The sequence below is a fragment of the Cyprinus carpio genome, chromosome A22 (assembly GCF_018340385.1).
Source record: "Cyprinus carpio isolate SPL01 chromosome A22, ASM1834038v1, whole genome shotgun sequence".
NCBI lineage: Eukaryota > Metazoa > Chordata > Actinopteri > Cypriniformes > Cyprinidae > Cyprinus > Cyprinus carpio.
Genome location: NC_056593.1, coordinates 1,535,598 through 1,606,382, shown reverse-complemented (window position 1 = coordinate 1,606,382; position 70,785 = coordinate 1,535,598). Strand labels below are relative to the sequence as shown.

At 35.5% G+C, this 70,785-nt stretch overlaps 6 protein-coding genes and 1 pseudogene across 12 annotated transcripts in view; 5 read left to right on the top strand and 2 right to left on the bottom strand.

Moving 5' to 3' along the window:
- The window catches only part of LOC109066369 (GRAM domain-containing protein 2B-like), a 15,503-nt gene extending 5,046 nt beyond the window's left edge, over positions 1 to 10,457 (top strand). For 2 of the 5 annotated variants that reach the window (XM_019083392.2, XM_019083394.2), the window contains exons 2-13: positions 4,029 to 4,166; positions 6,158 to 6,212; positions 6,291 to 6,363; positions 6,439 to 6,542; positions 6,622 to 6,720; positions 7,848 to 7,919; positions 8,000 to 8,068; positions 8,144 to 8,225; positions 8,305 to 8,367; positions 8,458 to 8,557; positions 9,973 to 10,080; positions 10,157 to 10,457. In XM_019083392.2, the coding sequence (XP_018938937.2) occupies positions 4,029 to 4,166; positions 6,158 to 6,212; positions 6,291 to 6,363; positions 6,439 to 6,542; positions 6,622 to 6,720; positions 7,848 to 7,919; positions 8,000 to 8,068; positions 8,144 to 8,225; positions 8,305 to 8,367; positions 8,458 to 8,557; positions 9,973 to 10,080; positions 10,157 to 10,172 (979 nt within the window). In that variant the 3' untranslated portion in view covers positions 10,173 to 10,457. Of the gene's footprint in view, positions 1 to 3,373; positions 3,564 to 4,028; positions 4,167 to 6,157; positions 6,213 to 6,290; positions 6,364 to 6,438; positions 6,543 to 6,621; positions 6,721 to 7,847; positions 7,920 to 7,999; positions 8,069 to 8,143; positions 8,226 to 8,304; positions 8,368 to 8,457; positions 8,558 to 9,972; positions 10,081 to 10,156 lie in introns of those variants that run through there. The other 3 variants (XM_019083396.2, XM_019083395.2, XM_019083393.2) reach the window with 3 other exon arrangements.
- Positions 10,458 to 13,703: 3,246 nt separating this feature from the next.
- Positions 13,704 to 29,790, top strand: LOC109066353 (G-protein coupled receptor 55-like). 2 transcript variants are annotated; one of them, XM_019083378.2, is made up of 2 exons: positions 13,704 to 13,939; positions 28,350 to 29,790. In XM_019083378.2, exon 2 carries the CDS (start codon positions 28,357 to 28,359, stop codon positions 29,296 to 29,298), a length of 942 nt encoding a protein of 313 aa, XP_018938923.2. In that variant the 5' UTR covers positions 13,704 to 13,939; positions 28,350 to 28,356; the 3' UTR covers positions 29,299 to 29,790. The 2 variants fall into 2 exon arrangements, with proteins under 2 accessions (XP_018938923.2, XP_042567565.1); XM_042711631.1 differs by lacking the exon at positions 13,704 to 13,939 and adding an exon at positions 22,209 to 22,552.
- Positions 18,760 to 19,718, top strand: LOC122134948 (annotated as a pseudogene).
- Positions 29,791 to 31,581: 1,791 nt separating the features above from the next.
- On the bottom strand, positions 31,582 to 35,614 carry LOC109066370 (lens fiber membrane intrinsic protein-like). Of its 2 annotated transcripts, none has more exons than XM_019083398.2 (5): positions 35,456 to 35,614; positions 33,970 to 34,171; positions 33,520 to 33,657; positions 32,616 to 32,750; positions 31,582 to 31,713 (listed from the first exon to the last, which is right to left on the bottom strand). In XM_019083398.2, exons 2-5 carry the CDS (start codon positions 34,145 to 34,147, stop codon positions 31,643 to 31,645), a joined length of 522 nt encoding a protein of 173 aa, XP_018938943.1. In that variant the 5' UTR covers positions 34,148 to 34,171; positions 35,456 to 35,614; the 3' UTR covers positions 31,582 to 31,642. The 2 variants fall into 2 exon arrangements, with proteins under 2 accessions (XP_018938943.1, XP_018938942.1); XM_019083397.2 differs by lacking the exon at positions 35,456 to 35,614 and adding an exon at positions 34,996 to 35,128.
- A 4,974-nt stretch (positions 35,615 to 40,588) lies between these two features.
- Positions 40,589 to 51,169, top strand: LOC109066354 (lon protease homolog, mitochondrial-like). Its single transcript, XM_042711630.1, is given in 20 exon segments — positions 40,589 to 41,102; positions 41,883 to 41,971; positions 42,061 to 42,180; positions 44,161 to 44,413; positions 45,324 to 45,385; positions 45,472 to 45,601; positions 45,673 to 45,756; positions 45,857 to 45,865; positions 45,868 to 45,881; positions 47,176 to 47,314; positions 47,420 to 47,598; positions 47,683 to 47,770; positions 47,867 to 47,989; positions 48,063 to 48,179; positions 48,405 to 48,545; positions 48,614 to 48,748; positions 48,750 to 48,789; positions 48,927 to 49,147; positions 50,333 to 50,497; positions 50,682 to 51,169. Coding segments are annotated over 20 exon segments (2,736 nt in total). The 5' UTR covers positions 40,589 to 40,622; the 3' UTR covers positions 50,829 to 51,169.
- An 893-nt stretch (positions 51,170 to 52,062) lies between these two features.
- Positions 52,063 to 54,589, bottom strand: LOC109066371 (60S ribosomal protein L36-like). The gene is made up of 4 exons (XM_019083399.2): positions 54,443 to 54,589; positions 53,994 to 54,088; positions 53,736 to 53,870; positions 52,063 to 52,191 (listed from the first exon to the last, which is right to left on the bottom strand). The coding sequence occupies exons 2-4, from the start codon at positions 54,084 to 54,086 to the stop codon at positions 52,102 to 52,104; spliced, it is 318 nt and encodes a 105-aa protein (XP_018938944.2). The 5' UTR covers positions 54,087 to 54,088; positions 54,443 to 54,589; the 3' UTR covers positions 52,063 to 52,101.
- Positions 54,590 to 56,440: 1,851 nt separating this feature from the next.
- On the top strand, positions 56,441 to 68,431 carry LOC109066356 (lamin-B2-like). The gene is made up of 12 exons (XM_042711629.1): positions 56,441 to 56,832; positions 58,623 to 58,759; positions 60,187 to 60,343; positions 60,421 to 60,546; positions 60,873 to 61,043; positions 61,126 to 61,251; positions 62,274 to 62,494; positions 65,391 to 65,628; positions 66,731 to 66,838; positions 66,917 to 67,036; positions 67,113 to 67,211; positions 67,292 to 68,431. The coding sequence occupies exons 1-12, from the start codon at positions 56,629 to 56,631 to the stop codon at positions 67,331 to 67,333; spliced, it is 1,749 nt and encodes a 582-aa protein (XP_042567563.1). The 5' UTR covers positions 56,441 to 56,628; the 3' UTR covers positions 67,334 to 68,431.
- Positions 68,432 to 70,785: the final 2,354 nt, after the last annotated feature.

Below are 70,785 nucleotides of genomic sequence, written 5' to 3'. Positions count from 1 at the left end.
TGGGGATTTGTTTTCATAGCTAGCGGATTGAATTCAAACCGCTTTAAAGACCACAACGTTGACTAGTTCTGTCTTTGTTCATGCCAAGTAAATCACCAAAACCAGTCGTTCACAAACATTTTGACTTTTTATTTTTGTTTTAAAGACTGAACCTTCGCTGTCAGCACAAAGGCGAGCGCGATAAACGTTTATCGCTGAGAACGGGCCTTGAACTCCAACACATTTCCTTGTTTGGTGTGTTTATGTCACCGCTTGCTGCTTATCTCATCTGGTTTGAGCTCGCATTGCATTTCTTCAGCATCAGACGAATCAGCACAGGATGTTTGATGCTCGTTATCTTCTGTTTAAATCACTGTGCATCATATGGACAAACAGAAGTCACGAGGTTCATTGTGCATGAGATATAAGACTGCTAAACAGGATCTCTGGGTGCTTTATTATTGTTCTAATGCCATTAAACCCAAATGACACACAGTTGAAAACATAATGGCTCTGAATCAAACTGTTTGAACAGAGTGTTTGGCTTATTTAACGCAAACACTTTCATTTCTCAGATGACTTTGCAGGCTTTCATTCTCACAGACGCCCACAGCGGGGCAGCAGATTCCCAGAATGCCTCTGTTTAGCCTGAATACACAACCTCAGACATGAGAAAACTCTGTGGTTGGGGGTTTATTGACGCCGGTTAAAGGTGAAGCCGTTGCGGATGTGATCTGAGGGGTTTAAAAATAGATCTGCAATATGAGGTGTGCTTTAATGTCTTTAATACATTGCAGTCTGTAGAGAGCTCGTGTGGCTTGTTTTACGCTGATTGCAAAAGCGAAAGAAGCAATTATGTTTTGCTTGAAGAAAATGATCCAGTAAATGAAATGCTTTCGTTTATGCTTAAACCATTTTGTGTAAATATTTTAAGTAATAGAGTAAAAAGTTACTCTGTTACCAGAATCACATAATTTTTTTTTTTTGTTATCATATTATCAGAATAACCATTGAGACTGGGAATATAAATAGTTAATTTTTCATTATTACATTCTTTAATTTTTCTGTATGCAAAATAATTGATAAAATAATATATTACAGAATACTTATACCACTATAATAGTTATTAGTATAGTTTTTTTTAATATATTTTTATTAGTAGTAGTAGTAGTAATTGTAATTTAATTACATTTTTATTATTATTTTCTGTTACCTTAAACACTAACAACAATCAAAACTAAAAACTAAAAATTCAAAAATACCCATTTCAAATCTTACAAATAAAATAATATATAATTGTGTTTTGTCCCAGTGGTTTCACGTGAAGTTTAAGTTCTTTTAAATTACGTTTACTTCCTCGTATAGATTTTGCATTTATGGCATATTTATTTAGCAACTTCTCCATGTTATTATATGCAAATGAGATGAAGAATTATTTCTTGGTATTCCTGGTTTTTTTTTTTTTTTTTTTGGCAGCGCCTTAGTCAGCGTTTATTTCATCGCTGACGCCAAATTATCCTCTTGCAGGTGTGGCTCTGCTTTTGAATGTGTTTGCGTGCCATTGATTTGCTTTCATATCTAAAGGTTTCAAGATAAAACACTCAAACAAAAGCTGGCTGAGCTCTGTAAAATTCTAGACGTTATTTCAGTGGCTGCCAGCTTCCTTGTGTCGTAATGCTTTTCTTTTGTTCTCTTTTGGCTGTAAAAGCCTCCCTTCCCCCGCAGATGAGCTCAGGAATGTTTCCGTGGCATTTGAGAGTAATTCGTAATCGTTGCACCCTTCGTAGTTATAGATTAAGACATTCTCTGCATGCCTGCTCAGTGTGTTTATTACATTAAACATTAAATATGGGTATTTGGGTAATAGGTTATAATGTTATTTGGTTCTTTTATATTATATATATATGTATGTTATGTTTATGTATGAAGAAAAAAAAATTAACAAAATGTATAAAACGTAGTCTTCTTAAAAAGTTAATTTGTTTAAAGAAATGTAATTTTTTTTTTAGCCTTTAGTAATATTTTTTCATAAAGAAAAGCTTTTTTAAATTAAATGAATAAAAAAAAGAAATATAATTAAAAAAAAACATTAATTTTGTGTGTGTATGTGTGTGTGTGTATATATATATATATATATATATTATATATATATATATATATATATATATATACATACAATTTAATGTTTTTTTTTAAATTATTTAATTTTTTTATATATTTATATATATATTTTTTTTTAATTTTTACTTTTTTTATATATATATATTGTGTGTGTGTGTATGTGTGTGTGTGTGTGTATATATATATATTATTTATTATATATATATATATTGGCCACTTCTAAAATATATAATTTTTTTTTATATATATATATATATTATTGGGCCGAGATATACATATAAAATATTTATTTAAATAAAAAAACAAAAAAAAATAAAGATAATTTAAAATATGTTTTTCAACAAGTATTTAAGATTATAACATCTTGCTATTTATATGTAAGAAAAATATTTATCTATTTTTTTTTTTGTAAAGATCAATAAGAAACGTGAAAATGTTTTGGTTTATGTGTTTTTTATATATATATATTTGCCATTTTCAAATGTAAGGGGAAAATAAATGTATATAAAGAGAAGTGATTATATTATATATATATATTTGCCATTTTCAAATGTAAGGGGAAAATAAATGTATATAAAGAGAAGTGATTATATATTTTTCTTATATATACATTTATCTGCCATTTTCATGTAGAAAAAAAGATACTTTTTCTTTAAAGCAAATTAAATATATATTTACAGTAATTTAAATTTAATTCAGACTTGTTAGAGTGTGACGCCTAGTCATATGACTACAAGTGTTTTTATTACATGTCATATGCTGTCTTTTAACCTATATATAATTCAGCAAGTCACACGTTTGTCCTCGAGTCATAAATCTAATGACTCTGAATGCTGGGGAAGGTGACGTGGTTTCCAGCAGCTGTGCTTCTCATTTATAGCGGCCAAAATGGGCATTTAAAAAAACCTCTGAATGAGGAAGCGGTTAGCGGTTACTTTGAGTTCCTTTCAGGTGAAGAATTACAGCGATTCGACTTTCGCTTCTTGTTGAGCGCCGCTGCTGTGTCTCTCATGTTTTCACCTGCAGCTCCCGCCTCTGCGTGCAGGTGTTCAATACAAGCCACAGTCACACCATCTGAGGTCAGAGGCTCCGCCCACTCATTTGCATACAGGAAAAAGCAGCACACGACCGCAGACCAGTCTTGAGCTCCGCCTACTCATTTGCATACAGTGGGAAGAGAGCAGCTCCCAATAGAACCACCAAATACAAAAACCAAATACCAGACCCGACCTCACAACTCCGCACACTCATTTGCATACAAAGAAAGGCTGCAGCTTCCACTGAACGCAACCCGCAGACCAAACCTGTTTTTTAGACTCAGTGAGCCTCTAGACTCAGATTTGCTTTTATTTATTGCTAGACTCCAGCGGTATGGCTTGACGCCAGTTTTGAACACTCTTTTTGAGGATGAACAGATCGTTGAGTTTGCGATTATCTCGAAGGCATGGAAATAATCTCTACAGGTATAGAATCATTTATAAGCGAGAGTATTGGACTGTTAGAGTAGGTTTACATTCGGTGGGCTGCATTCAGTGTATTACCTGTTGAGTTTAACTAGCAATTTCCAAGTGAAAATTGGTGCGGGGTTTGCTTTAAAGGTTGTTTTTCAGTCTGTAATGTTTATTCTTGAGTTTTTACTGATGTGGTTGTGTTATAGAGGTCGGAGTGATGTGCTCTCAATCTGTTTTATAATATATTTGCTTTCCCAGCGCGTTTGACTCTGTTTAAACATTACACTCATATCAGCGGCTGAGAGAAGCTCGTAAAGCTGAGCTGTGTGCGTGATCTGATGTCATTACTCCTGGTGTTGACCTTATTAAATAAGCAAAATGTCCAGTATTTCCCGTCTGTCCACATGGCCTCGTGAAGTCGAGAGGTGTGAGCGGCGTAGTCATGAGGCTGACGGTGATCCTGTGCTGTGTTCACAGCTATGCGGTGGACGCCGGGACGATCCCCGCGAAGGTGAAGAAGGGGAGGACGAAAAGCAAGCTGGGGAGCAGGAAGGGGCTTAGTTTGGAGGAGAATCAGCTGGAGACCAAGAGCCTGAGCCGGCAGGTCCTGTCCAGGTACGAGAGCGGCGTCTGCATCAATATCTAAAATAGTTGCTGCGTGTGCATTTCAAGCAAAAGTAATATTCGATAATCGCTGGGTATTATAAAAAAAAAAAAACTCTAAAATAAGTGGTGTATTCCAGGGGTGTGCATTTCAAGCAAAAGTAATATTCGATAATCGCTGGGTATTATTCGATTAGTAGTCGAAAATCGCACCCCTCCCGCGCATGCTCCCATGCACGCATAAACACACACCCATAAAAAGCGAGAGAGGGAGAGAGACTATTCAGGCTTTCAATCTGTATGATTACAAACTGTTTAATTAATCAGAGAATAGTGTATCCTAACCCAAGCCAACTGATGGTTGTATGATTGCTGAAACATATTAATACTACATAACGTCCGTCTATTATCAACTGCTCACAAGGCTGTAGGATCCTAGGGCATTTCTTTTTTAAAAATGAGCATGAACATTAATAGCATTTTTAAAAAAAGTTTACAGATTAATTAAGATTAGAACAGATTAATTCAGCCATGAATATTAGGATTAACACATTACATCTGCCCATTATAATAGTGTAGTTTTGGTTTTTAATGGCAAAGTGGTCTTATTTCGTTTCGATTCTTTATTATTTTAATTTAAAATATAAGATTGGAACATTTTATGTTTGTTAAATTCAAGTTTTTTTGTTTTTTTTAAATAGCCTACAAAGCTGCCAGCGCAAGACAGTGATTGAGCATTTTTGATCAGTTTATCCTTCTCAAAAAAATAAATAAGATTAGCGTCATAATATTTTAGGAATAAAGTCAAAATTACGATAATAAAATCATGTTACATTGCGTGAATTCTTCACATTTAAAACGAAAAACAGCACGAGGCTTACTGACGATTTTTTTAAACTTCAAACTTTTAAATTTCACGAGAAACTCGTTTGTATTAAATTGTTCTGTTTTTTTTTCAACATGCACTCAAATATTTATTCGTTTTTATTTCGTGCTGCAAATATTAAATAGTAAAATATAATTGATTCACATGCCGCTTGAAAGGAGGCGAATATCTCACTACAGATTAAAGAGCGAAAAAAAACATTTATTGTTTGTATTTTATCTCAAAATTGACAGAAGGCTGAGGCTTTGTGTTATAATAAAAGTAACAAAGCCCAAAGCTTATTGGGATTAAAACGTTACATATTATTTCCAAGCATTTATACCATAATTGAAAGCTTGTGAATCAACGTTTACCCGTTATTTACTTCAAAAAAAATCAATATAAGAGTCAAATTTTTTTATACATGGGCGGTAAATGTTTATGGTTATCAACCAGTGGAATATTACATTTATTTCTTCCAACAAATAACAAATAATTTTAATGCAATATTTGATAAATATATAACTTTGCAATCACTAACTCCTAAAACGTTCTGTTAACTTTGTGGTTTATTATTTTGAGTCGTATTAAAATATTAATTAAAAATATAAATATTTGATAAATATATAACTTTGCAATCATTAATTCCTAAAATGTGTTTTTGTAAAAAAAAAAAAAAAATTTTAAATATTTTTAAAAAGAAGAAATGATAAAAAAATTATCTTTTAAGAAGTTATTAATAAATATAATATATTTAATATTATTTATAATATTTAATATATTAAATATATTTGTTTATAATATTTAAAACATGTTTTAGGCCTTTACCGATATCTAAAATCTCATTTTCATACATAGTTAATTTTTTTTTAAATTAATTTAACAAAGGGAGAATAAATTAAAAAATACATTGTTTTCTTCAAAACAAATTACATTTATATAAAATATCTTGTTTTCATATATAAAGAAAATTTAATATATAAAAAAAAAAAAAGAAATGCTAAAGTATATTAAAAAAATACATAAAAATATATTTTAAAATCTTTAAAAAGTCATCTAAATTTAACATTTCTATACATACTGTGTTTTTTTTTTTAATTACTTATGGATGTGTAAAATATGTGTTGTTTTATTGCAGGTCTCTTGATATCGACAGACCTTTGGAGAGAAGCGAAAGCCTCAACTCAAGAAGTGTAAGACGACTCTTCATTACTCTTTTCGAATGTGACGTGTTAAAACGCTTCTAATTCTCATTTCCCTTTTCTTCTCAGAGTTTTATGAAGCACAACAAAACATTCCACAAACTCTTCCCAGAAGTCCCTGAGACTGAAGACCTGCTGCATGGTGAGAGAACGGGCTCAGTTTGTCTTTTACACTCAGTAGTGCGCACGGATCTGTGACGCCTGTCTCTGTTTCCAGCTTACGTCTGTGCGCTGCAGAAGGAAGTGCCTTACCACGGCCGTCTGTACATCACCGACAGCAGCCTGTGCTTCTTCTCCTCCGTGCTGCTCAAAGACACCAAGGTGATGAAGCGCTCCGGTCCGCAGCCGTCCAGACCTCCATCAAAGCCCGGTTTAACAGCCTCCTCTGTGTGTGTTTCAGCTGCTGGTTCCCGTCGCCAGCGTGAGCGTCCTGAAGAAGCAGAACACAGCGCTGCTCGTACCAAACGCCATCTCCATCCGAACCACAGACGGAGAGAAGGTCAGATCACCGCCAAAACCAACACAGAAAACACTGTTACAATAATATCATGTTAAAAAGCACATTGTCCTGTGAAATTCTTTTTACTATAATGTGAAAAAAAATATTTCATTTATGCTGATTAATGCTAAAAAAAAAAAAAAAAAAAAAACTTTTTTTCTGAAAATATACTGATTGATGGCAATTAAAAATTTTTATAAAAATGTGTTTCAGGATTTTTTTCTGAAGCATACTGATTAATGTTAAGTGTCAATATTAATGTATTACAGTATGTTTTTAGTGAAATGAACTGATTAAATCATTAAAATAACAAAAAAAAATGCAATAATTTTAGTGAGATGTACTGAATAATGCAAATTAATACAAATAATAAATGTATTACATTGTGTTACAGTGTATATATATATATATTAATTATTAAAAATAAGTATTGCAATAATTTTAGTGAGATGTACTGAATAATGCAAATTAATACAAATAATTAAATTAAAAATTACATTGTGTCACAGTGTATATATATATATATAGTATATATATATATATAGCACTGAGAATAATTGGAATTACACGCAAAAAAGAAAAAATGCACAAGTAAAATTTCCCTTTACATTTAATACTTATTTTCGTAAAAAAAAAAATTAAAAAAAAAAAAAAATATATATATAAATATATATATATATATATTTTTTTTTTTTTTATCTTAATAATGTTAATTATATATATATATATATATATATATATATATATATATATATATATATATATATATATATATATATATATATATATATAGTATTATTATATATATCCAAATATTATTTTGGATTTAAATTTTATCAGAGTTTATTTTGAGTTTTTCTCTCTATAATAATGTCTATAATACTGCATCTATTTTTACATCACTTTTTTTTCCATTATCAATAATTTATATATATTTTTTTTACTTGTTTTTGTAGCATTTTTAAATATTTATTTCTTAAATATTTATTTATTTATTTAGAGATTGACTTGTATCTGTAGTATGTTAAAACAATGTAATAAAATATAAGAATATATTTCCTAAAATGCTTCTTCTTGTTATTACTGATATTAAATCATCTGAATGTTTCTCTCTCTCTGTGTTGCAGTATTTATTCGTGTCTCTGCGTAACAGAGAAGGCTGCTATAAGCTTCTGCGATCCGTCTGTCCTCAGCTGGAGGTGAGTGAGCGAGCGTTTGCTGTCGTGATTTCCTGTGTTTTTCTTCACTCCTGACGCGTCTCCGCTCTGGTTTCTGACAGGACGGAAGTGCCAACAGCAGCCCTCTCTTCTCCTCGGCCGAGAACAGCTTCGATCAGGCCAAACGTGTGGTGAGTGAGCGCTCGCGGGCTTCAGGCCGGCTCTAGATGATCTGGTAATGACTGTAAACCTGCGTCTCTCTCCAGCAGAACTCCAGTCAGTCCAGTCTGGACGACTCGTGCCAGGTGTCTCCTCAGATCCAGCTCTCTGCGTCTCGACTCGCTCCAGGTGCGTACACACTTCCTGCCGAACGTCCCGCAGCTGTGTGAGGAGCATCTTAACACACTGTGTTCGCTCTTTCTTTCAGAAAACACTGTGAACACAAGCTCACCGCTGATGTCAGACGAGAGCTCGGGGGACGAAGACACCGGTACGATAGACAGACCGCCGCAGATCTGAGTGACTCTGAGTGATAATGTGTTTGATTGGCTAACGGAGATTCTGCTTCCTCTCACCGCAGGAAGTTCGTGGGTCTGGAGCGTGACGGATAGAGCGCGATCTCTCCTCATCCAAAGAGAAGTCAGCAACCTCAACACTCTGCTGCTCATCTACCTGATCCTGTGAGTAAAACTGCGTAACATTCAAGTTATAAAGCAGACATTCATTTACAGTAAATATCCATGAAAATATATTTACCAAAAATTCATGTTACACAAAAAAAAATTATTTTGAAAATATTGACTTAAAATAATTTATAATATTTACTAAAAATAATTTATAAAATGTAATGCAATTTACTAAACCATTTATGAAATATTTTTTTTAAATATTAAAATATTTATGAAATATGCATTTAAAAATAAAACTAGCAATATTTTTAATATTCTCAGCATTTTAGTATTTAGCATTTAGTAAAAAAAAAAGAAATAAAAAAACTTTATCAGAGATTTACTAAAAAAATTCTAAATGTTGTACTTTACTGTAAATATTTACTTAAAAAAAACTCTAAAATGTATTAAAATATTTACAAAAAAAAATTTAATGTTTACTAAAAATAAGTTATTGAATATATATATATACTAAAATATAAAGTATTTATCGAAAAAATAATTCCTAAAAATTATGCAAATATTTAGTACATTTATAAAAAAGAAAAAATTAAATAGCAAAAATTATGCAAATATTTACTAAAACATCTATCAAAGGTTTCTTTTTACAAAAATGATAATGTTATTTAAATATTTACTAAATGTAATGTTTTATAAAAAAAATATATATATATATATATATATTTACTAAAATAATTTATAGAATATTCATAAATGTTGACTAGATGATTACCAAAAATGATTTATAAATGTTATATGAATATTTAGTAAAAAATCATTTGTAAAATACTTAAAACATGATTTATGAATGTTATGCAAATATTTACTACTTTTTTAAAATACGGAGTATTTACAAAAATATTTAGATTAAAGTATATTAAAGATTTTAGTGAAACATAATTTAGTGTTTGCTAAATATTTGACTAAGATTTACTAAATTGTTAATATTTGTATATAATTTATAATGTATTAACAGATGTGTATTACAAATATTGACCAAAAAAAAAGTAATTTTTTACTAAAAATATATGAGGGTTACTTTTGTTATATTTAAAAAAAAAAAAAAATTGGGCACACCTTGATTTTAAAACGACTTGAATTAAACAAACACTTACTTTAGAACGATCTCATTGTAAGCTATAGCAGTATCACCAGTCCTGTCAGTAGGCTGCAATGTTTCCTGTAATATTATTGTAATATTGTTTCCTTTCTAATATTAAAGACTAATCATCCTAAGCTCACTGACGAGATTCTTCTCAGCCTGATTGTGTGTCAAAATATAAGTGGTTGCCAGGCAGACGAGTCTCATCTTGCCTGTTTGCAGCAGTACAGGAATGTTTTGATGAGCGTGATTCGAGACGCCCTTCAGTCCTGATACCAAACATGCCTTTAACCAAACGACACTGGTGTGTTTTTGTCTCGTTCAGGGTGTTTCTGCTCTTGTTGTCGTCTGGCTATATCGGCCTGCGTATCGTGGCCTTAGAAGAGCAGCTGACGTCTCTCGGAGCCCTTCCCGAATTCACCCTACAAAGCGGGTAAATACTGTCATATTACATTGATGTTTAACATCTGAAAGCATCAGAAAATCACGTTATTTGTTTGGCATTTCAGGTACAAAGAAACGTAAGAGATCTCATCCATCTGAACTTTGGAAGGAACCACCAAAAACCATTTTTAAAGATACACTAGCTGCCGCAAGGAATGCTGGGAAGGACCTTTATTTGCACATGCACCAGCTACTAAACTCTGTGCGTCTTTGCCAAGGAAACCACCAAAGGGCATCATTACGGGACGCGGGTGTTGACGAAACGCGGGCGTGTCTTCGCTCGCAGTCGTTCGGTTTGTGTTCACGCTGCAGCGACTCGCCCAGAAACAACCAAAGACAACAGGTTTGTCTCCGAGGACCGTTAAAGACAATGAAAACAAACTACTTCTGTGGAAAAGCATTTCATCGGTTATTACTCATTGCAGCGCCTTCGTCTGACCACTTTTACAACCATCCAAAAATGTCGCAAAGAAATTGTTTTTCTTCGTAAGTTTAGAGTTTCCTTATTTTTGATGACTGTCTTTTTCTTCAGTCTTTCGGTTTCATTCTTCCTCGTAGCTTTTTTTTTTTCATATAAGGGGTTGCAATATTACTGGTTTCGGTTTAACGATAAAAATAGCTATGCTAGCTAGCAAACTCTTAATTGTTGCATCACCTTTGTTCGATCATTATTACGAGCATCAAAAAATGTCACAAATAACTTTTGTCCATTTTTCCCTTTCCAAGTCCCAAGTTCCTCTTGTCCTTTCTTCCTCAGTTTTTTTTTTTCGTAAAAAATGCTTGCGATATTACAGGTTTAGTTTTAACGATAAAAAAAAGAGCTAAGCTAGCTAACCAACCTTTACTCATCGCAGCGCCTTTATTTGGCCACTTTTACGACCATCAAAAAATAAAGTCGTGAATAACGATGCCGAATTTAGGGGTTGTGCTATTACTGGTTTGGTTTAACGTTAAAAAAGTGCTACGCTAGCTAGCCAGCCCTTAGTATTATTGTATGTATAGTCTATGCACAAGAAACGCTCAGATCAGGTATTTAACGAGTTTTTGTAACTTTTTGTCTTTTTATAATTAAAGGAGACGAAGTAGTCCAACATTGTTGGTATTTTCGTAATCCGAAAAAAAAAAAAAAAAATTGGAAAAAGAGATGGACGTGGTATTGTTAAGCATCCGATTTAGGGCTGAAACCAAGCGTGCATGTTTGCGCAAACCTAAATGGAGCATTTCCATTCAGGACTCGTAACGAGACGAATCGCGATACTTGACGAAAAACGGTGTGGTCCAAAATATGCATGATTTTTGTGTGCGTGTATATGTGTGTTCGTATAAATATGTTGCAATATGTTCAAGAGATAAGCGACGTGTAGCCGTTCGAGTGCACTTTATAGTGTGGAGACGCTCTCCAGTCCTGGAGGGGGCGCTATATTGAGGGTCTGGGGCATTGGATGGTGCTAAGAACCTCTCGCTCAGGGCCGGGACTGACTCGCAATGCATCGTGGGATTGCTGCACCTCAGTTTTGGTATCTTGGTCATCTACTGGTTCCTGGTGAAGTACACGCATGGACTCGCCAAATTTCTTGCGCGAATGAATGCATGCTTTTTTCCCTGAAATGGAGATTCCTCGTTGGACTGATGCGTGAAAAACGGATTCGCACAACATTTCATCCAGTCGCCGGGACGTCGCAACCTCAAAGTCCCCTCGACAACGGTCTAATAACCACAATGCAAGAAACCCAACTTTCATAATTAGTTTATATTGCACTATTAAATTGTTGTTGTTTTTGTATCAATATGTCGGTAAACATCTTGTTTGGTCTATTTATTGCCTAAAATAAAACAAAAACTAATCAAATCCAGAGACCCCATTTTTCATTTAGCTCAGTTTAAGTATGATATATATATATATATATATCTTTAAATTTCTCTTTGATCAAATAGCATTATATATATATATCTTTAAATTTCTCTTTGATCAAATAGCATACAAATCATTTTTAAACTCATTTTAAAAAAATAATATCAGCTACAAAAAATTGACTCAGTTTTGTGGACATTCACACATTATTTAGTTGGCTACACAGCATTTGACCACTGTATTTACAGAAATCATTTCAGGTTTAAGAAGTGTTTCAACATTGCATCAACTACTGACACATTCATTTTTATTTGAATTATCACACTGCATTATTTTACAATAATATGTTTGACATTCAGTTTACATCAAATCAGTTACATCATGGTTTAGACGTCTAATTGATATCATATGGGCATCACATTGACATCAATGATTTGTATGTTTGATATTTATTACATTATATGAATTATTCGTCAGCCTGATTGAGTTTGTAGTATTTTTGGGTCCTTTTGAGACGTGTTCAAAAGACGTGAAATTGACATCAAACACTGACGCCAAAAAACTGGTAAAATATCCAAATCAAACTTATGACATCCACATACAGCTTTCTAAAAGCCCATTCAATGACAAAGCTTTCTCTGCTGTTTCACACCACACCTGTAGATGGCGCTATGTAGCAGTGACATTGAGCTTCTGCTTCAAAAGCATAGACAATCCTAAACCTTTTCTGCATCCTAATGTGCCTACTTATACTGCGCCCTTAAAGTATGTACTCTGTTCATGATGATGCATTTAAAAGTTAACAAACAAATGGATGTTTAGAAAAGTTTACATTGCTATTGCAGATGAAATATAACTATAATAACTATAAATGTTGATTATTAGTCAAACCCCTTTATCTAAACCTCTCTACTTAACCATATTTGTGTTTGTAGTTCTCAACCTGAACATCTTAAAAACCTCAATTATAACATCTTGTAGTTCTTAACCGCAATGGATTGTGGGTATTATTAGCCGTTAGAGTGTGCACGGATCCACACTTCAAAAAATCCACCTAAAATAGTAGACCATCCGGGGACTTTTGGCATACTCTTTTCAACATGCTTTGCTTTGGGACACACTTACTCTAATCTCACATACTATTTAGGGTGGATAGTATGAACATTGGGACGCAGGGCTTGTGTCCAGCTCACGTTCTGACACATCTGTCTGTAAGACGTCTGTTAAAGATCGCTTCATCTGGAAAGCATCCGCTATGTACAAACATCTGACAGACGTCTTTAAGATGTCAGTTTTACATCTTGAAGACATCTTCTAAACATCTAAACACTCTAAATGCGTCTTGCAGATGTCAAATAGACGTCTCTGTGATGTACCTGTGCTATCAGAGTGCATTTGTTTATTAATAAGTGCATTTCTTTTTTGAATGTACATTTGTATTATTGATTTCAAGATTGCTGAGTAAAACCTTTCTTTCATTGCATTGCTTTTGTGTCGTTATTTTGGTGGTCGAAAGAACTGTGTGTGGATTTTTTTGATTTGCATTTTTTTTACATTAATGTTTGATGTCAATTTGAAGTCTTTTCATAATCAAAGAGCCCACTACATAAAAGCATTTTTGTTATTTTAATTTGATCTGCATATTTAGATAAACTTCGCAGCAACACGTACATGTTATATTCCTCTCTGCAGTGGGTCTGGAAAAGATAATTATACAACTCCTCTCTGCAGTGGGTCTGGAAACCTGACAGAAAAGGGGGTGTGTTATTGTGATTTGATCTGCATATTTAGATAAACTTCGCAGCAACACGTACATGTTATATTCCTCTCTGCAGTGGGTCTGGAAAAGATAATGCAAGTTGGTGTGTGACCTGTTATTTAGGACTTCGCCTCTATATAGGGTTTTAAGTTAACCATATTGTGCTTGAGAACATCAACAGATTTTCTCCAGATTTCATCAGGAGCAAACATTTCTTCTAGTCGAACTTTTGAAAAGGTAAGAGATTTTTGTCTGATACTGGAGAGTCACATTACTTTGCTTTCTTACGTTGTATGTGGGTTTGACTGTTTAAATAAGCCTTTTCTTAGAACGTTAAAGGGAGTGTTTATTAAAAAAAAATGAACATTGACGTGATGTGTCATTATCAAATGTCATTCAAAACCTCAACAAGAGATAATTAGGCTTGCAGTATCTTTTGGCTTTACTTTTCCAACAAATGTTGCACAATCATCATACAAACTGTTGCATGACTTTCAGAGACTTGGAATACACTCTTAACCCTTGTGCGGTCTTTGGTCATTTTTGACCGAAGAATTTTACTTTTTGAATTTTTAAAAATCGTAGCTTCATCGGAATGGTACGAAACTTGGTAAAACTTATGTCACTTGGTATGTGAACACACACAAAAATCGAGGGCTTGATTCGAAATAGAAAAGTGCTCGTAAAAAAAAACTAAAAAACAATAGTTACACTCATGGTCTTCGGTCAAAAATTACCGACCATAGGAAATGAATGGGAAATGGCCAAAAAAAAAAAAAAAACAGAAACTTTTTGTTTGTACAATCTACAAATCCTCCACGATGCAGAAAAAAATTGCACAGCGATGAAGGGGTAAAACTCTAAAACATCTAGAGTGCAAAATCAACCTTGTACCTTACATGTGCAATGACAATAAAGTTGAATCTAATCTAATCTAATCTAAATGCTCTGGTCAATTGAGTCAAATACATGTCCACTGAAGGATTTTCACGTCGGAAGGATGCATATCATCAGTCATGTTGAAAAAATGGCCAACAACTCAGGAACTGAGGAGAGGGTAGCATCTTCTGTTTCAAGTTTTTGTATTACATCACACATTAGTGTGTGAATTCATGCCAGCATTGATAAAGCACAACTCCCTCACAACTTCAGCACTCATTCATCCCTATAGAAGAGCTTTACTACCACTGAATGTCACTGTGTGGACCAAGCACTTCTCACTGTACTCCTCCTCTAGCAACACCAGAACACTGTGGATGCTTTTGGATCCAAAATGATTGACTTGGTCTCTTGAGACCAGAGTATTTATTCCCAGAAGTCTCTGTTTTGTAAATATGAGCCTTGGAAGAGGTTAAATGAGTTTATTTAGCTTTGGCTACAGTAGGTAATTCTAGTGGTGACAACAAGCATGTATGTCACTTCTGCAGGCTGCGTCATACTCTGTGAGATAAAGTGAGATAAAGATACTTTTCATAGTTTTGCCGTCTCTGAGACACTTGCATGGTATTTCTCCTGCTCTTTTTCTAGCAAAAATTCACTCATCACTAAATGAAAAACAAACAAAATAAAATTAAAGCCTTAATATATCACAGCCCCCGTCACAACAACACCATTTTTTAATAACGTCGCTACTACTTCTACAATATTCATTTCACACTTAAAACAATCATTTGGTATTCCTCTTGTACCATTGACCTCTTTTATGCTCAGAAATAAGTCTCCTGGCAGTTCTCTCCCAAGTGGTTGCACTGCTGTCAGCATTAAGTCTGAGTATGATTCAATAGGCTATAAAACACTTTTAACTGTCAGGAAATTACTTGTCTTTAAAGGTGTTGGTTTACATGTCCTTAAAATCAAACCGTAAAGTTTATTACAAGAACTGCAATTGATTAGTTATATTTTTTATTGTTATTATATAATTCTTAAATATGTTTTTTATTTATTTATTTTTCAAACTGCCTGTGTAATTTACATGAGATACAAAAAAACAACAAAATTAGAAATGAATGATGAATAAATTGAAATGATTGGACAGGCAGTTTGATTATATTTCAAATCTTTAATTAGTTTTTCTTTTTTTTTCTTTTCTTTTCTTTCTTTTTCTTTGTTAAGCCTATATGACATTTATGGTTCAGATGACAGTAAAAAAGTTTTGGCTATAAGCAACATGAACAATACTATAAAGAGTGTTCTATATACAATTTCTTGATTTTCCTACACTTTGATTTTCAATTTTCGATTTTTTAAAATTAATTTCAATTTTATTCAATTGCCAAAATATATCTGCTAAAATATGTTTCATAAACATATTTATGTAAATATATTTTTGGTCGTTTTATATATATAAATATTACGACAGCGTTTTAGTGCCACGTTAAAAAAAAAAACTAAGATTACGAGATTAAAGTCGAAATACTTCGAGAATAAAGTCGAAATACTTTGAGAATAAAGTCATAATACTACAAGAATAAATTCAAAATACTACGAGAATAAAGTCGAAATACTTAGAGAATAAAGTCGTAATACTAGAGAATAAAGTCAAAATATTACGAGAATAAAGTCGAAATACTTCGAGAATAAAGTCGAAATGTTTCGAGAATAAAGTCTAAATACTTTGAGAATAAAGTCGAAATACTTTGAGAATAAAGTCGAAATACTTTGAGAATAAAGTCGAAATACTTGAGAATAAAGTCGAAATATTACGAGAATAAAGTGGAAATACTTTGAGAATAAAGTCAAAATACTACAAGAATAAATTCAAAATACTACGAGAATAAAGTCGAAATACTTAGAGAATAAAGTCGTAATACTAGAGAATAAAGTCAAAATATTACGAGAATAAAGTCGAAATACTTCGAGAATAAAGTCGAAATGTTTCGAGAATAAAGTCTAAATACTTTAAGAAAAAGTCGAAATACTTTGAGAATAAAGTCGAAATACTTTGAGAATAAAGTCGAAATACTTGAGAATAAAGTTGAAATATTACGAGAATAAAGTGGAAATACTTTGAGAATAAAGTCGAAATACTAGAGAATAAAGTCAAAATACTTCAAGAATAAAGTCGAAATGTTTCGAGAATAAAGTCGAAATATTACAAGAATAAAGTCGAAATACTTCGAGAATAAAGTCTAAATGTTTCGAGAATAAAGTCAAAATACTTCGGAGAATGACAGAGTTGAAATGTTTCAAGAATAAAGTCGAAATATTACGAGAATAAAGTCGAAATACTTCGAGAATAAAGTCTAAATGTTTCGAGAATAAAGTCAAAATACTTCGAGAATAAAGTTGAAATGTTTCAAGAATAAAGTCGAAATATTACGAGAATAAAGTCGAAATACTTCGAGAATAAAGTCTAAATGTTTCGAGAATAAAGTCAAAATACTTTCGAGAAAGAAGTTTGAAATGTTTCAAGAATAAAGTCGAAATATTACGAGAATAAAGTCGAAATACTTCGAGAATAAAGTCGTAATACTAGAGAATAAAGTCAAAATACTTCAAGAATAAAGTCGAAATGTTTCGAGAATAAAGTCAAAATATTACGAGAATAAAGTCGAAATATTACGAGAATAAAGTTGAAATGTTTCGAGAATAAAGTTGAAATGTTTTCGATGAATAAAGTCCCCCTAATAATACGAGAATACAGTCGAATTACTTCGAGAATCAAAGTGAAAGGTTTTTCAAGAATAAAGTCGAAATTTACGAGAATAAAAGTCGAAATACTTTTCGAGAATAATCGTAATACTAGAGAATAAAAACAAAAAACACCAAAAAAAAAAACTAAAAGTTTCGAGAATAAAGTCAAAATATTACGAGAATAAAGTCAAAATATTACGAGAATAAAGTCGAAATACTTCGAGAATAAAGTCGAAATGTTTCGAGAATAAAGTCTAAATACTTTGAGAATAAAGTCGAAATACTTTGAGAATAAAGTCGAAATACTTTGAGAATAAAGTCGAAATACTTGAGAATAAAGTTGAAATATTACGAGAATAAAGTGGAAATACTTTGAGAATAAAGTGGAAATACTTTGAGAATAAAGTCGAAATACTTGAGAATAAAGTTGAAATATTACGAGAATAAAGTCGAAATATTACGAGAATAAAGTTGAAATGTTTCGAGAATAAAGTTGAAATGTTTCGAGAATAAAGTCTAAATACTACGAGAATAAAGTCGAAGTACTTCGAGAATAAAGTTGAAATGTTTCGAGAATAAAGTCGAAATACTAGAGAATAAAGTTTATAGCGAAACACAAATTATGTCTTACAATAATGTGTTTTTCGAGCACTTTAATGATCAGATCACTGTATTTATGTGAACCAATTCATTAAATTAAACTGTTTTCTTTGTAAAAATTCCAAATATGTGGAAATTTTATCTCGTAATATTACCGACTGTTATTATGTTATTTACGACTTTAATTTCTCTAAATATTTCAACTTTATTCTCTAAACATTTTGACTTTATTCTCGTAATATTTTGACTTTATTCTTGTAATATTTCAACCTTATTCTCGTAATTTTGACTTTATTCTCGAAATATTACGACTTTAATTTCGTAAACGTAGATTTTAATTTTTTTGTAACGTGGCACTAAAACGCCGTCGTTTTTTATATATATATATATATAAATATAATATATATATCATTATAGTATATTGATTATATAATAGCATTAAAATATTTGACTTGCAGAGATTACAAAGAAAAAATTACTATATACATATATTAAACATGATTCAATCATTATATAAATTTGAGTTATCCGCATCCCATAGATTTTATTTTCTTCAACTGTTTACAGCGTATTTTAAACAATATTTAAGATATATATTTTGGCCGAGGTTTTAATTGTAATTCCCTCTACAAGGTATTTCTGTCAGATTGGAAGATGTCCCAGGGCACACTGAAACATCACCGCAGGTGTCCAGAACTTCCAGCTGGCCGCACTCAGACCCACCCTTTCCTCTTCGTTGTCCCGTGGAAACATTTTCATCTTAGTGACGTTCTGCCGCCGTCCCAGAAACCCACGGGACATACATGAACATCTAACTCAGCAACATGGCGATCGCTGACTGCGTTGTGCTCGTTAGCTTCTGCCGTCCGCATCGGATCCTACTACAGTCTGGGACAGTTTCAGGACCTCCAGTGACCCAAAATTACAAAGAGCCTGTGTTACGTCCCTGGTGTCGTTTTTATTACGTCAATCATGTACGGTTTAGCAATTCTTCAACGCGGTACCCGCTTATTAAAGCGTTTTTTGTGCGCGAGTGTGACCATCAAGTTATCCGTTAACAAACCCCGAGGAATTTTTTGTTGTAGAAACGCGCTGTGTGGTTTGCGCGCTTCATTGGGCTGGTCACTGTGCTCGTAAGTTGGCGTGTTTTCACCGCGTTGACGAACCTTAAAAAAATGCTACGATGAAATCGTTTCCAGAAAAACAAAGAAACGGCATTACCGTTGATCTTCATTTTGGTTCTAAACATCATGGGGTTCTTGGTGCCATTCCTCATCATGTCGTTCTGCTCTGTTGTGGTCATTTTCAAACTGAAGAAAGAGTTGGAAATCGGAGCCCCGCTGTGTGAAGCTCCAGTGTATGTTCATTCATCGCGTGCCAATTTTGATTGTTTTCGTCCTTATGTTTGTTTCCCATCCTCACTCGGCTTTTTCCTCAAAGTACGTCATGCATGCCTATATGTCCGATTGGGGGTGGGGTGTGGGGGGGGGGGGGGGGGGGGGGGGGGGGGGGAAAACAAAAAAAAACGCGCAGGTTTTCGCGCATTAATTTCGGTTCACAGCTCTATGTGTGTGTCTCAGCTTATGGGAACCTGCGCTCTAGACTGCTTCAGTTATTATTTTGCCACCAAAACATCATGGAAATTGTGCACCTCGAGAAAACAAGTGAGGAATACGAGTCCAATTATAACAGGGTCACGCAATGACCTCAGGACACAGGAAACTTTCCTGCTGGAATAACCAGCTAAAACAAGCCTAAGCTGGCTGCTGGGTCTTACCTGGTTTTATCTGGTCTCGCCAGCCTGACCAGCATAAAGACTGACCCCTCTTAGGCTGGAATTTAGCGTTTTTTTTAATTGTCATTGTTTTTTTTATTTGATATGTTTTACTAAGGGTCGCATAATAAAACTTATATATTATTGTTTGGCACCTTTGTTAAGTTGGTCTCATAAATCACGACTGAATTGATGGAACTTTGTAAATTAGGGTTTGTTTCAAAAAAAAAAAAATGTTTACACTAGCTTTAATAAAAACCATATGCATAATTTTTTGTAAACCTATATTAGGATGAAACATATATTTTTGGTAGTAGTATATCCAGTAAAGTTTGATAAATAGTAATTAACAAATAAAAAGTAACCAACAAATGAAATTTGCGCGACATATTGCAAGTTTTTGAAAGGTAATCGTATAGATAATCTTTATATTTATATATTCATTGTCAGTCAGCTTTATACTTGCATTTGTCAAACATTGATTTTAGGCCATCTATTTATATATATACAGATAACGATATATTATTATTATATTATATCATATATATACAGAGATATATCTATTAGTAAAAATATTTGCTTCATTAAAAACTTATTTTAACTCAAGTCTTTACAAAAATTAGACTAAGTAAGTATGAAACTGTTAGGACTGGTTTAGTGGTTTATATACAAATTAAATTATAAAAAATAAAATATAATATAAAATGTTCAACCAGATAGGTAGGTTGTTTTACGCATTAGTTTAACATTTGCCAGTTTTTGGAATTGTGGCATCTATTTATGAATGTAAATATTCATATGCTTTATACTTTTTTTTAGATGTTTACAAACAAAAATAAGGAAAAAATAAATCAAAAGGGCAATCAGAAGAATAATATGTTTATATCTAGACAACAGGTTTGCTTTATAATTACTGCCCAAAAATATTTATATACTGTTGTGGTTATGCTCAGAGATTATCTTAGCATAAACTGCTTGAAAAAAAAGTCAAATGTATACTGTCATTCGGGTATATTTCCATTAATGTTTAAAAGCCCAACTGATATGTTTCGGTGTGTACTTCACGGCTCAAGTCAGGGAGGTAGAAGCGTATTGTGTTAGATGTGTTGAAAAGATTTTTTAAACCCCACTCGTAACTGTGTTTTAACTAAAACAATAGGATTGGGTAGAAATATGGTTAGAGGATGACATTTTTTTTGGGGGGGGGGGGATGGGAAACAAAATTACTATTAATCACGTGACTGGGACGGAGTGGGTGGGACCGATCGTAATAACACTATGATACCCACATTTATACACAAATATACTTTATAAATAAACAATAAACTGAATATTTTAATTTTGAACTCAATTCTAGTTGCCCTGTCTCTTTATGCTCTCCTTCTGTTTGCTTTTTTTTTTCTAATAGCAAATAAACAAATGTTTTACATTAAATGTACAATCATGAAGGGCAATGAAGAATAAAAAAAAAAAATACATTAAAATAAAGTAAAAATAATAATAAAAAGCATTTATAGAAAAGTAAGATCACACAATGAATAGAAACACCAAACAATAAAACTTCATTAGAAACAGTAGATATATTTCCAATTTCAAAGATAAACAAAACAATAAACCAAAAATTTTAAGATCACTATATGTAGTGAGGAAAGGATGGAGAAGGGTTTTCAGAATCTGCATTTACAGTGCAATTGACAGATTAGCAATGCAAAAAGTGTTACACAAAGGGACACTCTTTCGTTAGAGCACTTTATGCTTCCTGCTGCTGACCAACTAATTATGGAGATGGCCAGATTTCATTTTCCAAGAAGGACTGATGCACCTGCACACAGTGCCAAGCTTCCACAGTACCTGGTTTAAGAACCATGGATCCCTGTTCTAATGGCCAGCAAACTCGCCTGATCTGAACCCCATAGAAAAATCTGTGGCGGTATTGTGAAGAGGGAAGATGCGATATGCCAGACCCAAGAATGCAGAAGAGCTGAAGTCCACATCAGAGCAACCGGGCTTCATAACACTGAGCAGTGCCACAGGACTGATCGACTCCATGCCACGCCGCATTGCTGAGTAATTCCGGCAAAAGGAGCCCCAGATAAGTATTGAGTGCGGTACATGATCATACTTTTTCATGCTCATACTTTTCAGCTGGCCAAGATTCTAAAACCTTTCTTTGTATTGGTCTTAAGTAAATTAAAATTTTCTGTGATATGGGGATTTGGGATTTTCCTTAGTTGTCCGTATAATCGTCAAAATGAAAAGAAATAAACACTTTGAAATATATCAGTTCTGTGTTGTAATGAATGAATATAATATACAAGTTTCACTTTTTGAATGGAATTAGTGAAATAAATCAACTTTTTGATGATATTCTAATTATATGACCAGCACCTGTACATGACATTTTCTCAGACTGCCAGCAGCAAACTTAAATACTTTTGTTTCCACTAAATCAACAGAACTGAACTGATTCAATGAAATATACAGTAAGGACCAAAAAAAAGAAGAAGACGTAAAATGCCGCATGGATGCTCACTACATGTTGCGCTCAAACGAATCGGTTCATTTGAACGAACTGTTCGAACAAACAGGTTTGTTGAAATGCCTGGACGAATACGGTAACAAAACCGAAACACACACAGAGAGAATTTATCTGCTCTATCGAGCCACCAAACGAAGTGTGATCAAGCTCCGTCTCGATATATAATGCATTGCATTTATATATGAAGTAAGAACATATAATGCGCTTTTATTTTTGAAGGATACGATGTTAATCTGATATGAGGCTTCTTGCACTGGTAGAGGAACATATCTCAGTTCTTTGATCTAGTTGAGCACGAAAAACGGTAAGTGTTTCTGATTTGAGTTGATGAGTTTACAATGTTGATCTTGTGTGTGTATTGGTTTGACTTCTCTTTTGAAAGTTAACACGTAATGTCCCTGTTTTACATTTTTCCATTGCAATAAAAAGGTCAGTGATTAATCTTCGTGCTGGATGGGAATGTATGATTTCGTGAAGGCTATCTACTAATATTGAATTTTAGCTCTGGCACATTTTAATAATTTCAAGAAAAGTATTTAAATAAGGCAGACTATACTGCGTTATATAATGCAGAATCTACAAAGAGATCTACAGAGAGAGAGAGAGATAGAGAGAGAGAAAAAAAACTGGTTTTACAACTTGGCTGGAAACCACAATGAGGAAATTTGAAACTGTGCATCGCTTTAGAAAAGAAATACAGGTGCCAAAATATTGACAATAATTCAGGACTGTTTGACTGGTATATGCAACACTTACTTGGAATCAGCGTGTGTAATCGGCGCTGTATAGAAATGAGTGAATTTATTATAGACTATTGCATGTTAGGACAATCATATCAAGAATACATTTCCCATAATGCTTTGCTAGAGAGACGGCGCTGTATAGAAATGAGTGAATTTATTATAGACTATTGCATGTTAGGACAAGATACAACACAATATGATAGCACAGCTGTTTATTATACAACAAAAATGTCCTTAAAATCAAACAGTAAAGTTTATTACAAGAACTGCAATTGATTAGTTATATTTTTTATTGTTATTATATATTTCTTAAATATATTTTGCCAGTGCCTGGTTGTATTTTTTATTTATTATTAATCAAACTGCCTATATAATTTACATGAGATTCAATTAGACAACATTTTTTAAATGAGTGGTGAATGAGTTTGGAAGTTGATGGGACAGGCAGTTTTGGATTGTATTTCACACAGTGCTTAGTATCCAGTACATGGTTTAAGAACCATGGTATCCCGTCTAATTGGCCAGCAAACTAGCCTGATCTGAACCCATAGGAAAATCTGTGGGGTCTTGTGAAGGGAAGAGCCCAGATGCGATATGCCAGACCCAAGAATGCAGAAGAGATGAAGGCCACTTATCGAGCAAGCTGGGCTCTCAGTAACCTGAGCAAGTGACAAACAGGACTGATCGACTCCATGCCACGCCGCTGCGCAGTAATTCAGGCAACAGGAACAACCAAGCTAAAGAGTGGTGCGTGGACAGCTCATATTTTCATGCTAATACTTTTCGTGGCAAAATGATTACTAAAATCTTTCTTTGTATTGTCTTAAGTAATAAAGATTATGTAATTTTCGTGATCTGAATTTGGGATTTAAATTAGTGTCCGTTATAATCGCTCCATTTGCGTAAGATATAAACATTTGAAATATATCACTCTGTGTGTCAAGGAATTGAATATCAAATAAAGTTTCACTTTTTGAATGGCATTTTGAATTGATAGTCTACTTATTAATGACTATCACGAACCTGAAAGATGGACATTGGTTCTCAGAGCTGCTCACGCTAGCTACAGCAAACTCTAAATACTTTGTTTCCACTAAATCACAAACTGAAACGGATTCAAGAATATACAGTAAGGACCAAACAAAACAAAGGAGGACGTAAAAGCGCATGGTGCTCAATACATGATATGCGCTAAACGAATCGGTTTCATTTGACGAACTGTTCGAACCATGAAAGGTGTGTTGAAATGCGCTGGGGCGAATGGCGGTAACAAAACCGAAACACACAAAGAGAATGTTATCGCTCTATCAGAGCCACCAAACGAAGGGGTGATCAAGCTCCCCGTCTCGATATATCATGGCATTGCAATTTTTATATAGGAAGTAAGAAATTCTAATGCGCTTTATTTGAGGATACAGTGTATCTGATATGAGCCTTCTTGCACTGGTTAGAGGAAAAATATTAGTTCTGTGATCTAGTTAGCACGAGGAAACGGTAAGTGTTTCTGATTTGAGTTGATGAGTTTACAATGTTTATCTTGTGTGTGATTGGTTTGACGTGCTCTTGTGAAACGTTCACAACGTAATGTCCTGTTTTCATTTTTTCCGATTCTGCAATCAAAAAAGGTCATCGTGTTAGGCTTAGTCTAAGTAATTATATGATTTAGCTCGAAAAGTATTTAAATAACAAAGAAAAAACATCTAAATAAAACACACAATCTACAAAGAGATCTACAGAGAGAGAGAGAGATAGAGAGAGAGAAAAAAAAGATATATATACAAATAAAAAAAACTGGTTTTACAACTTGGCTGGAAACCACAATGAGGAAATTTGAAACTGTGCATCGCTTTAGAAAAGAAATACAGGTGCAAAGATTAAATAATTCAGACTGTTTGCTTGATATGCACACTTACTGACATCAGCGTGTAATATCTATATATCTATCTGTCTTACAAATGTAAGTTAATATGGCTAACACATTCATATCAAGAATACATTTCCCATAATGCTTTGCTAGAGAGACGGCGCTGTATAGAAATGAGTGAATTTATTATAGACTATTGCATGTTAGGAAGAAAAGATACAATCACCATATGGGCATTAGACACAGCTGTTTATATACAACAAAAATGTCGCCTTAAAAGTCAAACAGCTAACGTTTATTACAAGAACTGAATGATTAGTTATATTTTTTATTGTTTATATATTTAATTTACATGAGATTCAATTAGACAACATTTTTTAAATGAGGGATGAATGAGTTGAAATGACTTTACACACATTTATTACATGAGATTCAATTAGACAACATTTTTTAAATGAGGGATGAATGAGTTGAAATGATTGGACAGACAGTTTGATTGTATTTCAAATCTTTAATTAGTTTTTCTTTTCTTTTCTTTCTTTTTTCTTATTTAAGCCTATATGACATTTATGGTTCAGATGACTAGTAGAAAGTTTGGCTAGTATTTTGTTTCAATTTTAAATTACCAAAATATATTTGCTTAAATATAATTTAAAAACACAAAAATATAAATATACTTAAATACATTTTATAAACACAAATATTAAAACATATCTTTAGTCTAATATTGCTACAAAATATGTGTTATAAACATAGTAAAATATTTGGTCATTGTTAATTTAATATAAGACGGCGCTTTCGTGCCACGTTAAAAAAAAAAAATAAAAAAAACAAGAGTTTCAGAAGTATTCCTCGTCTATAACTTTCGAGAAAAAGTCGAAATAATGTGAGAATAGGAGTACTACTAGAGAATAACGTCGTGTAATACTTTGCGAATAAAGTCAAATACTTTGAGATAAAGTGAACTACTGTGAGTAAGTCGTAATGATAGAGCATAACGTGTCATACCTTTGGCGAATAAAGTCGTAATACTTTGAGAATAAAGTCTCGTTTTTTAAACTAGAGAATAGAAAGTCGTAATCTACTTTGAGATAAGTCGTAATAATTGAGCGAGATAAAGTCGTAATACTTTGAGAATAAAGTCATAATACCTTGAAATAAAGTCGGAAATACTTTTGAGGAATAAAGTCGTTCTAATACTAGAAATTAAAGTGTAATAATCCGAGACTAAAGAATAAACTTGAGAATAAAGTCGACATAAGACATACTTAATAGAGCAATAAAGTCTTAATACTCGAGAATACTGGAATACTAGAGAATAAAGTATAATACTTTCATAATACTTCTTTGAGAATTAAAGTCGAAATACTTTGAGATAAAAGTCTTTCATACTAGAGAATAAAGTCATATAATCGACATTGAGTAATAAACTCATTGTTGAAATACTTTGAGATAAAGTCCGTAATACTACCTAAGAATCAAAGTTCGAACTACATTCCGAGAATAAATTCATAATACTTTGAGAATAAAGTCGTAATACTCGTTTGAGAATAAGTTCGTAATTCACTTTGAGAATAAAGTCGAATACTTGAGAATAAAGTCGTAAAAAATACTTCGAGAAATAAAGTCGTAATACTTTGAGAATAATAAAGTCGGAACGATCAAGTCGTAATACTTCGAAAAACAGAGAATAAAGTCGTAATACTTTGAGAATAAAGTCGTAATACTTCGAGAATAAAGTCGTAATACTTTGAGAATAAAGTCGTAATACTTCGAGAATAAAGTCGAAATACTTTGAGAATAAAGTCTAAACTTACTACTTTGAATACTTCGAATAAAGTCGTAATACTTCGAGAATAAAGTCCGCTAATACTTTGAGAAATCAAGTCGTAATACTTTGGGATAAAAGTCGTAAAGTTTGAGAAATAAGTCGTAATACTTTGAGAATAAAGTCGCGTAAACTAAGATAAAGTCGAAATACTTCGAGGAGAATAAAGTCGGAATAAATACTTCGTAATACTTTGAGAATAAAGTCGTAATACTTTGAGAATATAATTCGAAAAAAAACTAGAAAAAATTAGAAAAAATAAGACAAAAAAATTAGAAAAAAAACGAGAATAAAGTCGAAATACTTTGGCGTAAATAACTTCAAGAATAAAGTCGAAATACTTAAAGATACGAGAAATCTAAAGTCGAAATGTTTTGAGAATTTAAATCATAGAAATGAAAGTTATATTATTTTGAGAGTAGGCTATTATTGCGCATGTAAATGTCCCGGATTGAGAGCACCGGGAGAAGTTGCAGGCCACCGGGATTGATTTGAATATTGTTGCGTCCGCGTGGTCGCAGCATCTTACTGGGATGAGGAAGAGTCAACATTAAGGACTCACGGAAACAGCTTAATATCAAGAATATGATATTTATTAACAGACTGAACAGGAACAACTTTTTATCGTAATATCAGCTCACACACCCAATCAACATTCCTTTGGGGGACGCTGTAGCTCTCTTATTTAGCGCTTTTTTTAATACACTACAAATATATGTGGGATTATTTGCAAAAATCATACCATGTGTCATACTCGCGGGGACAGTATGCTTGGAAATAATATTTCATGTCTTCCATTGCATTCGTTATTTGTAGTGCGCCAGCCACCCAATAGCAATAAGCTTTGTGCTTTTGGTAGACCTACTTTTAATATGTCTCATCTTTCAAAATCAGGTTTATAGCGAAACACAAATTATGTCTTACAATAATGTGTTTTTCGAGCTCTTTAATGATCAGATCGCTGTATTTATGTGAACCAATTCATTAAACTGTTTTCTTTGTAAAAATTTCAAATATGTGAGAATTTATTCTCGTAATATTTCGACTTTATTCTCATAATATTTCAACTTTATTCTCGTAGTATTACGACTTTATTCTCGTAGTATTACGACTTTATTCTCGTAATATTTCGACTTTATTCTCGTAGTATTTCGACTTTATTCTCATAATATTTCGACTTTATTCTCGTAGTATTTCGACTTTATTCTTGTAATATTTCAACTTTATTCTCGTAGTAGGCCTATTATGACCTTATTTTTGAAACATTTCGACTTTATTCTCGTAATATTATGACTTTAATCTCGTAATCTTAGTTTTTTTTTAACGTGGCACTAAAACGCCGTCGTAATATATATATATTTATATATAATATATATATATCTATATATATATATATATATTATAGCTATATATCATATAATATATATATAATAGCATTAATTATTTTGATCTAGAATATGATTACAAAAAAATTACGATATATATATATATATATATATATATATATATATATATAATTAAACATTATTAAATCATTATAAAATTGAGTTATCACATCCAAATAGATTTTATTTTGCTTCACTGTTTACAGCGTATATTTAACAATAATTTAAGATATATATTTTGGCCAGGTTTTAATTTTAATTTCCTCTACTATTTCTGTCAGATTGAAGATGTCCAACTGCACACTGAACATCACCGCAGGGGTCCAGAACTTCCAGCTGGCCGCACTCATACCCACCTTCCTCTTCGGTGTCCCTGGAAACATTTTCGTTTTAGTGATGTTCTGCCGCCGTCCCAGAACCCACTGGACCTACATGAACATCTACATCAGCAACATGGCGATCGCCGACTGCGTCGTGCTCGTGCTTCTGCCCGTCCGCATCGCGTCCTACATCTGGGACAGTTCAGGACTCAGTGACCAAAAGTACAAAGAGCTGTGTTACGTCCTTGTGTCGGTTTATTACGTCAACATGTACGTCAGCATCTTCACGGTAACCGCTATAAGCGTTGTGCGCTATGTGACCATCAAGTATCCGTTAAAAGCCCGGGAAATTTTATGTTGTAGAAACGCGCTGGTGGTTTGCGCGCTCATTTGGCTGGTCACGTGCTCGTTAAGCGCCACGTTCCACCGTGTAGACGAACCGGAAAAAAATGCTACGATCAAGTGTTTTCAGAAAAACAAAGAAAAGGAATTACCGTTGATCTTCATTTTGGTTCTAAACATCATGGGGTTCTTGGTGCCATTCCTCATCATGTCGTTCTGCTCTGTTGTGGTCATTTTTAAACTGAAGAAACAGTTGGAAATCGGAGCCCGCTGTGAGAAGCTCCAGTGTATGTTCATCATCGCTGCCAATTTGATTGTTTTCGTCATATGTTTTTTTCCCATCCACTTCGGCTTTTTCCTCAAGTACGTCATGCAGGCTAATAATTACGATTGTGACGCGCAGTTTTTCGCGCATAATTTCGTTCACAGCGCGATGTGTGTGTCCAGCATGAACTGCGCTCTAGACTGCTTCAGTTATTATTTTGCCACCAAAACATCGTGGAAATTGTGCACCTCGAAAAACACAAGTGAGGAATATGAGTGCAATTATAAAAGGGCCACACAATGACCTCGGGACACAGGAAACTTTCCTGCTGGAATAACAAGCTAAAACAAGCCTAAGCTGGTTGGCTGGTCTTACCTGGTTTTATCTGGTCTCCCAGCCTGACCAGCTAAAGAAGTGACCCTCTTAGGCTGGATTTAGCTGTTTTTTTAATTGTTTGTTTTTTTATTTGATATGTTTTCATAAGGGCCGCATAATAAAACATATATTTATTTCATTTTGGCAACTTTGTAAGTGGTCTCATAAAACACTGAATTTATGGAACATTAAATTAGGGTTTGTTAAAAAAAAGTGTAACCTGATGAGGAGAGGAGTAACGTGAGCTGTTTTTGACTCATTGAAGAGAACCCTCGCTGCAGCATTCTGGATTAGTTGCAGAGGCTTGATAGTACATGCAGGAAGGCCCGCCAGGAAAGCATTACAATAGTCCAGTCTGGAGAGAACAAGAGCTTGGACAAGAAGTTGGGTGGCTTTGCTCTGACAGGAAGGGTCTAATCTTCCTAATGTTGTATAAGGCAAATCTGCAGGACCGGGTCGTTGTAGCAATGTTGTCTGTGAAGCTTAACTGATGATCCATCACAACTCCTAGGTTTCGTGGCTGTCCTGGAAGGAGTTATGGTTGACGAACCCAGCTGTATAGAGTAGTTGTGATGAAACGATGGGTTAGCTGGAACCACCAGCAGTTCAGTCTTACTAAGGTTGAGCTGAAGGTGATGGTCATTCATCCAGCTAGAAATGTCACTCAGACAGGCTGAAATGCGAGCTGAAATGCCCCGTCGGGTCATCTGGTTGGAATGAGAAGTAGAGTTGAGTGTCATCAGCGTAGCAGTGATAGGAAAAGCCATGCTTCTGAATGACAGATCCTAATGACATCATGTAGATGGAGAAGAGAAGTGGTCTAAGTACTGAGCCTTGGGGAACCCCAGTAGCAAGAAGTTGTGACTTAGAAACTTCACCTCTCCAAGACACCCTGAAGGATTTATCAGAAAAGTAGGACTTAAACCACAGGAGTGAGGTTGCCCATCTTTCTGAGGGTTGACAGGAGAATCTGGTGATTAACGGTGTCAAAAGCAGCAGACAGGTCCAGCAAGATGAGTACTGAGGATTTTGAAGCTGCTCTTGCCAGTCGCAGGGCTTCAGTAACCGAGAGCAGGGCAGTCTCAGTCTGAGTGCTGCATTTGAAGCCATGATTGTCCATTGCTGTCCAGGAGGTTGTTCTGTACAAGAAACATAGAGAGCTGGTTGAACACAACTCACTCAAGTGCCTTTGCAATGAATGGAAGAAGGGATTTGAAGCCAGATTGAGGATAGTTTTCTGTAGTTTTCTAGAAGTGCTGGATTTAGAGATGGTTTCTTCAGCAGAGGGCTTACCCGAGCCTGCTCAAATACATATGCATATTTTTGTGTAAACATATTTTAGTATAAAATATATTTTTTTTATTATATATCCAGTAAAGTTTGATAATAGTATTAACAAATACAAAGTAACCAACAACTGAAATTTGCGCTACATATGCAGTTTTTTAAATAATTTTATAATAATCTTTATATTTATATATTTCATTGTCAGTCAGCTTTATACTTGCTTTTGTCAAACATTGATTTTAGCAATATATATATTAGTAAATATTGTTCATTAAAAAACTTTTTTAACTCAAGTATTTACAAAAATTAAACTAAGTATTAAACTGTAAGACTGGTTTCAGTGGTTTATATACATTAAATATAAAAATAAAATATAAATATAAAATGTCAACATAGACATAGTTAATCATAAGCAACATTAACAATTTTCAGTAATTGTAAATATTCATATAAATATAAATACAAATACATATACACTTATAATATTATAACAACAAAAAAAACATAAGGAACAAATTAATAAAAAAGGAAAATCAAGAAGAAAAAAATGTTTAAATCTAGACAAAATGTTTGCTTATAATTACTGCCCAAAAAATGTTTATAATGTTGTATTATGCTAAGATTTTATTTTGCATAAACTGCTTGAAAAAAGTCAAACTTATACTGTAATTCAGGGTATTTTTACATTAATGTTTTAAAAGACCTACTGATATGTTTCTGTGTGTACTTCAAGATCAGTCAGGGATGTAGAGAAATGAAATCTGATCAAAGTCTGTGCTGTGTTTTGTATCTGAATGCCATCTACTGGTCAAACAGAGTCATAACTTCTGTCTTCTGTATTTATAAGCGCATGACTCCAGTAATGCCAGTATTCGATCATGCTGCACCATCAATCCTGTGGAGAAATAAATCATCTACCTAAGAAAGAGTCCAAAAGCTGTTTATTTAATGTTGCGATGTTTGCTGATGATCAGCTCGTTGAGTTTTAGCTGTCAGAGACGCTCACAGGCGCCGGTTCAGAGACACTCCTCTGATACGCACAGAGCTGCAGGAAGCCTGAAACACACACCATACACACACAAAAACATTTACTTTTTGTGTTATTATGAATAGTTATTTTTTATTTCATTTTTGGAATTTTTTTTAAAAAAAATTTATTTGAATTAAAAAAAAAAAACTTTATTTTTGCTAAGAAGGAAAATATTTTTTTTTTTTTAGAAATCAGTTCTTAGATTTATCAGATTTTTAAAGTGCATTTGTTTTTGCAAATTTAATTTTTTTTCATAATAATTTATAAATTTTTTCATAAGCATTTATAAATACAAAAATGAATTTTTATTTAGAAAACAGTACTCACTTTCTATTATAAATAAATATCTATTTTTCAATTTTTTGCAAAAAAAAGAAAATAATTTTTTTTTTCATAGTTTTTTTTTTAAATGACAAATGCAAAAAAAAAATATTTTTCAATTTATTTCAATTTCTTTGCAAAAAAAAAGAAATTTTTTTTTTCATAGTTTTTTTTAAAATGACAAATGCAAAAAAAAAATATTTTTCAATTTATTTAATTTTTTTTGCAAAAACAAACAAAAATCAATGAAATGTAAGAATTCTTCAAATATTTAAAAACGGCACTGTTTTTGTTGCAAAAATAAACGTTTACTGAGAAAACTAAATTTTTTTATTATGTACATTCATTTATTTATTTTGTAAAAATAAAAAAAGCAGGAATTGGCTTTTTATTACTTACTATAAAAAAAAAAAAAAAACGTACTATTTATATATATTTATTATTATTTTCAAAAAAATAAGATTTTCAAAAAAAAGAAAAAGAAAGAAAAAGAATGGAAAAAAATCTTTAATCTTTTTTTTTTTGTTTTGCAAAAAATAAATAAATAAATAAAGTAATTAATTAATTTACACGTATTTGGTAAAAAGCATGCTATAATGAAATCTACCTGCTGCAAAAGCCAATATGATGCCGATCCAACCCAAGATATACGACCATGAGAATCTCCAGCCGATGTAGCGCTTGCCGAAGAAGTTGACGGTCATGCCGGTGTAGATCGCCAGAGCCAAGAGCGCAAGAAATCCTGCAGAAACAGACCGCTTCAGACAAAAAACCCTTGCAAACACACTGAGCCCTCACACACTGCTGAGCCGAATATTACTGCAGTCACACGTGTTTATCAAACAGACATGTAGTAAATGTTTTTGAACTATTTAAATAACTAAATGTAACAATGTCAGATTTTTTTAATTTACTTTAACTTAAATTAATTAGAATTTTAATAACTTTAAAAACGTCACTTTTTTAATTTAAACATTTAAATAAAAAATGTTATAACTAAAAATATCAGATATTTAATTAAAATAATTAATTTATAATAATTAAAAATACAAAAAAACAAAAAAACAAACAAAAAAAAAAAAAAAAAAAACAAATTTCAAAAAATACATGCCAACTATAAACCAAACAAAAAAAAGAAAGAAATATAGGAATTTTAAAGAATTGAAAACAATTTTCATAAGTAGTATGACTTTATAAGTCTTTCGAAATGAAAAAAAGAAAAAAGAAAATAAGAAATAATTATTCTAAGCTTATTTTAATATTAACCTTCCCAGATGGATACAGAGTATAGAAAAAAATAACATTATTTGTTATATTTTCCTTAAACATGAAATTATGTTTTATGTTTTTAATAATTAGGAATATTGCAAATATAAAAATAATAATAAAAAATAAAATAAAAAATATAAAATATTCTAAATAAAAATACTGAATGTTTTTTTCATATTTTCACAAAAGATGAATGGGATGAAATGTATTTGGGAATGTTATGACGTCTGTGTGTTTCTGACCCGACAGCAGCAGGGCGATTCCTCCGGTCCGCACCCGTCGGCTCCAGGGTCGTTTAGATGCAGTGACGCCCAAAAGCACTCCAGCAAAACAGCCCAGAACCGACAGCAGCATGAAGGCCCGCGTGGCGTCCCAGAACGCTGCGGAGCAAACACAAATAATGAACTTCCTGTTTGCTCTGAGTACAGGCTTCCTCATAGCATTCTGGGACATGATTAATGCGGATCATTGATTAGAGCTTTTGAAATCTACCATAGAAACGGAAATGAGTTTTGGAAAAATAATAACAGTTTTAAAATATATATTAAAATAGATAATACATAACATTTTCTTTCCCAAAATTGACCGACATAGATGGATAATTAAAATAAATAAATAAATAAATAGATAAAACATGCCATATTTGTATAATTTCAGCTGTCACGTCTCTCTGTAGTGTTTACCGCACTCACCCACGGTTAGCGTGTGGGCGTGGCACTTGCGATTGATGCAGAACCTCCAGAGGCCCTGATTGGCTGCGTTCCCTGAGTAGCGATACTGCATCCAATAATCTGTTGCCGTGGAGATGATGAGAAGCACGAAGGCTGCCACTCCACACAGAGAGGCCCCGCCTACTAGAGTGAGCACCATCAGTCAGAGGCTCGGGATGTCCTCCTGCACACACACACACACACACACACGTGCATATTTGTGCAATTTTTATATTTTTTATTACATATACAACATATAATAATAATAAAATATGGGACAAATTAAAAGTATTTGTGTAATTTATACAATACGTACAAATTTAGGCAAAATACTACATTTGTTACTATTACAGATAGCAAATAAACTTTAATGACTATATTAGTAATTAAAAAACACAAACTTAAAGGATAAATTAAACGTATTTGTGTATTTTTTTAAATAAAATATATACAACATACAATATTAATAATAAATTATAGGACAAATTAAAAGTATGTGTCATTTTGATGATAAATATACAACATATAAATATTTCTACTACTAGTAATAACAATACATTATAGAATAGATACAATTAATTTCTTTCATTTTTATAATATACACAAATCATCATCGTCACCATCTATAAATTAAAGTGTAAATAAATGTATATTGTTTCAAATAAACCATCCGAAACCTTGCAAAAAAAAAAAACTTTCAAGAGGTGTCATTAACAGTCTGGGACATCTTTAAAACAATTTAAAGTTATAATGATACCTTTTTATAATTTGAAACATTATATTATGATGTTTAAAAGTATTTTAATTTTATCATTGTATTCCACAATAGCCACCTATTATTTTGCTTTCAATAAAGACTTGTATTAATGCCATATTAGATGTCTAAAGATGAAAGATCTCTCCAATTTTGAAGAAAAAAAAGACCACTTGCCTATATTTTTTAAAACTGTTGATACTAATACAAACACTAAAAGAAAAACTGAATTTTTTTATAACTTCTGCACCAACCTTTTACAAACAAACCCTTTGTTTCACGAACAAAAGGCGTTCTGTGCGATCAGCATTTGGCTCGAATCGATCAATCAAACTCGATCCGTTCATCATAAGAGTTCTGAATGCGAAGCGTTCGCGCAGCACAAACTGGATCAGCACATTTCACACACACACACACACACACACACACACACACACACACACACACACGACTCACTCACAGACGAATGAGAGAGATATTCACGATAAAACTCACAAAACGTGCCATTAATGCATTGCAAATGGACGCGGAGAACAAACCGCGCTTTTGTTCCCGCCATTGCAAGGATTTAAAAAACAGCAAGTGTAACGGTCAAATCATTCGAAGACTTCCCTCAAACAGCCGCGGACTGTCCTTAAAACACCTAACGGAGCGGATAAAACGGTGACAAAAGTTTAAAATCAAGTTGATATCGTATCTTATATCATCTTGTACCTCTCTGACGGTTGCTGCCGGTCTCCGGCGAGGATTGCGCTCCGTGCGCGCGCTTCTGCCGTTTTTAAGCCCACTACGCGCGGCCGTCATTGTTTGGACCACAATGGAGCGAATCATCCAGACAGACATGTGAGAAGTGAGGTAATCCGCATCTTGTTTACTCTCTGACCCTCTCCTCACAATCTCCTCAGTCTTCTGCGGCGTGCAGACATTCTCCCTTGCTCCCATATTTTGTTATAAAGTATTAAAATCACATTTGTTGCTCCATCTGACAGTTGTTCAGTCATCTTATAACATATTCCATCTTTCCCGGGGGATGTATTTTTGACACCTAACGCTCTTTTAACCCTTTAACTGTCACCCCTATTTTTTAAAATAGGCATTAAAGTGCACTATCCAAACTTAAATTGTTGTAATTTATGAACACTTTGGAATATAGACCTAAGGTTGGTCTCTTTTAAAGAAGAAAATTAGCAGATTTTGGTGAATTAAAAAAAAAAAATTTAAGTATCAAAAAGTTATAGAAGTTTAAATGTATTGTAAATAAAATGTGCTATATTAATTTTATATTTTTATTATTATTAGATATGGTGTAATAACAGGTTTAACTCTTAAATTGGTATAAAATTAAGCCTTGTGTCTAAATAAGTTATGTTCCAAATTTGAACGTGCTATGAAAAAACTTGAGGTTCCTGTGAGATTGTATTTAGGTGCGTCCAGACCACAAACAGCCACTGGGAGCCATCAAAACTCCTTTGAATTTTTGTTAATGAATTTTTCCCTAGATTTCTCTGGTCAATTTTACTTCTCTCTTAAAATAACCACCAAATATATGGAATCCTGAGACTCAGACCCATCCAATGATATGTTTGGGTGCCAAGATTATAAAAAGTTTTGATTCCAAAAGACCCGCAATTCATTTTGTAATATGACACTTGACACCGCCCACTAAGGGGGAGGAGACCGCCATAAGATTTTAAAGCACCATTTCCATGGTAACGCAATGTCCAATTTCAAAATGGTTTGAATCTTGGACTTCTAAGCTTTCAAATTATATATATTTTTTATGATGATTACTAAAAGATTTTATAGAGAAAAAGGACAACAACAAAAAGAGCGCCAAGCGTCCCACAGGTGGGATGGTGACAGTTCAAATAATGTGAACTTTGCATCAAGCGGACAACCTCTCATCAACCTTACTCCCAATAATTCCCTTTATTCCCAATACATCCTCGCTCTCCACATACATCCTCATCTACACATTGCGCTAGATGTTTAAACCTCCTCATTTAGATCAATTTTGGGAACTGTGTACTTTGACAAAGGCTTCCTTTACACTCATCTGAGCACCATGGTACCATTTTCTTTGTCCTTGCGCTAGATGTTTTACCTATAGCTTCGTCTGCTGATTCACATATTATACTTGTAATCGTATTATTTAGTTCTTCTTATTTAGTCTTACCATGTAGCTAACATATCCGATTCTGACCCTTTCAGGTATTTTATCTTCATCAAAAACCAACATCAACTCTTCCATTATCTCAGTTGACACTCCTGATATTACTCCCATAATTTTCCCTCCACTATATCAATTCAAACTCCTTATATAACTCCCATAATTAAATCACCCATTATCTCAGATCACACCACATATATTACTCCCATAATTTTCCCTCTTTCTTCCCATATCTGCGGCTTAATATCCTTCCCAAGCGGTGTTTTACACCTCATCATTACACCTTTGTTGCTGGTCTCTATCTTCTTTTTCTTTCGATTCACCTGCATCCATTCCTCATTTTTATTACCCCCCCCCACCATCACTACAACAATCACCTCTACATACACCCGAACTCACTTCTCATCACACCACACCCCACCCCAACCAATCATCTTCAGAACACGGTAACAGATGTTATAAATGACCTCAAAGCTAGAGATCCTACAGAATATGCTTTAATTAGTGGAAAATTTAACATGACACCAGACGAGTTCATGGATAGACATCCTTCTGAATTTAGTAGTTTATTTATTGGTTATTGGTTAATACAGATTTACTAAATCGTAAAGACTTTTGTGCTTATATTAAAAAAATAATAGTTGAATTTAAAGTAAATAAATACAGAGTGGTATTAAATGGGAATACTTAAAACATAAATTGAGAGAGTATTCAATTACATTAAGCAAAAATCTGATAAAAAAAAAAGAAAAGAGAAAAGGTTATTCAGTTGATTCAAGAGATTAATAAATGTTGTTGTCAACTTAATATGTCAAACCTTCTGGAATGATGCATTCTGTTACACCAAAGATTACCTGAAATCCTCTCATGGGAAATTGTTACCTTTGGTTTGTCCTTTAAGGATAAAAAGATAGCCTATGTATTAAATAATTTGTTGCTTTTGCTGAAGTTTCACATTCATAAATGTACATTTTTCAAAACTGCCCCACGATTAGTGGTGTTTAAAGAGGAATTTGTAGACGTTAAGAGGAATGAAAAGTCCCAAAGTAAGATTTTTAAGAGTTTCTTAATGTGAAAACCTCTTACTTCCCTAATTTTTTTCTTTATATTTATTTTTTCTTTCTTTTGTGTTGTTAATTTATTTTATTTTACATTTATTTTGTTTTATGATGTACAGAGTGTGAACGAAAAAGTCTCCAGTTAATGTGTGCCTTTCTGTGTTAATGTTCAAAGCATCCACACCATGATATAAATACCTAGACGCCTCATTGGCCGCTTTGAGCCATTGCTGCGATACGTCAACGCGTCCGCCATGTGTTGTGAGGGCAAGACTGCCTTAAAAATAAAGGAAGTAAACGGGGAGCTATGTTTTTTTCTGGATTAAAAAACACGATAACGTTTACATTTATCAACCGATTTCAGAAGTTTGTGACTACATGCAGCTAAAAATAGCTTTGCCTTCAGTTTATTTGTTTAGGTTTGGAAAAATTATAAATTTTCGTAAGAAATTGTGAAAGCTTGTTGATTTCATTGATTTTTTCAGTTTACAATTCTAATGTTAATGAAGTATAACTGTGACATATACATGTAATTTGAATGTACATTAAATGAAATTAAGTTGTTTCAGTGCTTTCTCTGTGTTCAACCCCAACATTTGAGCTTTTCTTGTGCTTCAGGTCAGAACACAGCTCATTCCCTTTGAAATATGGAAAAAATATTGAAATAATACATCTTTAAACACTAATAATTTACCATCGTTGAGAAAATGTAATACAACCAAACAAACATAAATCAAAAGGTGACATAATATTAAAAAGTGAGTACAATAACATAACGTGATATAATAGATTTATAATACACAAATTATATGTGTATATACCATACCATAAAAATTAATAACAATAGATGAAGAACAGCAAGAAGAATATGTAATATCAATGGTGGAATAATACAGAATAGATCATAATAAAGGAATAACAGTTACAGTACATGATCAGCACTGTGGTAAATCATTTTAAATGCAGTTCTATATTATTGTGATTGACCGAAAAAACGGGGTTATATTTAAAATTTGACATAAACGACAGAAACATCTAATGAGGTAATATATTGTTCTAAATATTACTCTTACAAAGGTAAAACATGCTTCTGGAAGTCTATTCCAAGAAAGCAGCTTTCTTCAGCTTTCCTTGTCCTGTTTGCAATTGGCTCTAAAATGAAAAAAATATATAAAATCAGTTCACAGTTTTATGATAAGCTAATAAATCCTTATCATCAAGTGATGATAAACTTAATCTTTGTAAATAAAGTACGTTAGTGAATTAAAGAGAGATGCTTTAGCTCCATCCCTAATCCCTAGTTGCTCACTGTACATATTGTGCTCATACACAATTTAAACCTTGATTTCTTTATAAAGTCTTAGCTTTCACAGCCATCTAGCTATTAATATTGAGACACTGGTGGCTAATTAAGCCGTCAACATAATGTTAAAAGATTAAAAAAACAAAACACCTGTGAAAGATAATACCCCGAGATCTGTTTTTATTATTGTGCGACGGTTTGTAGCTCACCGAGCTGCAGACGAGTCCTGATGGAGAGTTTGCCCGCGCCAATATGGCGGCGGCGGTGACGTGCGGTTCGAGCGGCCAATGAGGCGTCTAGCTATTTCAGTCTATCCACACGTGCGTTCTTCTTCTTCTTCACGGTTTTATGGCGGGTAGCACCACTGTTAGGTGCATTATCGCCACCTACTGTATTGGAGTGTGAACCCTTTCATAATGAGAGATAATAATAAAAAAAAAAAATCATTTAAATCAATAAAAATACACCATAAAAAACTCAATCAACCATCTCCTCTTAAGATACAAAAATAAACTCTCTAATCCATAAGTAAATATATGTTTAAGCTTTAGGTTATCCACTCCCATCTTCTGAGTTCATTCTTCATGGTTTCTCGCTCATTACAAACAGGAGCAAATAAACATTCCTACTGATTCCTGATTCCTCCGTCCACAGTGCTCACATAATTCCTGTTGGGATGATCAATTTATTTTTTAAAGTTTTTTATTTCAGCATAGTATGCCCAACCCTTAATCTTTACAGAATATTTTCCTCTTTGGTGTCTCATTTCATTTATAATTTAGCGTGGAATTCATAAAGTTGACGTCCTGTATTTTCTTTCTGTATCTCATTTATCAGAGAGATAACGCGAAGGCCATCAGATTTTCACTTTTTCACATTGGAAGTCATTTCATTTATAATTTAGCGTGGAACATAGGATTATATATTATTCATATACAATTATTTTTACAAGATGTTTTAGAGAAAAACCAAATGTTTTTTAAATCATAATAAAATAATAAAATCTTAGCACATAAAAAAAAAAAGAATTTTATTAATAAAATCCCATTTTAAGATTTATTTCAGTTAGAAATTATGGTTTAATTCAGTCCATACAGGAACCAACTTACTGACTAATAAGCGGCAGCGTTTCATTTTTTTACCACACTGTTTTAATGTTTTCTTGTATTTTATCGACTGCGATTATAATATCTGTGTTTTATCGACCTGCATAAAAAGCACCGAACTCTACGTTCATTCTCTGATATGCTCATTATAATATGCAACATAGAAGGCGTCGCGTCATGCCGTCATCAGAACTAGACAGCGGCGCGGTCACGTGCTCCTCGCATAGAATCCTCCAGATCAAAGATGGCGGCGTACATGAGAGTGTGGAGATCGTTCGGTGCGGCGTCCGGCAGCGCGTCCTCCGCCGCTTCAGTCGCGATCAGAGCCGGGTTAAACGCGCTGCTCCCGCGCCGCTTCCTCCACCCCCACCTCCGGCGCTCCTACTCCAGCTTTTCCAGCAGAAAGTCCTTATGCGACGCCAGGATCGCGGCATCCGTGCTGAGTGACAGGTGGAGTCGGGTCGCGGCGGGCTCCGGGCGCCTCGGCGGCGGCGGTCAGAGGCGCTCTCTGTTCGGGAATAAGGGCAGCGGCTTCTCTGGAGAGGACGGAGCCGAGAGCAGCGCCGGAGATGATGAGTCCGGAGGCGATGAAGGTCCCTACTCTCCTCCTCCTCCTCAGATGACAGCGCTCACTACGATGCTCGTGCCCGAGGTCTTCCCGAACGTGCCGCTCATCGCCGTCAACAGAAACCCGGTGTTCCCGAGATTCATCAAAATCATCGAGGTGACGAGCTGAGTAGTTTAGTCAGATGGGACCTGAGCAAATATCAGTATTTGGGAGGTTGATAGCAAGTAGTTTTATGTGGTATACTCAAAATATCCATAAAAAAAGTTTCCTTGCAATATTTGAAAGTAGGGAACGATTATGTTGATACTCGATTAATCGGTCAATTATTTATTAGATTAATCAGATGATTAAAAAATAGAGACAAAATAATTTAAATTACAAAAAATACATAAAATAAATTACAAAATAATTATTACATTAATTACAAATATATTTTTAAAAATAATAGAATTCGTAAAATACTTGTTTCCTTGTTTTATTAAAAAATTAATAATATTTTTAAAATGATTATTATTTAAAGAAATGTTCGACTGAGTGCTTTTATTTGACATGCTGTAAAATAATAGCCGGTCTTTTGTTTTTGACATTATTGTTATTTTATTTGTTTTTGGAAGTGGTGCGGTTTTGTTTGAAACTTTAGAAAATCTTTTTAAAAGTTTGCGTATTTGTGTTCTGAGTCATATTTGGTCCGTCAGGCTTTTTATGGCTCATATACTCTGAGACAATGAGAATATGATGCAATTCTGATGCTTTTTGTGTAAATCAGCGAGATCTTTATAGCAGTATAGGAGATACCTACTTAAAATGATATAAATATTACTAATTATTCTAGGTTTTATTGATTCATTGAAAGAATACATATAATATTTGTAACTTTAAAAATTTTTAGTATCGGATGAAACCACTGAAATACATGCAATACTTTATCATCTTTAGGTCAAAGACAAGCGACTGGTGGACCTGTTGAGGGGTAAAGTGCGTCTCGCTCAGCCGTACGCTGGTGTTTTCTTGAAGAAAGATGACGGGTAAGTGATTGTTCAGCATCAAGATAATCAGTCTGACGGACTGTGTTGTGGTTCTGGTGGATTTCTGTTGACTCTGGTGTGTTTGTCAGTAACGAGTCTGATGTGGTGGAGAGTCTGGATGCGGTTTATCACACCGGGACGTTTGTGCAGATCCACGAGATGCAGGACCTCGGAGACAAGCTTCGGATGATTGTGATGGGACACAGAAGGTGATGCTCAAAATCTCTCTGAAAGAGTCACTGGTTTTATTAGTTAAATGAACTCATTAGCTATATTATTTTGTTGAATTCACCCTGAGGTAGCTGAGACCTTTCAATAAATAATGATTGAAAACAGTGGCAAAACTCAGCACTCGGTGGCTGGGGTGTTCTGATTGGTTGCTGGCAGTTGCTAAGGTGTTCTGGGTGGTTGCCAGGGTGTTCTGGGTTCTGGGGTTGCTAGGGTTTCTGATTAGTTTTTGCAGTTGCTAGGATGTTGCTAAGGTGTTCTGGTTGGTTTTGGGATGTTCTGGGTGGCTGCTAGGGGTTCTTTGTTGGTTGCTAGGTGTGTTTGGGTGGTTGCCAGGGGGTTCTGGGTGGTTGCTAGGGTGTTCTGGGTGGCTGCCAGGGGGTTCTGGGTGGTTGCTAGGGTGTTTTGGTTGGGGTTGCCATGGGGTTTGGGTGGTTGCCAGGGTGTTCTGGGTGGTTGCTAGGGGGTTCTGGGTGGTTGTCAGGGTGTTTGGGGTGGCTGCCATGGGGTTCTGGGTGGTTGCTAGGGTGTTTTGAGTGGTTGCCAGGGGGTTCTGGGTGGTTGCTAGGGTGTTCTGGGTGGCTGCCAGGGGGTTCTGGGTGGTTGCTGGGTGCTGGGTGGCTGCCAGGGGGTTTCTGGGTGTTGTCAGGGTGTTTGGGGTGGCTGCCATGGGGTTCTGGGTGGTTGCTAGGGTGTTTTGAGTGGTTGCCAGGGGGTTCTGGGTGGTTGCTAGGGGGTTCTGGGTGGTTGCTAGGGGGTTCTGGGTGGTTGCTAGGGTGTTGCTGGGTGTTTGTTAAGATATCCTGGGTAGTTGCTTGGTAGTTGCTATGGTAACCTGGGTGGTTGTTAGGGGGTTCTGGGTGGCTGCTAGGGGGTTCTGGGTGGTTGCCAGGTTAAGATATCCTGGGTGTTAAGCTATGGGGTAGTTGCTCGGTAGTTGCTATGGTAACCTGGGTGGTAGTTGGGGTTTGGTAGTTTGCCATGGTGTAACCTGGGTGGTTGCTGCAGGGGGGTCTGTGTGTTGCCAGGGTTTAAAACGTGCTAGCTATGGTTTTGCGAACATGTGTTAAGCACAATTTAACATGCTTGGTAGTAGCATATAACATTGGTTAGGGGGTTTCTGTCGGCACGTTTTCTGGGTGGCGTGCTAGTTCTGGGTGATTGCCATTTTTGGGTGGTTGCTGTGGTGTTGCCTATCACATTTTAAGATATCCTGCTAGCTGCTTGGTAACATGTTTTGGTAACCTGGCTAGTTGCCGGGGGTTTCTATAACATTTGTAGTGTGTTTATCACATTTTAGAACATTGTTAGCACAATTTAAAATACACATTTAAGATCAAACTTGACACATTGTAGAAACATTTTTGAATTATAACATTAAATAACATTTTTAACATGTTTATAAAACATAGCAAACATTACCATACACAAACATGTTTTAAAACATAGCTAACATGTTTTTACACAGTTACGTTTTAACATGTTAACATGATCTAACACATTGCTAGCATGTTTATCACGTTTTAGCATCTTGCTAGTATGGATTACCATATTGCTATTATGTCCTAGATTAGTTGCTAGGCTTTGCTAGTGATAATAAGATAAAATAGAATAACTATATGTTCAGTGTCATAATTACGTAACAAATAAATAATAATTAAATAGCAATAAATGAACAATTTAAACTTTTAATTTGGGGAAAAATGAATGTTAAAAAATTATATTTCTATTTAATCTAACATAAATGGAAATTCTGTTTTATTTTAATTTATTTAATTAACATTGTCATTTTTATAACAACTGCAGTTCCAGCATGAACCTCTAGAGGGACATTAAAAATGTAGGAATTTGTTAAATTAACCTTTTTTTTTTGCAAAATGTGTGATATTTGTCACTTTGACTAATTGAGAAGCCGGTGTATTTCAGGAAAGTTCTCTGACCTCTCTGTCCATTGCTCCCAGAATCCGCATCAGTAAGCAGCTGGACGTGGAGCCGGAGGAGCCCGAGTCGCTCGAGGCGGAAGACGAGCAGCCGAAAGCTCTGCGGAGGAAGCAGAAGCGATCGCGCAAGGATTCGGCGTCGCTGCCGGAGGCCATGGAGGGGAAGGTGCGGGAGGCGGAGCTTACGGTGGAGGCGCTTCCTCTGCCCGGCGTCCTCATGGTGGAGGTGGACAACGTGGTCCACGAGGAGTTCCAGGTCACAGAAGAGGTCAAGGTCAGTGTCCGTTCGGTATCAGTATAGTTTTCAGTAGTATTTTTAATTATATTTGCTGTTTTCATTTTAAAGTTTTAGTGATTTTGTAGTGTGTTTTTGTCATTCTTATTAGTTTTTAAATATGTCTATAGTTTTTATTTCAGTTTATTGTTACTTCAGCTATAAATCAAAAGCTACCTTAAGTTACACTTTATATATGTATATGTATATATGTGTTATTTTATTTCAGGCAATGTTCTTTTTATTTTTAAATGTAACTTATTATAAAATATAATTTTGAATTTCAGTTCTGGTTATTTTTGTACTTCAGACTAACAAAAAATGAGAAATTTAGCGAGTAACTGAAGTTTGTTGCCCTTTATTTTATTTCAGTCAACATTTATTTTATTGTAAAATATGTCTATATGCTGTTTATTCATTTTTTTCCACTTTAGTTGTTTTATTACATAAAATAAGCGAGTTTAATTTTTTAATTTTTATTTCGGACAACATTTTTAAGATGTCCATACATATATGTTTTTTTTATATTTGTCTTTATTTTTTTTCTAGTCATTTTTGTACTTAAGCTTAAACTAAACATAAATTAAAAATGTTGCCTTTAAATTTTTAATATATTTTACTTTATTTATTTATTTTTTTTTTTTTTTACGTTTAATTTTAATTACGGTTTAAAATGTAAACCAAACGGTCAATGTTTATTTTATTTTAAAATGTCAGTATAGGCTTTTAAAATGTTTATTTTTAACTCAAACTAAACAAAAACCTTGCCTTTAGCATTTGGTTGAAGTTTTTATTTTAATTTATTTCAGTCAAAGCCTATTTAAAAATGTCTAACAGTTTTTAAAAATGACTCATTTTTTTATGGTCACCTCTTCAGAATTAATTCATGCACTCTATTGTTTCAAACCAGGCCCTGACTGCTGAGATCGTCAAGACTATCCGTGACATTATTGCTCTGAATCCACTGTACAGGTAATACAGATAAAGAAGGTGTATAAAACTGCAAGCTAAAGCGCGATGAGTGAACGTGCTCGTCTGTCTGTCTGTTTGTTTGGTAGAGAGTCTGTGCTCCAGATGATGCAGGCGGGTCAGAGAGTGGTGGATAATCCCATTTATCTGAGCGACATGGGGGCGGCACTGACCGGCGCCGAGTCACACGAGCTACAGGACGTCCTGGAGGAAACAAACGTACGTTTATAACCTCCAAACGAGTTTCTCTGAGAGTGTATGAGTATCTAACATGAAAACTGTGTTTGCAGATTCCCAAACGACTGTACAAGGCCCTTTCTCTGCTGAAGAAAGAGTACGAGCTGAGTAAACTACAGCAGCGTCTTGGCCGGGAGGTGAGGGAACAAATGAGGACAGCTCTTGACACGCTGTTGCTGATCCGTTTGGGTTTCCTTCAATTATACGCCCGAAGTTCTCGTCATGGACGAATCTCAGGTTGAAGAGACTCCTCAGAGTTCAAGTGAGAGTTTGTCGTTGTTATAAACTTATTAACCTATCTATAATAGACAGGCACATTCCAGATCTGAGTTTCGCTAGCTGAAGCTTTTATCAGTAACAAGGGCGTTTTTTGTCGGTTCTGAAACTTTATTACGATAAGAGTAAAAGCTGATTTCAAATGACGCCATTGAGGAGAAGTTCAGGAGAGAGGCTGTATGATGGACCTGCACCGTACCAACCCGCAATCACATGGACATGTTGGTGGTCATGGACGTAATTAACGAGGAGCTTAACAAACTGGGACTGTTAGATCACCACTCCTCAGAGTTCAGAGTCAACGTGAGAAGTTGATCGTGTCGTTGTTTTAGTAAACTTGATTAACCCAGCCTTATCTATAATAGACAGCCTGCACAAACTGCTTCCAGGATCCTGGCGTTGGGACGCTAGGCCACATATAAGGTTAATCAAAACCAAAGATGCTTTTACATGGATAACGTTTGGTCAGTAGTTTGCTCCAGGCTACTTTACGATGGTTTTATCAGTTGGAACGTACAAGCTTTTGGCCCGTTCTAGCTGGTCTTTAGCTGCTACAAACTCCTAACCAACTCCAAACCACTATACAAACCACATCCATACCACTAACCACCTAAGCTATATAAATTTTACCAATACCACTAGTACAACTTGTATAGACCACCTGAGAAGCCACATAAAGTTAAAAAAAACCAGCTTAAGATGGTTTGCATTTCTGCATATCCGAAGGTTTAGTCCACCGCTTGTAACCCTGGTGAGACCATTATCCAGAAAAATTTAATAAAACCAAGAGATGGGTGTACATGGAAGTCCTGTTTGGTCAAACTCCAGGCTACTTTAGATGGTTTTCAACTCCTTTGTGGACCTGGTTTGACCTGGTAGACACTTGTTGTTGTATATGGGTTCTAGCTGGTCTTTAGCTGCTCCAAACTGCTATTCGAAGAGCTGGTCTTTAGCTGCTCCAAACTGCTATCGAAGGTTCATGGGACATTATCCACTGGTGGACTAACCCACTTGTAGAAAACCTGGTAGGTGTACAACTTAGAACTCCAGGACTACAAGCCTGATCACCTAGACTACAAGCTAAAACCAGCTTAAGATGGTTGTGCAGGGATTAGCTGCACTAGATGGCTGATCAGTTAGACTACAAGCTGGCTGACCTAGTTTCGAACTGATAGACCAGCAACAAACCAGCCGCCATGTTCCACAAACTTAACCTCTTTAAGGTGGTATTTTAATAATTCAAACTTTGATTGTTATTTTTTACCTCTTAAAATCCCCAGCGTTACCCGTAACTACTTAGACTGGCTGACCTCCATGCCTTGGGGCACCAACAGCGAGGAAAACATGGAGCTGGCTCGAGCCAAAGAGGTGTTGGAAGAGGACCACTATGGAATGGACGACGTCAAGAAACGCATTCTGGTAAAACACAAGCACGAGCGCCTCAACCTTTATCCCCTGAGAATGGGAGAAATTTGAATGGGCATTCTTAATCCTATTAACCCCAGCCATTGTTTATTCATGCAGGAGTTCATAGCTGTAAGCCAGCTAAGAGGTAGCACACAGGGAAAGATCTTGTGTTTCTATGGCCCTCCTGGAGTTGGAAAGACCAGTATCGCCCGCTCGATCGCCAGAGCCCTTAATCGAGAATACTTCCGCTTTAGCGTGGGAGGCATGACAGATGTGGCGGAAATTAAAGGCCACAGGTATGTGATAATGACCATTATGTGCTTATTTTCAAACTTTAAGTAGCGTTCAGTAATGTACATTTTTTGGTTTGTACATTGCAGGAGAACATATGTTGGTGCAATGCCAGGAAAAATCATCCAGTGTCTAAAGAAAACTAAAACTGAAAACCCATTGGTCCTTATTGATGAGGTATGACACACAAATCAAATCTTAACCCTACTCTATACTACAATTTCAGTTCTTATGTAATTATGTTGATGCTGTATTAATCTTCTTGTTGTGCAGGTTGATAAAATAGGTCGAGGTTATCAGGGTGACCCATCTTCAGCGCTACTCGAGCTTTTAGATCCAGAACAGAACGCTAACTTTCTTGACCACTACCTGGATGTGCCCGTTGACCTGTCCAAGGTATAAACTAGCAAAAATCCACATTTGCTTGAAGAAAACTCTGGCTTCACTGCATCTTCGTTGGTGTTTTCAGGTGCTTTTCATCTGTACAGCCAATGTTCTCGACACCATTCCCGAACCCTTAAGAGACCGGATGGAAATGATCAACATATCAGGTTACGTTGCTCAGGAGAAACTGGCCATTGCGGAGGTACGTTTACCTGGTGATCTCTCTACCTGAAACTCAACATTTTTTTAGATCAGCGGAAGGTTGCTCGTAAAATAACTCGCTCAAGACCCTTAAATACTAATCCCCAATCAATTCATAAAATGCTGCTAGCACATGAGCACTTTTTAACTCAATCAATTCCCCAATTCGATAACCACAAGAGTTCGACTTTACTTAGTCCTTTCCCGGTCTTTATAACCACCACAGAGATACTTGGTACCTCAATTGCGAACTCTATGCGGTTTGGATACGGAGAAGGCGAAAATCACCCCCGAGGCTCTGAGCGTCCTCATCAGACAGTACTGCCGGGAGAGCGGCGTCAGGAACCTTCAGAAGCAAGTCGAGAAGGTGCAACTAACTTCTTACTCGTCTTGATGAGTGTTGTGCAAGTGTAGCTAAGTTTGGTACCTTTGCAGGTGTTCCGGAAAGTAGCGTTCCGGATCGTCAACGGCGAAGAAACGATGGTCAGTGTCACTCCGGAGAACCTTCAGGATTACGTCGGGAAGCCCATCCCCACCTTCAACCTAAACCAAAACTACAACCCCACCCAGTCCGCCGGGAGTTGTCATGGGACTGGCGTGGACGGCGATGGGTAAGGGTTCATACAAATTGGTACACTAGTTTCCAGCGAACTTTCGTAACGCTTAGTGACACCAAATTTGGTGGGAACACTCCTAAAGGTGTTAAGTCCGCAAAACCTCAAAGAAACGACTCTACTCTCCTCCACAGGAGGTTCAACGCTCTTCATCGAGACATCTCTGAGGCGACCGAGAGAACCGCAAGGGAAGGATGGTCTCAAAGAGGGATCGCTGGAGCTCACGGGGCAGCTGGGAGACGTGATGAAAGAAAGCGCCAAGATTGCGTACACCTTTGCGCGCTCGTTCCTCATGAAGGAACAACCGGACAACGATTTCCTTGTGGGCTCCCACATACACCTCCATGTGCCTGAGGTGAAGACTGCAGTTGTCCAGAGTCGTCCAGTCCTGCTCATGGAGGGCCACCTTCTCGCACAGACCTAGAAGTTTCTACTAATCCTGAAGTCTTTAATAGCCTTTTTTGAAAGAAGGTGGGCCTCTTGGAGCACGATTGGACAACAACGATCGGAATAGAGAGTTCAAGTAGGTGCCTGAGATGAAGATCATAAAAAGTGCCTCCGAGGGGTTAATAAAGGCCTTCTGAATCATTTGTGTATTAAAAAAAAATCCATATTTTAAACTTTATAAACCATAATCTCTAGTTATCTCTGCTAACCTGTCGTATAGGGTTGAAATGATATTCAAACCAATCAGAAAAAACGCAAAATTCAATTATCGAAAAATGTTCTATTTTTCTTTTATGCCAAAAATCATTAGGATATTAAGTAAAGATCATGTTCCATGAAGATATTTTGAAAATTTTCTTCTGTAAATATATCAAAACTAAATGTTTGATTAGTAATATGCATTGCTAAGAACTTCATTTGGACAACTTTAAAGATGATTTTCTCAATATTTAGATTTTTTTTGCACCCTCAGATTCCAGATTTTCTAATAGTTGTATCTCGGTCAAATATTGTACAATCGTAACAAACCATACATCAATGGAGAGATTATTTATTCAGCTTCCAGATGATGCATAAATCTCAATTTTGAAAAATTGACACTTAAGACTGGTTTTGTGCTCCAGGGTCACAAATATAGATATTTTTCTTACACAAATGCATCACTTCAGGAGGCCGTTATTCATCCTCCGGAGCCGTGTGAGGCACTTTTTATGATGTATGGATGCATCAAAATTGGCCTTCAAAATCTCAACACCCATTCACTCCCATTATAAAGCTCGGAAGAGCCAGGATATTTTTAAATTTAACTCCGATTGTATTTGTCTGAAAGAAGAAAGTCATATACACCTAAGATGGCTTGAGGGTGAGGGTAATTTTCATTTTTTGGGGAACCTGGTGGGCCGTTTCTAGTAATCCTGCAGATAAAAGTTGGTACAGCAACAGCAGCGCGGTGGTGGGGCCGTTTCTAGTAATCCTGCAGATGTTCAGGTGTGTTAGAGGAAGGTGTCCCTCCAGGAGCGCAAGGCAGAAGCTTCAAGTAAGTGTTAAGAAGCAGTTAATTTCTTGTAACAACTAAAGCTGGGAATCTGTTCAGGGTGCAACTCCCAAAGACGGGCCGAGTGCTGGGTGCACTATTGTGACTGCTTTGCTGTCCTTGGCCACTGACACCCCAGCGCGTCAGAACGTGGCCATGACGGGAGAAGTGTCCCTGACCGGGAAGATCCTGCCTGTTGGAGGAATCAAGGAAAAGACCATTGCTGTAAGTCAGCCGGGACGAGCACCACACTATGTTTCCAAACTGCAGGTTTATACAATATGACCGTTTCTTTGGGGTTAATATATGAATTAAATGTATATTTGTACAGGAAATAGTCTGTGTGAATGACACTGTGTTTATAAATGCATATGTTTTATAATATATATGCGTTTAATTCTTCTGGTAGGCGAAGAGATCTGGTGTAACCTGCATCATCCTGCCTGCAGAAAACAGAAAGGACTTCTCAGACCTGGCAGACTACATCACCGAAGGACTAGAAGTGCATTTCGTCGAAAACTACAGCGAGATCTACAAAATCGTGTTCTCTGGATAATAATAAAGTAGTGCTGTGTTAACGATTATGAATCCTCCGTGTCAGGAAATCCCGAGCGCACACGTCCAGGTTAATCAATCCTTTTGTCTCTCGTTGAGTTTTTAATCGCACAGAAGTAGCACGTGAGCGCTGCGCCGTCGCCTCTTGGTTTGTGGGACGCGGATCAGAAAGAAGATTCCCGAAACGTTTGAGACTCTGGGATCCCGAAATTGCTGCTACGCAGCCTCCAGTGAAGATTTTATATTCACATCCCATTTCATCTCGAGTGTCATGTTTGTAAATAACCGCCTTAATTATACTCTCTCAAATCATTTACATTAAATATATATTATGGAACCGCTTGTGTGGATGTGTTCTCAGTGCAAAGCTACTTCACCGCTGTGTGTTTTTATCAATTTTTATGGTTTGGTTCATTTAGGAGTGGTTTATCCATCTACGTGTCAGAATACACTTATTTAAATACATATCAGAGTTTCCACGTTGCATGACAAAAAAAAAACATAGTTACGTAATCCATTACATTACAGTTTAGGTATTATTATTATAAATGGAGTTATCAAATCAGAAACACGTTTCAAACATCATTCTCATCATGAACTATTAAGACAATGGTGTGCAAACATTTATTTTAAGTTATATATCTGTCTATATACAGTTCAGCTATAGCGAGTGTAGTTTAGTTGTGTGTTATTCTAAATATGAAATGCACGCATTTAACGCAGAATATCAAGTATTTTACATATTCTGCAAAAATCGGGCAACCGCTGGTATAAAATCATGTTTTTACCCGTTAGCTTATTTCTATGCCTAATGTATCGTAGGTTATTCTGTACATGCTACAACTATAAGTAGTTTGATAACTATTTATATACATTTTCTGCATGTGTAACCAGGTCACCCACAATGCACTTTACCTGAAACACAAGCGTTATCAACTAATTATCATCTTTTTGACTCGTTTGATTAAAGGTGACACACACAAATATTCTTGTGCAATGACAATTTTATATGTTAATGTTGAAAACAATCATTTCTAACACGCCTGAACTCCAGTTTCATCAGTATTACAGTGTGCTTGGGTTGATGTCCGCGACAGATGACACCGATCTGCTGTTCCAGACATCATAAACCCAACATATCGACTCCACGAACTCTTGATTTGGTTAAACACCAAAGCGTTTCTGTAAGTATGCGTTACTTCAGTCGAGCAGTGACACACAGGAGACAAAAGCTTGTTTTCACACACATACAAATTTATTATTCATAATACGGGTTACTCCTTCTTGGCAGCAGCTTTCCTCATCGCGGCCAGAATGTTGCTGAGCTCTTCCCTCTTTCTCTTGGCACGGATGTGAGTTCCCACCTGCACGCGCACACACACACACACACACACACATTACACAAAGATATTGTGCTGGTGCTACAACAGCAGTATGATGTGCTAAATATAATCATAACTTATTAGCTGCTTCATGCAAATGTACGCTCAGATGCAGGATCTTTCTACTTTTCCAAAATGGTGAATTGAAATAAAATTTCAACTGAAATATATACATGAAAAACTTATTTACATTTAGTTCAACTTGCTAAAATAACGAAAACTACATGAACGCATAAACGTCACAAATAAAATCTAATTCAAAAACATCTAAATCTTAAAAAGATAATGCAATACCTTAAAATGAAATCGAAGTCATAAAATTAAAATTAAAATAATACTAATCTAATATGCAAAAATAAAATCGAATTCAAAAGCAATAAAATCTAAATCTTAAAAAGATAATGCAATAATTAAATGAAACCTAATTCAAAATAAAAATTTAATACAATCTAATATGCAAAAAATAAAATCTAATTCAAAATATTAAAACTAGAACAGAATCTCGGAATTAAAATAACAACCTTTAGCGTCCGAGAAGAACAAAATCCAAACTAAACATTTCAGTTATTAAATTAATAATAATAATAATAATAATACTACATTGCAAATACCTTTTTTCTTCAGTTGTATAAATAGTTTATAACATTTTAAAGTAGTTTCAAATGTATTATCAACTAATGGTTGGTTAGGCATGATGTGCCTAACCAACTAACCAATACATAAAAACTAATAAAAAAAATTGTGATCCTGCACAATGTGTGACGTGATACGCTTCCTGACTTCACTTACACAAGGTATGATGGGAAAAAATGCATTTTTTTCTTCTTTTAAGAGACACTTCCTTCCACTTTATTAAACTCGTGCAGTAACAAAATCGCTTATAGAGGTCTTATAAAAGCTACATTACTGGATTCAATCTTTTGGTTTACAGGTTTTGTAGTTCTTTTATTTGTGGATCATTTAGGAGTAGGGCTGTGCAAAAGATCGAATGTGATTCTCATGTGCATCTCCTCAGTAAAGACGCTCATATCGTGCACGTGCGTTCAGATCAGGGTTGCCAGGTTTTCACAACAAATCCTGCCCAGTTGCTTCTCAAAACTAGTCCAATCGCGTTTTCCAGAAGGTTCCCCGATACAAATTGCATCCCGTGGTAAAAATATACGTTTTTTTTTGGCAGGGGTTGCCTTGGTAATATTCGCATTTTAGGGGGCTAAATATCACGTTATTGGTATTGGGGTCGCTTCAAACCGCAGACTTGGCAAACAAGCAAAAAAGGAAAGTACATTCCAAAAAAAGCATACAATTTAACATCGGGGAACCTCCTGGTATCGTGGGGGAACCTCCCTGAAACGCGATTGGGCTAGTTTTGAAAAGCAACTGTGCAGGATTTGTTATGAAAACCTGGCAACCCTGATCTGAACGCACATGCTGGAGACACAAAACCTGTGCTAACCGCCAGAAAGCGAGCGGTTTCTCAAAAGCGGGGTCATCTCAGACCGGTAAGCGCGACAGCTTCAATCCCGTACCCGTTTCTTGATGAACTTGAGCGCACGCTTGTCCTTGGACACCTTCAGCAGCTCCATGGCGCGCCTCTCGTAGGGCGCGAAGCCGCACACCTCGCGGATCATGTCGCGCACGAACTTGGTGTGTTTGGTCAGGCGCTGGAACGCAAGGTGCATGATGGGAGAAAACACAACACAGCGCGCTCCTGCATTAGCAGAACTCAAAAACAGTCACACTAATCTTATTAATGATCGTTAGAAGAGTGTTTGAGGAGTACTCACTCCTCTCCTGCGGCCCTGCTTGGGCTTGGTGACGTTTTTGGTCACTGGATGGCCTTTATTAAGACCAACCGCCATAGGATACCTGATGGCCATCTCTGTGGAGAGAAATGCGTTTTAATATAAAATCATAAGAGTTTGAAGCACTGTCATGTGTTCTGAGGATGCCTACTGGACAGCTTAAAATCATCAAATAACAATATTCCACACTAACAGCGAATAAATGCACATTTTGGAGCGTTTTCGCTTTGTTTATCATGAGGGAATCGCGACTGCTTGGCGCGAGATTCTCAAACATCGAGCAAACCTCGCGCTTTGGCTTCGCAATAGCTGCTGGGAATCGCGCGTTGTGGTTTATATTTTTAAAAGCGAGCGATTCTGTGAGGATTTGGGGCGCGATGGATCAGATATCAAGGAGATTTTATCACTCGTGATTCTCCGGAGATTCATACCTGCGCTCTGCTGCTAATGGCGTCCAAACCGGAAGGACCGCTCCGAGGCGGAAGCTGGTCTTTCACACGCGACGGCAAGACGAGCGTTCGCGGGAAAAATAAGTGGCGCCGCCTAGAAGAGAATCAACGATCTTTTATAGCTTCGTTTTTACAAACACAACATCTTGAGAGATTACTTTAAAGTTATGATTTTAAAAATAATTTTATTCTAATAATAATAGAACCATTCGATTTCTATTATTTTTGTTGGACGTTTCCAAATGTTATTAGCATTAGAATTCTTAAAATAATATTTTAAAAACGTTTTATTAGATTTTAAACGCCTTTAAGTGTCTTATCGAGTCTATTTCCTCGGTGGTTTTTGTAGTATTGCTGTAGTATTTTTTATTTTATTTTTTGTTTCAAATCGCACTGAAGTTTAAAAACCAGTGCGTGAATTATGAGCCACAAACAAAAGAAAAAAAAAACAAAAAAAAAAAAAAACTATAATATATATATATATTATATATATATATATATATATATATATAGATATATATATATATATATTATATATATACATATACGTATATTATATATTGTAATATGTTGTCTATATGGTGTGTATATCTATGTGTTATTATGTATATAGTGTGGTAATATATATATATGTATATATATATATGTGTAATATTATGTGTGTGTGTATATGTGTGTATGTATCTATATATATATATATGTGTGTATATATATGTATTATATAATATATATATGTATATATATAATATTTGTAATATATAGATATATATATATATATATATATGTATGTATATATATATAATGTATGTGTATATAGGTATGTGTATGTGGTGTGTATATATATATATATATCTATGTGTGTATGTATGTGTGTATCCGCTATAATGTGTGTATATATATATATATTATGTGTGTGTGTGTGTGTATGTATGTATATATATATGTGTGTGTGAATTTTATTTATAAAGCACTTTACATTTAAAAAAAATCTCAAAGTGCTACAGTAAGGCATAATAAAACAAGGCAATTTAAACTAAACAATGATTTTAACATTATATATGTGTATATGGTGCGATTTGCCGGGGGGGATGGGGGGGATTTCCCCCCCTCTGGTCTATGCATCCCTGCCTACTTTTATCCCTTTTTACCCCCGGTGGGATGAATAAAAACATCATGCAAACCTGCTCTGACGTCCCGATCTGAATCAAATGATTCTGCGATACGCCGATCCGATTGGAGAGCTTCGAAACAGTGATTCATTTTGCGACGCAATGGTTTAACTGATTCGAAGTTTCAAAAAGCTCCGTTGTGTTCTTTGCTCGCTTTCTCTATGTAATTTGTTGTTTGAATAACCGTGGACATTAAATCATTACAATTAATAGGCCTAACGTAGGCTTACAATGTTTTTATTAAACTGAGATCACACTAAATACAATTTCCGTTAAAAAAAAAAATTCATTTCATAAAAATTTTTCAAAAGCAATCCCCCCCTCTTTTTTTTTCACAAATCGCACCCTATATATATATATATATATATACATAAAATGAAAAACCACAAAAAAAAAAAATAAAGAATAAAAAAAAAATATAAAAATAAATAAATAAAAAATATTTTCTATATTATAACATATATATATAATATATATATTATAGATATATATATATATAAATGAAGTCGCATATATATATATATATAAAATATTTTCCACCTCGTTGTTCGTGAATTATAAGCAACACACAAATGTAAAAATATGGATAAAACTCAAAAACTATGAAAAAACACAAAATGAAGTCGCTAAAGCTGTTCGAAAATCTAAACAGTAATAATATGATATATTAAAATAAAAAAATAATGACAGTAATGAAAAAAATAATTATTTTGGAGTTTCGGACTACAACTCCCATGACCACTTCGGCTGAATTTCGCCGCTTTATTGACGCTCCCGCCATCCACTTTTAACATCCTACGTTCCACATACAAGAGACAGCCCACCAGCACTCGGACTACAAAACACGGATTCATTCAAAAACTCCTTAAACAAAAACTTCCAAACGCCACCGGAAACCCGTTCCAAGTGCGACTCGGAGGCCGCTGCGTACACCGGGTCGAAGTGGAACTCTGGAGGAGTGTTTATTTGAGCTGAAGTGGGTCTGTAGCGTGAAGCGATATGGCGACCGCAACCCCGAGCCGCGCGACGGCCGCCCAAACACCGCTGAGCCCCGCGCGGATCTCGCGCCTGCAGGAGAAAGAGGAGCTGAGCGCGCTCAACGACCGCCTGGCCGTCTACATCGACCGCGTGCGCTCGCTGGAGCTCGAGAACGACCGGCTGCTCGTCAAAGTGTCCGAGAAGGAGGAAGTAACTACCAGAGAGGTGCAGAGCCGTTCCTTTGTGCTGCTTTTACGAGCGATAAACCCGCGTGCGCGTGCGGTCTCCACGTTTCCCTCAAATTCAGTGCTTTTAGTGTGCATTAAATCTATAAAACTTAACAGTGTGTTGAGAGAGGGCACAGCATTTGAAAAGCCGCGCTAGGAAGTTATGCATTTTGACACAATCAAGCCTGTGCACTGAAAACTGTATTTTGCACATACAAATCTATACACTGCATGTAAAAGCAAATGTGTGCGAGCTCTATAAAATGTACTCAGGGAGTGGGGCTAGTAATGCGTCTGATTTGTGCGTTTTATTTGTGTTTATGCATGAGTTGATCTCTTAGTTATGCGTGTATTTGTTCAAAAGCACGTTAAAAGTGTGCGTTTGCATGTTGTCCCGGACTCCTGGCGTGTTTGGGCGTTTTCCTCAAAGTTTTGGGAGTGGCCAAATGCACTTTTCAAATTTGAATCTGATCTGTTATTGTTTTGAATGGTGACCACATCAGACTGCACCCCTCACAAATCAGAAATACAAAAAGAAATGGTTTGAATGCAGTTCAACGTCTTGCTTTGTGCTAAAAACAGCATTCTGTTCAGTGATTTCCACTCAAACTGAGTTTATTTACAAGTAATGTCTGATAGAAGTTGCTTAACCCTTTAACTGTCACCCCACGTTTTTTAAAATAGGCATTAAAGTGCACCATCCATACTTAAATTGGTGTAATTTATGAACACTTTGTAATATAGACCTAAAGTTGGTCTCTTTTTAAAGAAGAAAATTAGCAGAAAAAGTGGAATTTTTTTTTTCAAAAAATTTAAAGTATCAAAAAGTTATAGAAGTTTAAATATCCTGTATATTTTATTTATTATAAAATATTTTACATAACAGGTTTTACTCTAAAATTGGTGTAAAATTAAAGCCTTGTGTCTAAATAAGTTGTGTTCCAAATTTGAAGTTGATATGAAAATACTTGATGTTCCTGTGAGGTTTTATTTATTTAAATGTCTTTCAGTGCCTTATCACGTCTATTTTTCCTTGTTTGTTTTTGTAGTACTGGTGTAGTATTTTTAAGTAATTTATTTATTAAGCACCAACAAAAAAAAAACAACAAAAACAAAAAACCTACAACAAAAAAACAACCAAAAAAATAAAACAAAAAAAATATGGACAACACAAAACCTACCTGTAGGTTATAACCAAAAAAAGCATAGAATAAATATAATATAGAAAATAATTATCTTGTTGTTCGTGAATTATAAGCCACACACACACAATTAAAAAACATCGAAAAAAAATAATAAAAAAAATACACAAAAACTATTATAAACAAATAATAATAATAAATTCACAATTATTATTATCGTTTTTTTTTTTTCATCATGGAAATGGGTTACTATATATATTTTGTTGTTTGTTTTCACTTTCATTTAAAGTTTTAGTAATTTGTTGCGATTTATTTTCATTTTTAATGTTTATATTGTATTCTTTATTATTTAGTTTTTCAACTTAAACTGAATTAAAATTATAGTATAGCATTTTCTAAACGTTTTTAATTTTAGTTTATTTAGTTTTATTTTAGCGCTTCAACTTAATTTAAATAAAAATGTGAAGTGTTAAATAAAAACGAGTGCGTTTCTTACTTTTATAAAACAAACTTAAAATAACGTTTTTAAAAACTTCCATTTCAGTTCATGTTTATTTTGTTTCAATTGTTTTATTTATCGAGAGTACCTCTGGTTCGAGGCTCGACAGTGTGTCGATCTCTGACTGATGGTGTGTTTTTCGGTCAGGTGTCTGGGATCAAGTCTCTTTACGAAGCCGAGCTCGCGGACGCACGGCGAGCGCTCGACGGAACGGCGCGTGAAAGAGCCAAACTTCAGATCGATCTGGGAAAAGCCAACTCTGACCTCGACGAGGTCACCCGCAAGTGAGTATTCCTTATTCCCCTTGTTTAATTCCCGTTAATCTGGTCCTTGATTCTGATTGGCTGAGCCGCGTTCGAAGCTGTTGTAAATCACTCTATAAACACACACCTTTGTTTATGTTTGTGTGTTGCTCGGCAACCACTTTCTCGGAACCCCAACTGTTTCTGAGGAACTACTTTGTTTGGTGGAAGAATACTGTTTTTATTAATATCATTACACTTTATTTGCTAAGTTTTATTTTGTAAAACCTTACTACGTATATGGAATAACCGTTTTATAAAAGCAGTAACCCCCGTGAACTGTTCACTGTAAACCACGGCTTCTTGGGGCTTATTGCTTTAGTTTAATTACCCATAAGGTCTTTAACATAAGTTGGGCTTAACTAACCTGGTTTAAATCTGCTGCTTTAAATGATGCGACCAGAACAGCCTGCATTTGCGTCAGACGTCGTGTTTGGTTGATCTCGTTGCTAACGAGCGCAAGTAAACAGGAAGTGTCTGTTGCTACGTGCCTGACTGTGGGCGACTGGTTGAACCGCAGCAGTGTGTAACAACCTGCATTTGTCACGCAGATTTCACCAGTTTTTAGGGGAGTTTTTTTTTTTTTATTATTCGTACAGTGTTGAGAATCTCAATTACGTCGTATGAGATGTTAGCAAAGCTTGTGTTGTAGCAACTGGAAAAAATACAGGAAATAATTCATAGAGGGATGAAATGTTTTGTTCGCTTATAGGTGTGTATTATTCTAACTTGCATTAAAAACACAGGAAAGCATGTTCATTTTAATAAAAAAAGACAACAGTATTGTTTTATATATTTATTATTAGTATTACTAATGTTGTGGTTTTTATTAAGTTTATATTTTTTATTTATCGTCTACATTTAAAATGTATATTTCTAGTAATATTTGTTATTATATTAATAAAATGATAACAGCAATATTATACATAATTTTTTTTATGCAGGTAGTATTTTAATTTTTTTATATTTATCATCTATATTTAAATGCTATCTTTTTATTGTTCATAACATGCACTTTTATTATTTGTATAATTGTTTATTTTATTATAATTCACATTTTATAACCTTTATCGTTTTTTTACTTATTTCTTGTAATGTTTATATTTTTAGTTTTTAACAACTTTTATTGTTTTTGTAATTTTTATACATCATTAATTATATAACTTTTGATACATTTACGTCTTATATCTTGTCGTGTTATTTTGTTTTAATAACTTTTACATTTTTATAACTATTATTGTTATATTGAATATCGTAGTACAGTAAAAGTTGTACTTTAATCATATGAAAACAAGTAGTCTTATGGATGAATTAAATTAATTACTAAAGCATCCACTGACAGCCGTTCTTAAAGATGGATTTTGACTCTTTATTAATCCAAAGTATGGCCGTCTGAATTTGTTTTCCAGTTATAAGAAGAAAGATGGAGACCTGGCTTTGGCTCAGGCTCGAATCAAGGAACTGGAAGCGCAGTACAACAAGAAAGAAGCGGCTCTCAACACGGCCCTCAGCGAGAACAACTCGCTGTCTGCCGAACTCGCCGACCTGAAGGCTCAGCTGGCCAAAGTAAGTCCCTCGAGTCACATTTCAGCTCCCTTCGCTTCAGAACGACGTCTAACGGAGGCGTTCGTCCTCTGTTTCAGGCTGAAGACGCTCACGCCGTGGCTAAGAAACAGCTGGAGACGGAGACGCTAGCGAGGGTGGATGTGGAAAACCGCTGCCAGAGTCTGGCGGAGGAGCTGGAGTTCAGGAAGAGCATGTTTGAGGAGGTCAGTGCTGCTCACTGTGGCTAATAAAAGAAAATCAAACGAAGCTGTCAAAATAAAAGTCCCTAATGTTGTCAAAATAAAAGTCCCCAATGTTGTCAAAATAAAAGTCCCCAATGTTGTCAAAATAAAAGTCTCGCAATGTTGTCAAAATAAAAGTCCCTAATGTTGTCAAAATAAAAGTCCCTAATGTTGTCAAAATAAAAGTCCCTAATGCTGTCAAAATAAAAGTCAGACAGGAAAAAAATATTGGCCGATCATTTAAAAAATGCCAAATATCGGCCCGACCATTGCGCAGGTCAGATCTAAAACATGAATGTGTAATGCAGGAGGTGCGTGAGACTCGCCGGCGTCGTGAGAAGCGCACGGTGGAGGTGGATTCGGGCGTGCAGCAGGACTACCAGTTCAAGCTAGCGCAGGCGCTGCAGGATCTGCGCAGACAGCACGAGGAGCAAGTGCAGATCTACAAGGACGAGCTGCAGCAGACCTTCAAGGCCAAAGTCAGAAGCGCCAGATTCACTAATAAAAGTCGCTGTTGGAAACGTGGTTTGTTTTTGCGAACTAAAAATCTTCTCTCTGCAGCTGGATAACGCCAAGGTGTCGTCTGACATGAACGATCAGGCAGTGCTCACCGCCCGCGAGGAGCTCCAGGAAGCTCACATGAGGATCGAGGGCTTGAGCTATCAGCTCAGCGCTCTGCAGAAACAGGTACGTACTGCCTGCCGTGTCCTAAATGAAGCTACAGCATCTTCACTCTTAATACTGTGTTCCTGTGGCTCAGTGGTAGAGCATTGCGTTAGAAGCGCAAAAGGTTGTGGGTTCGATTCCCAGGGAACTCATGTTTGTTAAAAAATGTTAGCCTGAATGCACTGTAAGTCGCTTTGGATAAAAGCATCTGCTAAATGCATAAATGTAAATGTAATATTTGGCGTACTAGTTCCTGTGAATGTGTGCATGTTCTAATCAATCATGTATTTATTGTGTATTTATTTATTATGTATGTTATTTTTATATTAGTTTAATGTATAGCTTTTATTATTATTACTATTAAGTAATTGAAATGTATAAATATCTTAAATGGCCTAACAAATGTTATATTTATCAAATTAAGAGGTGTTAAAAATTGAGGATAGGAAAACAGGAATCCTGATACAACTTAATGTTGATGTCATGAAATATAGTAGTATTAAAAATTAATAGTGAGTGGGGGGGCCAACCCTAGCTGCGCCTCTGCGTTAATTGCGTTAAATATTTTTAATGTGTTAAATTAATCACATGCACTAATTGACAGCACTAATGTTTGTGCATATACATACACAGGTTATAAAGTTTAAAGTAGGACTATAAATACGTACATAATTATTAAATAGTTTAAAGCTAAAGTATTTGAAAAAATCTTTGTATTGTAATAAATTATATAATTTTATTTTTATTAAGGATGATAAATTAGATCAATTTTCATTGTGCCGCTATAGTTTTTTATTTGTATTTTTTATTGTGCTCCTAAATTTTTTACTTTAGAGCACACGTTCTCTTTGGGGGGGAAAATTAAATGTCAAAATCTGCATTAACCCAAAAGCTAAAGTCTGAATGTCCAAACTGAAAGACTTCTGTTCTTCTGTGGTGTTAGAGGAAAACACAACACTGTGGTGTAATACCGAGCAGCAGAAATGGCCCGGGCAATTGCTACCTGTCATTCACAACTTGTTTTTTTTGTCCCCCCACCGCAGGCGTCTGCCGCCGAGGAGCGCATCCGCGAGCTGGAGGACATGCTGTCCAGCGACCGGGACAAGTACCGCCGACAGCTGGACGCCAAAGAGCGCGAGATGGCCGAGCTGAGGGAGTGCATGCAGCAGCAGCTCAACGAGTACCAGGAGCTGCTGGACGTCAAACTGGCCCTGGACATGGAGATCAACGCCTACAGGAAGCTGCTGGAGGGCGAGGAGGACAGGTGAGCGCCTGCCGCGTCTTCGAGTCTACAGGACCCACGTCTTTAAACGCTCAAACTAGTAATCATGTAGAAATGACAGGAATGGAGGCCAAGCGAGCTGCCATCCTAAACAGCATTTTTAGGCGTTTAGCTTTTGAAACCCATTCAAACAGACCTGTGGTTTGGGGAGTGTGATGTATATCATCTACTATAATATCATAATTGTTGTTTAAGCGATTTGACATTATCGAGTGTATATCGCAAAAACCAAACAAAAGCACACCTAGAGAGTGTAGAGATGTACATTTTAGACACAGCAGGTCTTGTTTTTGCTGTATTTCGTCAATGAAAATAGTTTTAAATAGGGCTGCAACAAACGTGACGTGACTGTAGAGCCGATTGCAGAGCTGGGGCAAACTTATCCACATCGCTATGAGCAGATGCTTTCTTAACCGCTGTTTTCTCACCACTGTCATTTGTTGTTTATTTCATTATTTAGAGTAAAGTGCTCAAGACATATTTACATATTCATTTAAACTCTGCTTTCAGCAGCTTCAGGTTCGACTGTGGAGTGTTTCTTCTCTTGAATTTCATCCGGGAGAGCTGAGTTACAGTCTTGCGCTACAGCGCCACACTGGCCAAACGGTGTTATTGCAGGCTTTTACAGGTCATATGAGATCAAATGACTATTTGACGACACAAATTTGTCGACAGTTTATTGTCGGCTAATCGTTTCAGCTCTAGTTTCAAATAAAGCCACAGCAGAAGTGTGTGTTGCTCAGAGACGCAAAACAACAGTGTTTCGTTACTGAATCAATGAATCGGTTGAATGATTGATTCAATGACTCACTCATGCAGTGATTTGCCGCCACCTACTGGCGACTTTAGATTTTTATCACTATTGAATGTTTTGTTTCTAAAACATCAAAACGTTAATTATGCTTTTATAACTGCATTCATGTCCTGCATTAAACAGTCTGTGTGAATGCATCTAAATGACACTTCAGATGCAGATTCTGTGCCACCTCTGCATCGCAAACACAAATTTTGTTGATACTGATTTCATTAGATTGGTAACCTGTAGTGTCTTACTGATTAAATTTGATTAAATGCAAGTATTTGACATAAAAGATGATGCATACATTCATGTTAGACAAAAAAAATGACTTATAAAGGTAAAAATGCCCATAAAAGGTAAAAATCAGACGCATTGGAGCAAGTTTCTAATGCGCCAAAATGCTTCAAAACTGCCTTAAATACCTACGAATGCTGTACCTTGTTTACAAATGGTGACTTGTTAGCTTTTGAAACATGTTTGAACACAAGTTGTAGGCAGATTACTAGGTTTGTTAAATGCTTGGGACAAGACTGCGGCAGAAAACGGCATCAAGGTAGGAAGCACGCTTGTTTTTGTGACACAGTCAAGCATTTAAGTCAACGATGCACACAAACGAGGCGTTGCTGAGTGTTTTGCATCTGTTGATGGAGTTCTGGCAACTGATTATTATCGTCTTTCACGGATAACTGCAGTCCATAACTTGTTCAGAAGCGCTCGTCAAACACTCTTCACATTTTTGTGCTTCATACTTTACATACTTGTTGTGCCTGAGGAGCAGGGTAGGTTGTAAAATGTCACCCTGTGTTTCACTCGTGCGCGAGCGAACTGATAGCGGCACTGTCGAAAAACGAGAGGTCAGAGAGCTCATTTAGCACGAAGACTTGAAGACCGGCAGGCAGCTTAGACCGTCTTGAAGATTGAGACGAGGTAAAGATAGTCTGCAGTTGAGATATTTGGAGCACAGATGATAGGATGGAAAGGTAAGATGACAGCGAAGCCGCAGAAACATTTCTTTTTAATTAGGGATGCACGATATTATCGGACTGATATCGGAATCGGCCGATAATGGCTTAAAATGCAAATACTGGTATCGGCCCGATATGAAAAAAAAAAAATATATGCTGATAAGAGGATTAACTCTCACGCGCTCAGGGTGTGCTAGTGATTAGATCAAGTCAACAGTGTGGTTATTCTTGAAGTGAACTTTTGCCTGAATGATGATTAGATTCACGGCTTTAGATCCCTGCGTTTAATTTAAGAATGCACGTACAAGATGATGCATTTAGTGTATGATAGAGTCAACAGTCATGTGTGTGCAGCAGCTGCAGCCTCCCCTGGGTCCTAATGCCCGTCTGATAAGCTGTTTTATTTACGTAGAGGGGCACTGTTGGCCTACTTGTAACAAAATGAAAGTAAAATACACACATCAACAAGAAACTTGTGTTTCTGAATAAATAAAGAGCAGTATCGATCTTATAAAATCATGAGTGTATTTTGATTTAAAGGTCTGAAGCTATAGCAGAATAAAGTTACAAACATGACACTTGTAAATTAAATAATCTTATATATGCAGATTTATTCATTCAATGTGTAATATGTTTTTTTTTTTTTAAACAAAGTGAGTTCTAAAAGATTTTCAGAATTTTGACAACTCTTTTGTCTTAGACCATCTACAAATGTTAAATCTTAATAACATTTTAAGGATACCACTGCATCTTTCTGAAAATAATAATAATAATAATGCCATTGATATATATAGTTGGTTTATAATTATCTTCAACGCTTCCAATGTACTAATAACTTCATTGTTTATTTAATTCTAACAAATAAGTTTTTGTTAAAAACTAACCAAAATTATATATATATATTTTTTTAATATATATATAATTTCTGCAAAGGAGAGACTTTTCAAACAAAAGAAAATATATCGGTATCGGCTAAAATGAGTTGAAAATATCGGCAAAAATCCAATATCGTGCATCCCTAGTTTTAATGGTGCAGTTGCCCGTTCATCACTTTTTACTATCACATACGTGATTTCCTGTTCGTTTTAACCCCCGTGCGTCCCGTCTCCTCTAGGCTGAGGTTGTCCCCCAGCCCGTCCTCACGGGTCACGGTGTCCCGCACCACAGCGAGCAGCACTTCTTCAGCATCACGTAGCTCCCGCGCCAAGAGAAAGCGCGTGGAGCTGGAGGAAACATCCATCGCTGCTCCTAAAGTCCAGATCAGCCAGGAGGCCGAAGCGACGGGAAGCGTCAGTATCGAGGAAATCGACCTGGAGGGGAAATCGGTGACCCTCAGGAACAACTCTGACAAGGTGCAGTCAATGGGGAGTTTGGGAAAACGCAATAATTGTCACATCACACAAGTTTTTACTTCATGTATTAAGTGAATACACTTCAGACAAAATACATCGACGTTTTGGGCTAGTTTTGGCTTTTTAAAAACAACTACTCCCTTAAAATTTAAAACAAACCATATAAACAACTCCACAGTTTTTTTCACCTCTTCAGCATCACCTACATACACCAAACATAACCAGTTTTATTCCTGCCTATATTCTGAAGGATTTTATAGAGGGGTTTGTTCTATAGTCTGAAGTTTTTTACTGAAGAGTTTTTTTCATATCATTCGTGTGATTTTATTATTCTACTTAATTGCATCTGTATATTTCAGTTCCAGTATCTCTTTAATGAGTTATTCCTAAAAACTTAGTGAAAATGTCTTTTTAGTTTTATTCCTGACTATATTCTGAGGGTTTTTATGGAGGTGTTTGTTCATACATAATTCACCTAGTTTTATACAACATCTTATTCCTAAAAACTTAGTGAAAATGTCTTTTTTCTGGCTTTTGGCAGTTTTTCTGATTTGTGGAGTCGGAAGATAAATCCAAAATTACCACTATGAAAATGTTTAACTATCATCTTATCAAATTAAACACAAATTTTGAACCTGGCTTTGCCATTTCTGTTCTGGAAATGTATGCAAAATAGTGCATATTTAATTAGACAATGCCTCATTTAAAATATTTAAATGTATAATTTCACAAATCTAAATGTAATGTAAAAGTATATGGAAGCCAGTTCCTGCCACTGAATAAAAGGTAATCTCACAATTTTTACTTTTTCTCAGAATTACGAGACAAACTTTTTGTTTCTTGCAATTACAAGTTTAAATCTCGCAGTTCTGACTTTGTAGCTCACAAATGCTAGTTTCTGTTATGTAACTGAGAGAAGACAGAATTGTGAGAAGTCGCAATTAGCTTTTTTGTTTTTTAATTCATTGGCAAAAAAAGGGCTTCCATAGTATGGTGATGTTTGTTAGCTAATATTTTACTTTGTGGTGCCTTGCTTTACAAAAGAACAAAGAAAAAGACTAATTCATCATATATATATTTTTTTCATTTACTCTAAATTTAGGATCAATCTCTGGGCAGCTGGCGACTAAAGAGACAAATTGGCGATGGAGAGGAAATCGCCTATAAATTCAGTCCCAAGTTTGTCCTGAAGGCAGGCCAGACAGTAAATGTAAGCAAATAGGATCGCATTTCATTTAATTTCATCTCAGGACGTTGACTAGATGTTAAAATGTTGGTTCTGTGAAAGGTGTGGAGCGCCGATGCCGGTGTGTCCCACGGTCCTCCTTCAGACCTGCTGTGGAAGAGCCAGAGCTCTTGGGGCACCGGAGAAAAGATCCTCACCTTACTGGTCAATTCAGGCGGAGAGGTATGAAGAGCATATTTCTGGCTTTTTCCTTCTTTGTTTTTGAATCCAGTTACAAAACATAAACTTCGGTTTCCAGGAAGTGGCGAAGAGAACCGTCACGAAAAGCGTGATAGAAATGGAGAATGGTGATGATGAGGAGGGAGACTTTGGAGATGAAGATCTCTTCCATCAGCAGGTTGGTAAAGAAGAACTTAAAGTAGAACGACGATCTTGATGTCAAAGTTGAATTATAACCAAATTTGCTCTCCTTTCCAGGGCGATCCAAAGATTCGATCCAGAGAATGTGCCGTCATGTGATGGAGCCGTGCACCTTTAGAATTTTCCTCCCCACAATTCAGTCTTTTTTTGTAGAGCCACTACTTTTGTATTTTTCGAATCATGAGTTCATAACGCCCCTCCCTCGACCCTTTATTTGTACGGACCTCATTTGTAAAGCCAGTTAATCTTGAGCTGTGGCAAACTATGCTGTTTTCAGCCGCAGATCATCAATGAATAGTCTTTCCAAACGGCCGCCGTAGCAGTCGAAGCGCTTCCCGAAGGCAGCGGTGTCCCAAAACGTAGCCTTGGTGAATGCCATCCGAGAATGAGTCAATGACCTGAAATTAGAGAGTATTTGTGCAAGCCGATGACTAATGAATCTGCATATTCATGTCAATGAATCATGTGTTCTCATCACTGCAGGGTTATGAATGGGGGAATTATTATTGTTCTGTAGTGCTCTATAGCCCGTAACTGACAGCTTAGCGTACCTTATGTGCTTTGCCAACCAGATGAACAGGGTGGAAACGAAACCAGATTGTTTCGTTGACTTGTAAATCATTTAAAGTCATGTGTTTCGATTCATGCTTTACATAGTATTATGTATTTTTGAATCAGTGATTGAGACATTTTTTGAGAACAACCCCCCCCCCCCCCAATAATCTAAATATTCAAAGGAAGTTTGTATGAATTAACCAGTTAACATACACAAAAGTTAACCAGAATTTGTTTTCATTCAAATATTCAAAACCTTTTCAGTTTATTCAGTTATTAAAAAAAAAATCAGGTTGCATGTTAAATTTGAAGGAATTTACCATGTGGTTAATGGTTATTGAATTCTGCATTGAAATTGGACCAGAATCAACACACTTTTACAAAAGCGCAGATGCTCATCAAATTTCCCTTTATTTCTTGCTTGCTTCGCTCAAATCACACCCTACTTGAGACACTCCAAAAAACTAAAACCCATATTTTAGTTGCTGAATCCAGTGAGTAATCTGCATCCATCCACCCTCTCGATTCGGTTGCGTTTAAGTTTTAAAACTTTTTCTTATTTTAAATGTTTCTTAGACAATTATGCATGTGGCGGATATTTTTATAAAAATAAAACAGATCTGAGTGTTACTGTGAGATCTAGGGGTAATGCTTCGACTTTTCACACAAACTGCATAACAAGGCAGTTTGGTTTTTAGCTACAGTCATATATTTTTGATAGTTTTTCCTCAGGATTTTTAAAATCCTAGTGCACAAGGAGTCTTTAAACACATTTAAAATTTACATTAAACGTCTTATAAATTTGTGAATGTATTCAGTGTGGTGTGTACAAAAAAAACAAAAAAAAGAATCACCTTATAATCATTTTATTATTTTCTATTTTAACTATTTTAAGGAAATGCAGTGTGTAACTTTTTATTTTAATGGGGTTATCATTATCTACATGTTTACTTTTTAGGGTTCTTTTGAAGGTTCTTTAAGAACGAATCATTTGATATAGCGTATTAAGGGTCAATTGGGGCACATAGATTTGTCAAATTTAAGTGAAATTGAGTTCAAGTAAAGTTGTATTTGTGTACATTTGTTACTTGGCCTCTGAGCTAATAAAATCTACCTTTTTGTTTAGTAAACTTCATGTGACGTGAATGGAAAACCGTTTTCTTTGCCAAACACCTGCACATCTGTGAATTTTAAATGGAGCTTCTTTTAGTTACGAACACTGTTTTCATGAGGAAAGTCATTTCCTTGTTCTTTCAGGTTTTATTAGACAGGGCTGTGACTTATGTAACCGATACAATGTGCTATGGTATATTAATACGAAATCTGTCATTGTAATAATCTACTGTAAAGTAAAAGTTGCTATTTGAACTACCATCAAAAGATAGAAATGTGAGTTTAAGGCTGTAAAAATTGAGCCATAAATTGTGAACTATGAATCCGATTTGTTATGGGATAAATTGTACGAAGGCTTTCGAAGGCCTACGCGAAGAGGGCGCATACCAAAAGTGTCTCATTAATTGTGGTGATCTATTTTACTTTGATTTGTCTTTTTTTGTATGCAATATCCAATAAATGTTTTACATATTAAGTTGTGCCATTGTCTGTTCTAAGAAGCAAACTCTGAATGACTAAACAATTAACAATTCTGCTGGATTATTTTGTAATTGGAGGTTGGTAGATTAATGCAATGAAACACTTGGCTTTGGTTTTAACATGGTTCAAGCAGTTTAATGTGCCAAACAACACGCATCACAGTAAAATTTACATCCTTACATGGATTAATAGATGATAGGAACAGCAGGTAAGATTTCAAATTAGTGTTTACAGGTGGCTTGCATTTTTATTTTTATAATATGGAGCGACAGATATAGATGGAAATAGTTTCTTGCTCGTATGTGGCACAATCAACATGAATTATTAATGTGTGTATTGTATTGACATGCAAGAATCTTGCGAATGGTTCAAGACTTGTTTATTTGAAATGTACAGATACACCAAAAACACTCGTAGTTAAAATAAGGCATTGCACTATTATGCCATGCCAGTATGTTGTGCATCACAGTTTACCCACAAGCCATCACCACTAGAGTGTGCCACACTCCTAAAGTAAATGTCTTCCAATGTTTGATTTCTCAATTGATGACAGATGCAATATCTCTGGCTGTCTTTCTTTCCGTGTTCACTCTGTGACCTCTATGTGTTAGGGGCTGTTTTCAGCAACGCCTCTGAAAACCGTAATATTATTACGTTCTTCACACAGCCAGCGCTAGAAAAGAGATCAGCAGCTTAAGTGTTCCAGAAGAAAAATGGCTTTCAGTGCAGAGCGTGGTGTGTTTGTACCAGACCGCCCACGCACGCCTCAATTTCTGCTCTTCCCACTGTCTCTCAGTCATTAGTGTGGTGCAGTGGGAACCCGGCCGTCTAGACCTTTCCGTTGTGCCTGCAGTGAGGAAGGGTCGCTCGTTCTCGCTCCATGTCTTTCATTCTCTCTCTCTCTTCCTCCCACTCACCCCCAATCACACAAACGCTGGCCGTGGCACCTACACTCCCACTATTTCAACACCCACACCGCTCGCTGATGAGCCAGAGTGTGTTAAGTACTCCGCGTTGGACATGTACCAAGCGACTCTGGCACTTAAAAGCAACGGAAAGTGCATACCATTCGTACTTAGATGCCCAGAATTTACTATACACTCTTAAAAATAAATATTCCAAGAGGGGTTTTCGCAGTGATGCCATAGAACGGGTTTCCTGAGAGCTACCTTCCTGCTCCAACACACCCAAGTAACCCTGAAGACCTTGACCCTAGCTCTCCAGGAGCAGGATTGGTGACCCCTGCCATTGAAGAACCATTTTGGGTTCCCCCAAAGAACCTTTCAGTGAACAGTTCTTAAAAGAACCAGATTTTTATTAGCGTGAAGAACAATTTAATAATCTAAAGCAGGGATGCACAATACTTACCTGCAGAGTTCAGTTCCAGTCCTGCTCCAACACAT

What these genes read in the sequence shown, in the direction of transcription:
- LOC109066353 (XM_019083378.2), top strand. Translation starts at nt 28,357, where the DNA reads ATGTCCAACTGCACACTGAACATCACCGCAGGGGTCCAGAACTTCCAG.
- LOC109066371 (XM_019083399.2), bottom strand. Translation starts at nt 54,086, where the DNA reads ATGGCCATCAGGTATCCTATGGCGGTTGGTCTTAATAAAGGCCATCCA. An exon ending in AGCAGGGCCGCAGGAGAGGA is followed by an intron (nt 53,871 to 53,993) that starts GTGAGTACTCCT and finishes CTTGCGTTCCAG; the next exon opens with CGCCTGACCAAACACACCAA. An exon ending in TCAAGTTCATCAAGAAACGG is followed by an intron (nt 52,192 to 53,735) that starts GTACGGGATTGA and finishes GTGCGCGTGCAG; the next exon opens with GTGGGAACTCACATCCGTGC.
- LOC109066356 (XM_042711629.1), top strand. Translation starts at nt 56,629, where the DNA reads ATGGCGACCGCAACCCCGAGCCGCGCGACGGCCGCCCAAACACCGCTG. An exon ending in AGGAAGTAACTACCAGAGAG is followed by an intron (nt 56,833 to 58,622) that starts GTGCAGAGCCGT and finishes TTTTTCGGTCAG; the next exon opens with GTGTCTGGGATCAAGTCTCT. An exon ending in GGAAGAGCATGTTTGAGGAG is followed by an intron (nt 60,547 to 60,872) that starts GTCAGTGCTGCT and finishes TGTGTAATGCAG; the next exon opens with GAGGTGCGTGAGACTCGCCG.
- LOC109066370 (XM_019083398.2), bottom strand. Translation starts at nt 34,147, where the DNA reads ATGGTGCTCACTCTAGTAGGCGGGGCCTCTCTGTGTGGAGTGGCAGCC. An exon ending in CGCCCACACGCTAACCGTGG is followed by an intron (nt 33,658 to 33,969) that starts GTGAGTGCGGTA and finishes TTTGCTCCGCAG; the next exon opens with CGTTCTGGGACGCCACGCGG. An exon ending in AATCGCCCTGCTGCTGTCGG is followed by an intron (nt 32,751 to 33,519) that starts GTCAGAAACACA and finishes CTGTTTCTGCAG; the next exon opens with GATTTCTTGCGCTCTTGGCT.